Below are 72089 nucleotides of genomic sequence, written 5' to 3' on the forward strand. Positions count from 1 at the left end.
CAGGCGTTGCTCAACATAGTCATTATATCCTTTCTTCCCCACCCACCTGTTGCGACTTGATAAAACTTCTATATTCCACGATAAAGAAAACTTCAAAACTATCATCACTAAACATCATATGTCATTTAATTGAGTACCTTGTAGCTAACGGAAACGTAGATGGCATCGTCACATTTGGTGCCCAGAAAAAAAGGCTGTAGTATATCCATGACATGAGTAGCGTATGACAACCAGCCATATCCTCGACATTGTAATCTGTTGCTAAGCACATGGCTCAATATAACCAATAAAGAATGGCACTACCCTAACTATAAGTATTGATGGCATCATGAGTGGCCAAAAGCAGAAGATAACGAACATAGACTGATGATTGGCTTTTTGATGGTTTATAATTTCACAAATGAAATCTCGTTGCAAGTATAGTTTCTAAACAAACCCCTAAATTCTATAAACCGAAGTATTGAACCTCGGGTCGTTCTCCCTAGGAATTGCAATAAAGTGTTCTTGTTATTGGTTATGAGATATTTTGGTGTTTTTGAGATTTTAGACAAGAAATATAAATGGCAAAAAAAATAAACTATCAACTAACAAAGCTCTTGGCAATGAGAACTAAAAGTCCTATCCTAGTTATCCTCCTCAATTGTGACCACAAATTGTTCATTGCTACCACTTAGTTAACCTCTAACCATAGAGGAAGTCAAGTGGATAAATCAATATGAATCCTCAAGTCCTAGTCAATCCCTAAAGAAAGACTAGAGTTAGTGGAATTCAAGTCAATTAGTAACTTCCAATTATCAATCAACAAAAGAGTTTGATAACTCAAGAGACCCTTAATTACTCAACCAAAGCCAAGAATATAGAAAGCTAAATAAAAATCATAAATCCGAAATACCTCAAATTGTATTAATAAAAGAAATCAAATCTAACATGGAAAATTTCATAAGTTAAATTGGGAAAATAAATAAAAGGAACATTGAACCTGGAAATTGAGAAGTAGAAATCCTAATCCTAAAAGAAATCCTAAATCCTAAAATCTAAGAGAGAGGAGAGAGCCTCTCTCTCTAAAAAAACAACATCTAAAATCTAAAATTATGTATATTAAAGCTGTCTCCATGAATGGATGTATTCTCCCACTTTATAGCCTCTAATCTGTGTTTTCTGGGCCGAGAACTGGGTCAAAAACAGCCCAGAAATTGCTGATTGCAAAATCTGCCACGCTGGTTTTTTCTCACTTCGACGCGTCCGTGTGAAGTACACGTTTGCGTCACCTAGCTGTATGGCCACTATGATAAATTATATAATATTTCGAAGCTCCGGATGTTAGCTTTCCAATGCAACTAAAACCACGTCATTTGGACTTCTATAGCTCAAGTTATGACCGATTTAGTACCAAGAGGTCAGGCTGGACAGCTTTAGCAATTCTTTCAGTTTCTTGTATTTCTTCCACTTTTACATGCTTCCTTTCCATCCTATAAGCCATTCCTACCCTGTAATCTCTGAAAACACTTAACACACATATCAAGGAATCAAATGGTAATAAGAGAGGATTAAACATAGAAATTTTAAAGGCCAAAGAAGCATGTTTTCAATCATAGCACAAAATTATGAAGGAAAACGTGAACTCATGAAGATCATATGAATAAGTGTACGAAAGATTGATAAAATCCACTCAATTATGGTTGTTTACTTATGTTGTTTACTTTTATTGCCTTGTATGTGTTTGTTGAAATGCCTCTTCTAGATATAGTGTAGATTTTGTTCCTCTTGGCCTAGGTAGAGTAATTAGTGACACTTGAGTTATCTAATTCCTTTGTTGATTGGTAATTGGAGAGATTGCTAATTGGTTTGGAGTGCACTAAAGCTAGTCTTTCCTTGGGAGTTGGCTAGGACTTGTGGCTCAAGTCAATTCATCCACTTGACTTTCCTTTATTTAGTAAGGGTTAACTAAGTGGTAGCAATGAACAATTCTCATCACAATTGAGAAGGATAACTAGGATAGGACTTCTAATTTTCATACCTTGCCAAGAGCTTTTTATAGTTGTTAGTTTATTTTCATTGCCATTTACTTTCATGCTTCTTATCCAAAACCCCAAAACACATTTCTAACCAATAACAAGACACTTTATTGTAATTCCTAGGGAAAACGACCCGAGGTTTCAATACTTCAGTTTATAAATTTAGGGGTTTGTTTTAGTGACAAACAACTTTTTGTATGAAAAGATTATTACCAATATGAACAACTTCTAATATATGAAAATTTTCAACCACAAGATGAATACTACTTTCCACCACCACCTTCCATGGAAGAATACTCATATCCATTGATCCAAGAGCCACATGATCCTAAAAATAGAAGAACGAGGGTTGGTTATGCTTTGTCAAGATCTTTGGAAGCATCTTTGCCTAGGTTGCCATCTACACCTTCATTTGAGTGGGTGAAATTCATTTCTATTAGCTTTATTATCCCACTTGAATATGGTTTGCTTGAAACGGATGGCCAACTTAGAGAAGTTTGTGGGATGAAGCGTAAGCGGAAAAGGTTTTCTGGTGGGCGTTGCAAATCAAGGCTCATTATGGTTGATGCATCAAACATGAGATATAAAGGTTGGAGTAGTGCTTAAATAGATGGGTCTAGAAGGATTGTTGCCCACTATATAGAGAATTCACCTTACTCACCACCCGGTTGGACTAATAATGATGATCAACCTCAAGACGGGTGTGAAAACAAAGTGTGGGATCCCGGATTACAAGAAGAGGATCAACTTTGGGAGCCCCAAGCTTGTGAAGAACTCCATCAAGGCTTGGCTCAATCCATGAAGAATCTTGGGGCACAATGGAGAACCAAGCATTGGTGGGAGTTCCAAGATGAATACAAGCACAAGCCACCTTGATGAGGAGCTCCCCATAAGTCCAACTTAAGGACAATAAACAAAAGTGCTTGGTGGGAGACACCCTACCATGGTAACTTCGTTTCATTTTATCTTTTCGTACATATTGGTAGAATTAGTTTAAATTCTTGTTTTGATTGTTTTAATGAGTTTAATTGGTAGTTTAGTATGTTAAATAAGGTTTTATGGTGTTTTGGTAGCTGTTTGGAGGTTTAGAATGCTTGGTTGGTGCAAAAACATAGCAAAAAAATTTTTTTTTGAAAAACAGAGCACCATCCACGCGTACGCACACTGCGTGCGTACGCGTGCATCTAGCGTTTTGGACCATCCACGCGCGCGCGCCATGCGTGCGTACGCGTGGATTGAGAAGTTTCACCTTCCATACATTTTCCAGAGAGTTGTGCCTGCGTCGCGCCAACGTTGTGCCTTTGCCACAAACCTATTTGTGCGCTCGCACACATGACGCGTACGCGCCACTCTCGGAATAAGCCATCGACGCGAACGCACTCTGTACGCGTACGCGCCGAATCCATTACACCACCATCCGTGCACGCGCGGCATGCGCGCGTACGCGCGGATTTCCTTCCTTCACCACATTTCTTTTCTTCTCCTCTTTCTATTTCTTTCCTTCTCCTTTCTCCTACCCCTCATCCAACACTTCCAAGCACCATCGATAACCATTTATTTTAGTTAGTTATTAGTTAGTTAGTTAACTAATTAGTTAGTTAGTTAGTCGATTAGTTAGTTTTAGTTTAAATTCATTTCATTTTCTCTTTTTCGTTGTAAGTGTTGGATTGTTATTCTTGTTTACCATTAATTGCTGTTGAGTACTAAAAAGGGATGTTATCTTCACATCATTATGTTTACAATCTTTGTTGGATTCTATGATTGAGGTTATATTTTGCTACTTGGTTTTGAGTTCTTCATGCTTACCTTTTAAGAATACCAAGTGATGAGAATTACCTTCGAGCTTATAACTCTCTTGAATTGCATATTGTAGCTAGCCACCATGTGGTTTGAGCCTTATTCTGTGATTAGGCAACCTCTTGATGGATGTTGTGCAATTGCCTTAATGCATTGTATTTCATGTTCATATGCATCCATATGTGTTTGACTTGAATGCTTCCATGCTTCTTTAATGCTTGTCTTACCTTACAAGTTCACTTAGAGCATTTCAAGCACACTAGGATAAGTGAAGTGCATGCTTCTTTTGTGACATAGCTCTTTATACTAATGTGTGTTCTAAACCGCGCAATTTAGATTTCACACACTTATTTGTCATTCATGTCACACTAATTCACTCGCTCATTTCTAGTGAGTTACCTCATTCCAACAATGTATGCTTCCTTGCTTTTGTTTTCTCATCTTATGGTGTTATATTTTTGTTTTTCATGACGAATGCACCACAAGCAATAACGGAAGCAAGACTAAGAACACGCAGCAATCCGAAGAGTCGCCATACCCCCTTGCTCATCTTTGAGTGCACCGAGGACGGTGCAAACTTTTAAGTGTGGGGAGGTCGTCCGACCGGTCGGCGATTTTGGGTGACAAGTTTCTAATCCCAACACTTTTGCATTTCATTCTAGGTTTTTAGGATTTTTACTTGCATTTTCTTATTTTTGCATACATATACACAATAAGCTTAGTCAAGATAATGAAATTTTTTATAGGGCACCTCAATTGATTTGAGTGAAAACTTTTCATTAAACTTGCTTGAATCACATATATATATTGTGGAATATGAATTTTTGAGCTAAGAACACAAGCAAGTGAGATTTGAGCCTAAAGATGTGGTTACATCTTATAACCACTTATTTTTCCTTCTTGTGTGCAATTATTCTCTTTCTATGAATGTAATCTTTGATTTGTTTGATTCTTTATATCCATTATTTTGCGTATTCATGCATTTATATGATTGAGGCCATCATTTCATTTAGCTCACTTACCCAAATGGCCTTACCTTCTATCTTCCTTTGTTAGCCAAATTTGAGCCTACGATTAACCCACTTTGCTCTTAATTTAGCACATTACAAGCCTTAAAGCGGAAAACAATAAATGTCCTTAATTTGGATCTTTTATTAGCTTAGGCTAGTGTGTGTGAGTATCATTCAAGTGTGGGAACCTTGGGACATTGGGTGAATAAAAGCGGTAGTTTTGTATTGTTATTGAAAATATTGGGAATTGGGTACATACTCGTGTATTGATCAAATGTAAAACCTTATGCATTGAGATTCTTGTATATAGAAAAAAAATGAGAAAAACAAAAGAAAAAGAAAAATTATATGGAAAAGAAAAGAAAAAAAAAAGAAAAAAAAGGAATAAAAAGGGGACAAAATGCCCCAAAGTGAAGCTCAATAAAATCAATGCATAAGTGTTGTGAAATGAAAAGGAAATACATGAATATGTGAAAAAGCGAAAAATGGGTAGTTGGGTTAGAACTTAATTGTATAGGATGTCATAGGTTAGGTAGGAAGTCTAAGCTTATCAAAGATTCAAATTTCAAGCTCACTTAACCATATATGCATCCTACCTTGACCCTAGCCCCATTACAACCAAAGAAAAGACCTCATGATACTTGTATGCATGCATGAAATATATGTCGATTGTTAGAAGAAAAACAAATCTTAGAAAGCATGATTAGGAGAGAATTGAGAGAATCAACCCTAAACACTTGAGCGAATAGAGTGCAAACACTATCGGTGAGGGTTTGATGCTCAATTACATGTTTTCATCTATGATCATAATTTTCATGCAAGTTTGTAAAAATATTTAATAACTCAATTCAATTGTGGATTAGACTTGCTAGTTCTTAGCCCTTGTGCATATATGCTTCTTGGGAATTGATTTATTTTGACCAAGCAATTGCATTCATTTAGATAGTTGCATATAGGTAGATCGCATTTAGTTAGTTCCCATTGAATAAATGCCATATCCTTACTTCATTCTTGGTTTTAGCATGAGAACATGCTTGGTTTAAGTGTGGGGAGGTTGATAAACCCCATTTGTAGGGTTTATCTTGTGCTTGATTTAGGGGATTTTATAATCTTTTACCCACATTTATCCATTGAAATAGCATGATTTTATAACTTCTCCTTTAATTGTGCTTAAGAGTGAAAACATGCTTTTTAGGACTTAAAATAGCTAAATCTAATTCTTCTTGATTCCATTAGATGCCTTGATATGTTTGCTAAGTGATTTCAGATTTAGGAGGCAAGGATTGGATCAAGGGAATTGGTGGACGAAATTGTGATCCTTAATTAAGGGCTCCTTGGCATGTGCCAAGGAGAACTAATTTAACTAACTGATTACTTTCCTTTCACAATTCCGTTCAACTAACCAGCAAGTGTACTGGGTCGTCCAAGTAATACCTTACGTGAGTAAGGGTCGAATCCACAGAGATTATTGGTTTGAAGCAATCAATATTTATTTTATTAATCTTAGTCAGGATGTTAATGGGATTATTTAGATTAAAAGTGAAATTACTAGATTTGATTATAAAAATAAAAGAGGGAACAATGTTACTTTGATTTGCAGTACTGGGGAATATGTTGGAGCTTTGGAGATGCTTTGTCCTCTGACTTCAACTCTTCCTTGAAATCCTCTTCTCACACGCAGGTTCCTTCCATGGCAAGCTCTATGTAGGGTGTCACCGTTGTCAGTGGCTACTTCCCATCCTCTCAGTGAAAACGTTCCTATGCTCTGTCACAGCACGGCTAATCATCTGTCGGTTCTCAATCAGGTTGGAATAGAATCCATTGATTCTTTTGCGTCTGTCACTAACGCCCAGCCCTCAGGAGTTTGAAGCACGTCACAGTCATTCAATCCCGGAATCCTACTCGGAATACCACAGACAAGGTTTAGACTTTCCGGATTCTCATGAATGCCGCCATCAATCCGGCTTATACCACGAAGATTCTGTTGGGGAATCTAAGAGATATTCATTCAATCTGATGTAGAACGGAGGTGGTTGTCAGGCACACGCTCATGGATTGAGGAAGGTGATGAGTGTCACGGATCATCACCTTCTTCACAATTAAGCGCGAATAAACATCTTAGATAAGAACAAGCGTGTTTGAATGGAAAACAAAGGAATTGTATTAAATCATCGAGACGCTGCAGAGCTCCTCACCCCCAACAATGGAGTTTAGAGACTCATGCCGTCACAAAGTATGTAATTCAGATCTGAAAATGTCATGAGGTACAAGAAATGTCTGTAAAAGTTGTTTAAATAGTAAACTAGTAACCTAGGTTTACAGAAAATGAATAAACTAAGATAATTGGTGCAGAAATCCACTTCTGGGGCCCACTTGGTGTGTGCTGGGGCTGAGACTAAAGCTTTCCACGTGTAGAGGCCTTTCTTGGCGTCAAACTTCAGGTTATGACGTGTTTTGGGCGTTCAACTCCGGATAATGACGTTTTTCTGGCGTTTAACTCCAGACAGCAGCATGAACTTGGCGTTTAACGCCAAGTTACGTCGTCTATCCTTGCGCAAAGTATAGACTATCATATATTGCTGGAAAGCCCTGGATGTCTACTTTCCAACGCCGTTGAGAGCGCGCCAATTGGACTCCTGTAGCTCTAGAAAATCCATTTCGAGTGCAGGGAGGTCAGGATCCAACAGCATCAGCAGTCCTTTTTCAGCCTAAGTCAGATTTTTGTTCAACTCCCTCAATTTCAGCCAGAAAATACCTGAAATCACAGAAAAACACACAAACTCATAGTAAAGTCCAGAAATATGATTTTTGCCTAAAAACTAATATTATTTTACTAAAAACTAACTGAAACATGCTAAAATCTACATGAAATTACCCCCAAAAAGCGTATAAAATATCCGCTCATTAGGAATGAAGGAAAAGCATGAAGAAATGGAGAACTCATGGAGAAATAAAGGAAACACAAAAGTTGTCAAGCCGACCACTTCGCACTTAATCGACCATAACTTGAGCTACAGAGGTCCGAATGATGCGGTTCCAGTTGGGTTGGAAAGCTAACATTCGGGGCTTCGAAATGATATAAGATTTGCTATGGTTGAACTGAGCATGGTGACGCGTACGCGCATAGTACGCGCACGCTCCGTTACTACCACCTGGTTCACTTAAAGCAAAACGTGGCCAGCGAATTCTAAAGCCTTGTGGGCCCAATCCAACTCATTTCTGATGCTATTTAAGCCAAGGATTGAGGGGGAATAAGGAGACTTTTCATACTTTAGAAGTTAGTTACCAATAGTTTAGTTTAGCTTAGTTTTGGAGGGAAAGTTAGTTTTAGAGAGAGAAGCTCTCACTTCTCTCTAGGATTAGGATTAGGATTAGGTTTAGTTCTTAGATCTAGGTTTTCATTCATCTTCTTCTACTTCTATCTTTCAATTCCTTGTAGTTACATTCATTCTTCTTCTATTCTTTTGTTGTAATTTCCTTTATGTTGTTCTTATACTTTGTTGTAGATCTACTATTGTTCCTTCCATTTTCTTTCAATTCAATAAGAGGTAATTCATAATAATTGTTCTTCTTTGCTTTTCTATTGTTGATCTCTTGCCTTTGTAGTTAGATCTCTCTTTAATTCTTGCAATTTATGTTGTTTACTTTTATTGCCTTGTATGTGTTTGTTGAAATGCCTCTTCTAGATATAGTGTAGATTTTGTTCCTCTTGGCCTAGGTAGAGTAATTAGTGACACTTGAGTTATCTAATTCCTTTGTTGATTGGTAATTGGAGAGATTACTAATTGGTTTGGAGTGCACTAAAGCTAGTCTTTCCTTGGGAGTTGGCTAGGACTTGTGGCTCAAATCAATTCATCCACTTGACTTTCCTTTATTTAGTAAGGGTTAACTAAGTGGTAGCAATGAACAATTCTCATCACAATTGAGAAGGATAACTAGGATAGGACTTCTAATTTTCATACCTTGCCAAGAGCCTTTTATAGTTGTTAGTTTATTTTCATTGCCATTTACTTTCATGCTTCTTATCCAAAACCCCAAAACACATTTCTAACCAATAACAAGACACTTTATTGTAATTCCTAGGGAAAACGACCCGAGGTTTCAATACTTCGGTTTATAAATTTAGGGGTTTGTTTTAGTGACAAACAACTTTTTGTATGAAAAGATTATTGTTGGTTTAGAGACTATACTTCAACGAGATTTCAATAGTGAAATTCTAAACCGTCAAAAATCCAATTCATCATGTAGCCATTGACAACGGTGATGCCCTACATACAGCTTGCCATGGAAAGGAGTAAGAAGGATTGAATGAAAGCAGTAGGAAAGCAGAGATTCAACAGGGACAAGCATCTCTATACACTTGTCTGAAATTCCCACCATTGAATTACATGAGTAACTCTATCTTTATTTTTTGTTTATTTTATTATTTTTATTTAAACCAATAATCTCTTAAATTAGTTAAATCCACCTGACTGGGATTTATAAGATGACCATAGCTTGCTTCATACCAACAATCTCCGTGGGATCGACCCTTACTCACGTAAGGTATTACTTGGACGACCCAGTGCACTTGCTGGTTAGTTGTGTGAAGTTGTGAATTAAATTTTAGACACCATGGTATTGAGCACCAAGTTTTTGGAGCCATTATCGGGGAATTAATTCCATACAACAATAAAGAGTACGAATCACAATTTTGTCCATCAAGTTTTTGGCGCCGTTGCCGGGGATTGTTCGAGTATGGACAACTAACGGTTCGTCTTGTTGCTCAGATTAGGTAATTTTCTTTTCAAAAAGTTTTCAAAAAAAATTTCAAAAAAAATTCTTTATTTTTGTTTTTCTAAAGAATATTTTCGAAAAAAATAATAAAAATACAAAAAAATTCATAAAATCATAAAAATAAAAAATATTTTGTGTTTCTTGTTTGAGTCTTGAGTCAACTTTTAAGTTTGGTGTCAATTGCATGCTTTAAAAATTTTTCTTGCATTTTTCAAAAATTCATGCATTCATGGTGTTTTTCATGATCTTCAAGTTGTTCTTAACAGATCTTCTTGTTTTGTGTTGTTTGTTGTTTTTCATATGCATTTTTCGTTTGTTAGAGTCCATGCATTAAAGATTTCTAAGTTTGGTGTCTTGCATGTTTTCTTTGCATAAAAAATTTTTCAAAATTATGCTCTTGATGTTCATCATGATCTTCAAAGTGTTCTTGGTGTTCATCTTGACATTCATAGTGTTCTTGCATGCATCATGAGTTTTGATTCATAATTTTCATGTTGTGAGTCATTTTTATGTTATTTTCTCTCATCATCAAAAATTCAAAAATAAAAAAAATATCTTTTTCCTTATTTCTCTCCAAATTTTTGAAATTTTAGGTTGACTTGATCAAAAAAATTTTAAAAATTAGTTGTTTCTTACAAGTCAAGTCAAATTTTCAATTTTAAAAATCTTATCTTTTCAAAACTTTTTCAAATCAAATCTTTTTCATTTTTATCTTACTAATTTCGAAAATTTCAAAATATTTTTTCAAAATCTTTTTCTTAATTTTATTTCAAATTTTCGAAATTACACTAACAATTAATGTGATTGATTCAAAAATTTGAAGTTTGTTACTTTCTTGTTAAGAAAGGTTCAATCTTTAAATTCTAGAATCATATCTTTTAGTTTCTTGTTAGTTAAGTAATTAATTTTAATTTTAAAAAAATTAAATCTTTTTCAATCTTATCTTGTTATCATATCTTTTTCAAAATTTTATCTTTTTTTTCAAAAATTTGATTTCAAAATATCTTATCTAACTCCTTATCTTCCTATCTTTTCAAATTTGATTTTAATATCTTTTTCAACTAACTATTTGACTTTTTGTTTGTTTCTTATCTTTTTCAAAACCACCTAACTACTTCTCTCTCTCTCTAATTTTCGAAAATATCTCATCCTTTTTTCAAAAATTCTTTTTAATTAATTAATTGTTTTAAATTTTAATTTTAATTATATCTTATCTTTAATTTTCGAAAATCATTAACTACTTTTTCAAAATTATTTTCGAATTCTCCCTCTCTTCTCTTCTTCTATTTATTTATTTATTTACTAACACTTCTCTTCACCTCTCTTCATCTCCAATCACTGCCTCTATCCTCACCCTTGTGACTGGATTCTCCACTTTTATTCCTTTCTTCTTCTACTAACAATAAGGAACCTCTTTACTGTGACATAGAGGATTCCTCTTTCTTTTCTTGTTCTCTTCTTCCCTATATGAGTAGGAACAAGGAAAAAGGCATTCTTGTTGAAGCTGATCCTGAACCTGAAAGGACTCTGAAGAGGAAACTAAGAGAAGCTAAATTACAACAATCCAGAGACAATCTTTCTGAAATTTTCGAACAAGAGAAGGAGATGGCAGCCGAACCCAACAACAATAATAAAAGGAGAATGCTAGGTGATTTCACTAAACCAACGTCCAAATTTGATGGAAGAAGCATTTCCATTCTGGCCATTAGAGCAAATAATTTTGAGTTGAAACCTCAATTAGTTGCTCGAATGCAACAGAACTGCAAGTTTCATGGACTTCCATCTGAAGATCCTTATCAATTTTTAACTGAGTTCTTGCAGATTTGTGAGACTGTTAAGACAAATGAAGTAGATCCTGAAGTCTACAGGCTCATGCTTTTCCCTTTTGCTGTAAGAGACAGAGCTAGAACATGGTTGGACTCACAACCTAAAGATAGCCTGGACTCTTGGGATAAGCTGGTCACAGCCTTCTTGGATAAATTCTTTCCTCCTCAAAAGCTGAGCAAGCTTAGAGTGGATGTTCAGACCTTCAAACAAAAAGATGGTGAATCCCTCTATGAAGCTTGGGAAAGATACAAGCAGATGACCAAAAAGTGTCCTTCTGACATGTTTTCAGAATGGACCAAATTAGATATCTTCTATTATAGTCTATCTGAGTTTTCCAAAATGCCATTGGACCATTCTGCAGGTGGATCCATCCACTTAAAGAAAACGCCTGCAGAAGCTCAAGAACTTATTGACATGGTTGCAAATAACCAATTCATGTACACTTCTGAGAGGAACTCCATGAATAGTGGGACGCCTCAGAGGAAAGGAGTTCTTGAAATTGATGCTCTGAATGCCATATTGGCTCAGAACAAAGTGTTGACTCAGCAAGTCAACATGATTTCTCAAAGTCTGAATGGATGGCAAAATGCATCCAACAGTACTAAAGAGGCAGCTTCTGAAGAAGCTTATGATCCTGAGAACCCTGCAATAACAGAGGTAAATTACATTGGTGAACCTTATGGAAACACCTATAATTCATCATGGAGAAATCATCCAAATTTCTCATGGAAGGATCAACAAAAGCCTCAACAAGGCTGTAATAATGGTGGAAGAAACAGGCTAAGCAATAACAAGCCTTTTCCATCATCTTCTCAGCAACAGACAGAGAATTCTGAGCAGAACCCCTCTAATTTAGCAAATTTAGTCTCTGATCTGTCTAAGGCCACTTTAAGTTTCATGAGTGAAACAAGGTCCTCCATCAGAAATTTGGAGGCACAAGTGGGCCAGCTGAGTAAGAAAGTCATTGAAACTCCTCCCAGTATTCTCCCATGCAATACAGAAGAGAATCGAAAAGGAGAGTGCAAGGCCATTGATGTAATCAATATGGCCGAATGCACAAGGGAGGAGAAGGACGAAAATCCTAGTGAGGAAGACCTCCTGGGACGTCTCTCAAACAAGAAGGAGTTCCCTATTAAGGACCTAAAAGAATCTGAGGCTCATATAGAGACCATAGAGATTCCATTAAATCTCCTTCTACCATTCATGAGCTCTAAAGATTATTCTTCCTCTGAAGAGGATGAAGATGTAACTGGAGAGCAAGTTGCTCAATATCTAAGAGCCATCATGAAGCTGAATGCCAAGTTATTTGGTAATGAGACTTGGGAAGGTGAACCTCCCTTGCTCATTAGTGAACTAGATGCATGGGTTCAGAAAACTTTACCTCAAAAGAGACAAGATCCTGGTAAATTCTTAATACCCTGTACCACAGGCACCATGACCTTTAACAAGACTCTGTGTGACCTAGGGTCAGGCATAAATCTTATGCCACTCTCTGTAATGGAGAAACTAGGGATCATTGAGGTACAACCTACCTTATTCTCATTACAATTGGCAGACAATTCAGTAAGACAAGCTTATGGATTAGTAGAGGACGTGTTAGTAAAGGTTGAAGGCCTTTACATCCCTGCTGATTTCATAATCTTAGACACTAGGAAGGAAGAAGATGAATGCATCATCCTTGGAAGACCTTTCCTAGCCACAGCAGGTGCTGTGATTGATGTTAACAGAGGAGAATTAGTCCTTCAATTGAATAGGGACTACCTTGTGTTTAAGGCACACGGCCATCCCTCTGTAACACTGGAGAGAAAGCATGCAGAGCTTCTCTTAGTACAGAGTCAAACAGAGCCCCCACAATCAAACTCTAAGTTTGGTGTTGAATCCCCATATCCAAACTCTAAGTTTGGTGTTGGGAGTTCACAATATTGACCTGATCACCTTTGTGGCTCCATGAGAGCCCACTGTCAAGCTATTGACATTAAAGAAGCGCTTGTTGGGAGGCAACCCAATTTTTATTTATCTAATTTTATTTTTTATTTAATTGTTATTTTGTATTTTAGTAGGTTCATGATCATGTGGAGTCACGAAAAAAATACTAAAATTAAAAATAGAATCAAAAACAGCAGAAGAAAAATCACACCTTAGAGGAAGGACTTACTGGCGTTTAAACGCCAGTAAGGAGCATCTGGCTAGCGTTCAACGCCAGAACAGAGCATGGATCTGGCGTTGAACGCCAGAAACACGCAACATCCTGGCGTTTGAACGCCAGGAATGTGCCCTGAGGAAAGCTGGTGCTGAACGCCAGTAACAAGCATGGAACTGGCGTTCAACGCCAGAAACATGCTGCACATGGGCGTTGAACGCCCAGAACGTGCATCACTTCGGCGTTTAAACGCCAGAATGGTATGCTAAGGCATTTTACATGCCTAATTGGTACAGGGATGTAAATCCTTGACACCTCAGGATTTGTGGACCACACAGGATCATCCCTGGATCTGTGGACCCCACAGGATCCCCACCTAACATATTCCCACCTTACCTACTAATTAATCCTATAACACGCTTTCCCAAAAACCCTTCACCAATCACCTCAACCTCTCTTCCCAATTACCCCCTTCACCACTCACATTCATCCACTCTTCCCCATAAACCCCACCTACCTGCAAAATTCAAAAAATCTTTCCCACCCAAACCCACCCTAAATGGCCGAACCTACCCTCTCCCCCCTCCCTATATATACCCCTCCATTCTACTTCATTTTCACACAACACAACCCCCTCTTCTATACCTTGGCCGAAACCTACACCTCCCCTTCTCCTCCATATTTTCTTCTTCTTCTTCTTCTTTTCTTTCTTCTCTTGCTTGGGGCGAGCAATATTTTAAGTTTGGTGTGGCAAAAGCATAAGTTTTTTGTTTTTTCATTAACATAGATGGCACCTAAGGCCGGAGAATCCTCTAGAAAAGGGAAAGGGAAGACAAAAGCTTCCACTTCCGAGTCATGGGAGATGGAAAGATTCATCTCCAAAGCCCATCAAGACCACTTCTATCATGTTGTGGCCAAGAAAAAGGTGATCCCTGAGGTCCCTTTCAAGCTCAAGAAAAATGAGTATCCGGAGATCCGACATGAGATCCAAAGAAGAGGTTAGGAAGTTCTAACCAACCCCATTCAACAAGTCGGAATCTTAATAGTTCAAGAGTTCTATGCCAATGCATGGATCACTAGGAACCATGATCAAAGTAAGAACCCGAACCCAAAGAATTATCTTACAATGGTTTGGGGGAAATACTTAGATTTTAGTCCGGAAAATGTGAGGCTGGCGTTCAACTTGCCCATGATGCAAGGAGATGCACGCCCCTACACTAGAAGGGTCAACTTTAATCAAAGGTTGGACCAAGTCCTTATGGACATATGTGTGGAAGGAGCTCAATGGAAAAGAGACTCCAAAGGCAAGCCGGTTCAACTAAGAAGACTGGACCTCAAGTCTGTGGCTAGAGGATGGTTGGAGTTCATTCAACGCTTCATCATCCCCACGAGCAACCGATCTGAAGTTACTGTGGATCGGGCCATCATGATTCATAGCATCATGATTGGAGAGGAAGTATAAGTTCATGAAGTCATCTCCCATGAATTCTACAAAATAGTCGATAAGTCCTCTACTTTGGCAAGGCTAGCTTTTCCTCATCTTATTTGCCATCTATGTTACTCATCTGGAGTTATCATAGAAGGAGACATCCTCATTGAGGAAGACAAGCCCATCACTAAGAAAAGGATGGAGCAAACAAGAGAGCCCACTCATGGAGCCCAAGGGACGCATGAGGAAGCTCATCACCATGAAATCCCGAAGATGCCTCAAGGGATGCACTTTCCTCCCAACAACTATTGGGAACAACTCAACACTTCCTTAGAAGATTTGAGTTACAATGTGGAACAATTAAGGGTGGAACATCAAGAGCACTCCATCATTCTCTATGAAATAAGAGAAGATCAAAGAGCAATGAGGGAGGAGCAACAAAGGCAAGGAAGGGACATAGAAGAGCTTAAGGGCATCATTGGTACTTCAAGAAGAAGACGCCACTAAGGTGGACTCATTCCTTGTTCTTATTTTTCTGTTTTTCGATTTTTATGCTTCATGTCTATTTATGTTTTGTGTCTCTACTTCATGATCATTAGTATGTAGTAACTATGTCTTAAAGCTATGAATAAATTCCATAAATCCTTCACCTCTCTTAAATAAAAAATGTTTTTAATTCAAAAGAACAAGAAGTACATAAATTTCGAAAATTGTCCTTGAATTTAATTTAATTATATTGATGTGGTGACAATACTTTTTGTTTTCTGAATGAATGCTTGAACAGTACATATTTTTGATCTTGTTGTTTATGAATGTTAAAATTGTTGGCTCTTGAAAGAATGATGAACAAAGAGAAATGCTATTGATAATCTAAAAAATCATGAAATTGATTCTTGAAGCAAGAAAAAGCAGTGAATAGCAAAAGCTTACGAAAAAAAATTGCAAAAAAAAGAAAAAAAAGAGAGAAAAAGCAAGTACAAAAAGCCAATAGCCCTTAAAACCAAAAGGCATGGGTAAAAAGGATCCAAGGCTTTGAGCATCAATGGATAGGAGGGCCCAAGGAAATAAATCCAGGCCTAAGCGGCTAAATCAAGCTGTCCCTAACCATGTGCTTGTGGCATGTAGGTCCAAGTGAAAAGCTTGAGACTGAGTGGTTAAAGTCGTGATCCAAAGCAAAAAAAAGTGTGCTTAAGAGCTCTGGACACCTCTAACTGGGGACTCTAGCAAAGCTGAGTCACAATCTGAAAAGGTTCACCCAGTTATGTGTCTGTGGCATTTATGTATCCGGTGGTAATACTGGAAAACAAAATGCTTAGGGCCACGGCCAAGACTCATAAAAGTAGCTGTGTTCAAGAATCAACAAACTTAACTAGGAGAATCAATAACACTATCTGAAATTCTAAGTTCCTAGAGAAGCCAATCATTCTAAACTTCAAAGAAAAAAGTGAGATGCCAAAACTGTTCAGAAGCAAAAAGTTACAAGTCCCGCTCATCTAATTAGAATTAATATTCATTGATATTTTGGAATTTATAGTACATTCTCTTCTTTTTATCCTAATTGATTTTCAGTTGCTTGGGGACAAGCAACAATTTAAGTTTGGTGTTGTGATGAGCGGATAATTTATACGCTTTTTGGCATTGTTTTTAGATAGTTTTTAGTATGATCTAGTTACTTTTAGGGATGTTTTCATTAGTTTTTATGCTAAATTCACATTTCTGGACTTTACTATGAGTTTGTGTGTTTTTCTGTGATTTCAGGTATTTTCTGGCTGAAATTGAGGAACCTGAGCAAAACTCTGATAAGAGGCTGACAAAGGACTGCTGATGCTGTTGGAATCTGACCTCCCTGCACTCAAAATGCATTTTCTGGAGCTACAGAACTTCAAATAACGCGCTCTCAACGGCGTTGGAACGTAGACATATAGAGCTTTCCAGCAATATATAATAGTCCATACTTTACTCGTGATTAGACGATGTAAACTGGTGCTCAACGCCAGTTCCATGTTGCTGTCTGGAGTCAAACGTCAGAAACACGTCACGAACCGGAGTTGAACGCCCAAAACACGTTATAACTTGGCGTTCAACTCCAAAAGAAACCTCAGCTCGTGGATAGATCAAGCTCAGCCCAAACATATACTAAGTGGGCCCTGGAAGTGGATTTATGCATCAATTACTTACTCCTGTAAACCCTAGTAGCTAGTCTAGTATAAATAGGATAGTTTACTATTATATTAGACATCTTGGGACGTTTAGTTCTCAGATCATGGGGGCTGGCCATTCGGCCATGCCTGGACCTTTCACTTATGTATTTTCAACGGTGGAGTTTCTACACACCATAGATTAAGGGTGTGGAGCTCTGTTGTACCTCAAGTTTCAATACAATTACTACTATTTTCTATCCAATTCGATTTATTCCTTTTCTAAGATATTCGTTGCACTCAACTTGATGAATGTGATGATCCGTGACACTCATCATCATTCTCACCTATGAACATGCATGACTGACAACCACTTCCGTTCTACCTTAGACCGGATGCATATCTCTTGGATTCCTTAATCAGAATCTTCGTGGTATAAGCTAGAATCGATGGCGGCATTCATGGGAATCCGGAAAGTCTAACCTTGTCTGTGGTATTCCGAGTAGGATTCTGGGATTGAATGACTGTGACGAGCTTCAAACTCCTGAAGGCTGGGCGTTAGTGACAGACGCAAAAGAATCACTGGATTCTATTCCAACCTGATTGAGAATCGACAGATGATTAGTCGTGCTGTGACAGAGCATTTTGACTATTTTCACTGAGAGGATGGGATGTAGCCATTGACAACGGTGATGCCCTACATACAGCTTGCCATGGAAAGGAGTAAGAAAGATTGAATGAAAGCAGTAGGAAAGCAGAGATTCAACAGGGACAAGCATCTCCATACACTTGTCTGAAATTCCCACCATTGAATTACATGAGTAACTCTATCTTTATTTTCTGTTTATTTTATTATTTTTATTTAAACCAATAATCTCTTATATTAGTTAAATCCACCTGACTGGGATTTACAAGATGACCATAGCTTGCTTCATACCAACAATCTCCGTGGGATCGACCCTTACTCACGTAAGGTATTACTTGGACGACCCAGTGCACTTGCTGGTTAGTTGTGCGAAGTTGTGAATTAAATTTTAGACACCATGATATTGAGCACCAAGTTTTTGGAGCCATTATCGGGGATTTAATTCCATACAACAATAAAGAGTACGAATCACAATTTTGTCCACTAAATATCACCAAGAAGTTCTTCACATCATTGCCATATATTTCTCTGGTAGAACTTGCTCCATGACCTCAGAGTACCGCTCACAGGCTTACCATCAATGAGTAACCCTAATTGCATTACAACGTGCTCTAGAGTAACGATACAGTTATTCCATAGGAGGTGAAAGGTATGTGTTTCAAGACTCCATCTTTCGACAAGGGCGCTTATTAATGGATTCGAAATGCTTTATTAAAGAAGCATAATAGAATCCTCCTCATCTTAAACAAAGTTCAAGTTTCTACCGGCTAATCTCCATGCTTGGATTCGACGAATCTAATGTGAAAACATCAACCAGTGTGCTAAGCGAACTAAGAAGACATATTGGCTGAAACAAAAAAGGATGCAAAAAACAAAATTCAAAATAATGTTAACAAGATTAAATAATAATAAAATTAATACTAAGAAGAATACTAATAACAACAATCACAAAAAATAATCACATAAACTAAAAAACATATAAATTTTTGCTTAGTAACATTTTTTTTATACATACAAAAATTAACCTTGTGAAGTAAATGTGCGAAAATATGAAATTCATTCAACCTATTAAAATTTTCTTTAATGTTAATTTTACTACAGCTCATCATTTTAATAAATTTTTTTTACCACAACGATCAATTTTTTCCCCCTCTTTCTCTCTTACTTCATCAGTTTTACATTGTGAACTGCATTAACGAATTGCCCCCTGCCCCTGCCCCCTTTTATATTAAAGCCCACCCATAAACCTCCAACCGTTGCCATCCTCATCAACCACTACATACTGGTACGGGAACTGAAAACACCGAATTTTATAGCTTTGACTGCTGCATCATCATTTTGTAGGTAGCAGATACGAAGTCACCCAATTCATGGGCCGCCCCTGACTTGGCTCAATTCGTGGGCGTCGAACGTGAGGTGGTCCATTTCACATTTGCCGAACAAGAGTCGGTCCATTTCACTTGCGCCGTCGTTGGATTGGAAAGACGGCTTCATCTCGGATGCGCCACCCAATCCTTTGCCATGTCAACCTCCATTTCGCATGTGCCAAGCCTAAGTTGAAGGATAATTTCAATTCGTAAACGATGCACTTAAGATGGCCATGTACATTATAATTTTTTATGCGTATTTTGATAAATAATGATTTTCATATATTTTTAAATAAAAAGGCATTTGTTCCCTGCCAGTTCGAAAGGAAAAAAACCATTATGCATTAAAAGTATTTAAAAAAAATTAAAAAATAAGTATTTATTATAAAGACAGATAAATATATGTGACATGTTAAAATATTTTAGATCTATTTACATTGAATAGTAAATGTATGGGGTTAAGTACGATTTTGATTTCTAAGGTATAGGCCGAAAATTTTTTCGTTCCGAACCTTTTTTTGCATATAAAATTGTCTCTAAGGTATAACTTTATTTTTAAATCGTCCTTACCTTAGGGACCAAAATTGTACGAAGGTGATGGCAGAAGCGAAGGCAGAGGTAGATCGTGGACAGATTCTTCTTTTTCTTCTCTTTTCCCTTCTTCTTCTTCCTTTTTCCTTTCACAAGAGCAGAAATGCTCTTTTTTTCTTATTTTTTCTTTTTTTATTTTATAATTTGTTTGTTATGGACAATTTGGTCTAAAATTTTAATATTTAAGTAAAAAGAACGATTTTAAAACTTGATTTTAAACCTTAGGAACGATTTTGTATGTCAGAAAAGGTTAGGGACGAAAAAAATTTTTGACCTATACCTTAGAAATCAAAATTGTACTTAACTCTAAATTCATGTCTATTGTTTTAATCACACTTAGTTCTTTATTTGTATAATTTTTTATTTTTATTTATTTCTCTCTGTCATAAATATTTAATTTATATAAAATATATTTATTAGTAAAGTGGATATACAGTGTGAGAAAAAAGTACATAAAGAATTTCTCATTTTACAAGTTTGGTCTAAAAATTGCAAAAGAATGGTACAAATTTAGTGAGATAAACAAAATAAATAAATAAAAGAGAAAATTTCACTCTTTTTCTCTGTGAGATGCTAAAATGACACTTTTCTTTCTTTTTGTATACTTTTCTCCTTTATAATTTTTAAAAAACCTTTTCTTTAATCTATTTTAAATTTTTTGTGTTAACTAATGTTAATTTTATCCATTTTTTAAAAAAATATATTATTTTTTACAAAAATATCCTTTGACAAAAATTTTATTTTTTCATTAAATTTTGCTTACCAAAATACTTTTTAATAAATTAATTTTTTTATTGATTAAATTATATTTTTACCAAAATATTTTAAGAAAAATTTAATAATTAAATTATTTTTTCTAAGATACCATTCAATAATTTTTTAATTATTAAATTATGATTTTACCAAAATTTTTGTTAACAATTTTTTTATATTTTACTATTAATTTTTCGATATCAATATATATTATTTTAATATTAAAAAATCTTAATAAGATTATTTTTCAATATCAATATATATTAATTGTTATACATATTAACAATGATAAGATTTTTTATTTAATGTTTAAATAATATACATTGATATTGAAAAATTAATAGTAAAATATAAAAAATTGTTAACAAAAATTTTGGTAAAATTCTAATTTAATAATTAAAAAATTATTAAAGGGTCTCTTAGAAAAAAATAATTTAATTATTAAATTTTTAAAAAATATTTTGGTAAAAATATAATTTAATTAATGAAAAATAATTTATTAAAAGGTATTTTGGTAAGAAAATTTAATGACAAAAGAATAAAATTTTTGCTAAAGGATATTTTTGTAAAAAGTAATTTTTTTTTTTGAAAAATGGATAAAATTAACATTAGTTGACACAAAAAATTTAAAATGAATTAAAAAGAAACTTTTTTAAAAGTTATAAAAGAAAAAAATATACATTTTATAAATATAAGAAAAAGAAGTATCATTTTAACATCTTACAACAAGAGAGAGAAGCAAATTTTTCTTTAAATAAAACGAAAACTAAAAAAGTAAGAGAATGCTGAGTCAATGAAGCTAATAAAATGCATCCCAGTTCTTTAAATAATTATATTCAACATTATACATTGCTTCATATTAATAATAAACTCTTCTAATTGGTACTTACAAACACTATCATCTATCTCTGTTCTCTGATCTCACAACAAAATGGCAAAAAGCTTCAAGTATATCATCCTTGGAGGAGGAGTTGCCGCTGTTAGTTCTCTCCCTCCCTTGATCAATTAATTAATTAATGTCTCTTCATACTTAGATATGATGTTCGTGTTTTATTAGTCGTTTAACGTATTCTTTAACAAAGCACTTAACGTCTGTTCACAAGACAACAGGGTTACGCAGCGAGGGAGTTTTTCAAACAGGGACTTAAGTCCGGAGAGTTGGCCATCATTTCTAAAGAAGCGGTACGCTTTATTAATATTTTACGATCGAGAAATTTTATGTTACAAAATTCTTATGTTAGATTTGTGTTATTACTAGTATTAAATTCGTGTGATTTACGGATTTATATTTTAATTTAATATGATAAATCAAAAATAATATTTTATAATAAAAAACTTTTTGAATTTAATATAATACTATTATTGTTATTATATAATAAATATACCGAAAAAATAAATTGAGTGGAATAGAATTATATAACACTAATTGAATAGAACTGAAAAAATTTTATAAGATTATATTAAATTGAATAGAATTACATATTTTATAGTACTATCGTTGTTATTATAAATATAAGATTATTTATTTTTTCAGTTATATACGTTATTTGAATCATGGAAAAAAAACTTAAAAAAATAAGAACGTATATAACGAAAAAAAATAAATAATCTTATATTTTAACAAAATATGTAATTCCATCAATTTTTAATATAAACTTTTGTAGTTAGAATATTTACTTTTAAATTATGTAAAGTTTTTTAAAATATTTTTAGATGCATATGCTTACTTAAGAATTCAAATAAAATTGTATTCTAAATTTAAAATTTTAAACACAATGCTTTAATTAGCAATTAGAAATTAGAATTATATTTTTTTAAAAATAAATATACATTAAAAATTAACAACCAATTTAATTGTATAAAAAATAGTTCATATTAAAAATTTAAAATTTTATGTCATCAAATAATAAATTAGAAATTAATAAAATATCTACAGTATAAATTAAAAAATAAAATCATAAATAATAATTAAATAACTAATTTATATTGTTAAAAAAATAAATAAATTCCAAACATAAAAAAAATAACAACTCAAAAAAAAATAATATTCCTACCCAAACAAATAGATGTATTTGGTATTATTCTATTAGATAGACTCTAAAAAAAATTCTAAAATATGTGTCTTCAAATTCTCAATTTTTATTCTATATCTTGATTATCGTATAAGTTGAGGTATCTCTTTCTGCTTCCGAAGCTTCGAACTCCGAAGATAATCGTTTAATTGGCGTAATAGCATCTTTCAACACCTCAAATTCACCATTGTCCGCAACTTTATTGAAAAATTCAAGCAATAAATTCTGTATAAAACTCTATGTTAAATTAAAGACATCCTTCTTACATTTTATTCTAATTCAATAATATTTTTTGAATAAAATTAGACTTTAATTTTAAGAAAAAAAAAATTTTTGAATAACTAACTTTGCATCTTTTATTTCTTCTCCTTCGATGACTAAAGATGTCTTTGAGGTTGAAAACAAATTACCGATATAGCCAACATCCTAAAATTATAATTAATTTATTAATTATTTTATAAAAATTAGATATTACCAATGACTAAAGAATAAAAAAACTAATTAATTTTGAATAGAAATTACAATTATAACTACACCTATAATTTGAATAGAGTGAGCCTCTTTGAATTTAGTTATGAGGTCCACAACGCCAGACATTAAGGGTGATTACAGGTCGGGTTGGTTCGAGTTTGAAGTGAAATTAGAATTGAACCAATTGAATTATAATTAGTTCGGTTTTTTTCGAATTTATATTTTTTTGTGTATGTACCTGAATCAAACCAAACCGATTAAGAATAGATTGGTTCGGTTTGAATAATTGGCTATCCAATAAAACAAAAATTCATTAAAAAATGAAATTTTTATCTTAAAAATTCTGTAAATACAATAAACATATAAAATCAATAGAAATAATCTAAATATGTTAAACACCAAACATATTAAAAACTAAACACATTAAAATCCAAACATATTAAAAGGTATATATATATATATTTAAATTTTTTTTATTTAATTAACATATGGTCAGTTCCACGGGTTGGTTCGGTTCTGCACCCCAAGAACCGTTACTCGGACCAATTACTAGAGAACCGTTACTCGGACCAATTACTAGAGAGGGCCATTGATTTGGTTCGAGTTAAACTCGATTTTCCATTTGTTTCGGAACTAATTTAATTGGTTCGATTCGAATTCAGATGAATAATCGGGTATCCAATACCCATGATCACCCCTATTAGACATCTTCCTAATTTTATAAGAAGGTAAAAAATGTGGATTATCAGAAATTTGAACTTCAACAATAAAAAAAAAATATCTTATCAATTAGGTTGAGTAAAAGTGTAGGTGTATGTGATAGATCTCCTTTCTATAGGGTATTATTTAATATATTAATAATAAAAAATATAAAAATTGTCATTAAAAATACCTCCGTTAATGTTTCTAGAAATAAATATATACTGGTTAAAACTTATCAATAAAAGTGGATCAAGTATCTTTACACAACTCTTTTTTAATATTTATTTTGCCTTCTTATCAAAGACTACAAAACATCCACAATCATAGTCATCAATAACATCAAATTTGATTCAGTACCTGCTTAAAAAAATATTAACATAAAAGAAAAATTAAGTATAGACTTATTCAATGTGTAATCCACTGTTATTAGAGTTTATTTAAAAAAATAAAAAAATCTTGAAGTTATGGATAAAAAAACACTACCACAACTTGAATATTTAAAATGTTTTGTAAGAACATATGTAGACTTATTGTATTCACATTGATCGTATCATTAGTCTGAAGTATCCATAATATGACTTATAATAGTCAAGATAACACAAACAATATTCTAAAAAAATTATTGGTTTAAGATACGGATAAAAAGAATCAAGACATGAGAAGATAAAGTATGATATAATAGTAAAAATAAAATTGAAGTATAATTTGAATTTAAAAACAAACTTAAGTTCGATAAGAATATAAAAAACAAACAAATCTCCTAATTTGGTGAGTTTTTAAATCTAAAAAATAAATTAAAATAATTAAAATGAATAAACAAAAATAATCTATGTATAATGAATTGAATTTTTTTTCAAACTTTTTTCAGCTAAGAAAATTAGTGTATTTAATTCTTTTAATTATTGAATAATTTTGTCTTGATAAATTTTAAAGAATGCAGCTTTATTTAAAATTCTGCCGATATTACCTCTAAGTCCTTCAGATCTTACAAAGTTAAATAAATAAAGAAAACTTATATTAGATAATAAACAAATAGTCTTAAGCTAAAGAATATATATACTTTTAAATTGAATGATATTTTTATCTTTAAGATTGAAGAATATTTTGTGTCATCCATGAAATTTTGTAAAATTGCATAACGACAATAAAAATTTTAATTTATTACACAAAGAGTAAAAATTCACAAAAAAAATATATATTTTTAAAAAATTGTAGATAAATATTACTGTTAAATAACTTCACTCTAACAAATTGCAGAACAACAATAACTCCATTCTTGTTGTCAAAATCCAAAAAAAAATATTTAATTTTTGTGTATAATTGTCAAAAAATACACACACTATTATTTTTCTATGTTAAATGCAAATATACAAAGTAGATACATAAGACTTAAAAATACAATTAAAAAAACTAATTACAACTTAAAATTAACAACCAATAAAATTGTACCAAATTATATACGTATTTTATATTTTAAAATTTAAAATATTAACGATCCTATAAAATTGTACTAACCGTATATATTTTATATTTTAAACTTTAAAATTTAACGATTCCATAAGATTTTAAATATAATTTATAAAGACTTTTTTATTCAAAAAATAGTTACGATTTAAAAATTAATAATTAATTTATTATTTTAATTTTATGAAGATCAATCACAATCAATGTCAAGTTAATTAATTTTTTAAAGACTAATTGAGAAACAAATTTATTCACTAAAAACAAACTGATTTACTGAAAATAATTATTTTTAACAAATTAAAATCTTTTAAGCACACAAAATAGTAATTTTATTAAAAAATGGTTACAATTTTCAAAACATTAACGACAACCAAATAAAAAGAGAAAGAGTAAAATATTGTTAGGATTTAAAAGGGCATAAAATATTATATTTTATATTTTTATTTTTATGTTTATGAAAAATAAAAGGTTTAAATTTATAGCTAAAAAATTCAAAAAGAATGGATTATCTATCATCTACTTTTAATTCAATAACATTATATTTAATAGATTCGTGATCTTTTTTAAAAGTTTTCTCCCCTCTAATTCCAATAAGATATCAAATAATATTTAAAATAGATTAAAATAAAAAAAATTGTTGTTAATAATTTTGCTAAGAAAAAAATCGATCAAATAAATAAATTGATCAATGAATTTACTTTTTTTTTAAAACAATAAACTTATCAATCAAATAGGTATAATTGAATCTAGAAGTATTGAGAGTGTCAAAACTCAAAAAGCTAAATATATATTATGAAATACTTCACGATTTTAAAAGTCTATGCACATCGGTACGCTGGTTTAAATTCACCACATATTTATGATATGTAGTCTTGAAATTACCCACATTGCGCCCAACACCAAAATATATGATTTGATATGTCATTCTTTCTCTTAGCAAATTCATGAATCGAGACACAAGAGCCTTTTTAATTGAGGCATGTATTTTTTCTCTTTAGAATTCATAAAAAAAAATCAAAAAACAATTAAAATGAGGTAAATAAACACAATTGAAATATCAATAATATAAATTTAAGAAAGTGTATTTTGAAATTCAAAACGTAACAACCTATGACAATTATTTAATATTGACCTCACGACATGAGTATATTGAAGTTAAATGAAATTTTGGAATTCAAATAGGACACTTTAAATTTTAAGGACCAAAATAGGATTAGCCTTAAATTTAGGAAACCAATTTAGTACTTTACCCTAAAATTTTAAAAAATAACCACTTAAGTAAAACAACTTAAGCAAATAACTTAAAATTAAAAAATAATAACCTAAGCAAATAATAATTTATAATTTAAAAGAGTAATCTACAAATAATTCAAAATTTAAAAAGTAACGACCTAAATAAATAACTTAAAATTTATAAAGTAACAACCTAAGCAAATAACTTAAAATTTAAAAAATAAGAATCTAAGCAAATAACTTAAAATTAAAAAGTAACAATCCTAAGCAAATAATACTTTATAATTTATAAATAAAATTTTAAAGTTTTCTAGTGAACAACCTAAGAAAATAATAATTTATAATTTTAAAAATTTCTAGTGACAACACCTAAATAAATAATTAGTTTAACAATATTAAAAACTAAATACCTAACAACCTAAGAAAGTGTATTTAAAAATTTAAAAATAACAACGTAAGTAAATAATAATTTATAATTCATAAATAAAAAATTTAAAAATTTCTAATGACGACACCTAAGTAAATAAATTCAAAAATTCAATGTATGAGTGCCATGTTAGCAAAAAACTCCCTATTTATATTATTATAAAGATGAGCGCCATGTTAGAAAAAAACTGTATTACTATAAAGATTATTGGCAGTTACTCATCTATTTTCTAAAAAGAGTAAAGTATTATTTTTGTCTCTAACGTTTGGAGTAAGTCTTAAAATTATTCTTAACGTTCAAATTGTTTTATTTAAATCTCTAATATTTCAAAATTATCCCAATGTTATTTTATCGTTAGCAATCTGTTAACAGAATTGAGATAATTTTAAAATATTAAAGACTTAAATAAGACGAAAATATTAGAAACAAAAACCATACATTACTTTTATAAGAATTACCGAATCAAGTAAAATGATAATGAATTTTAAGTAAAAACTCACGTGTATTTGTATTCATGTAAAATTGATAGTTGATAATCGTTAGATGATAATTTAGTCAAATCTGTCAAATTATTTCATAGTTTTTGGCTATCAACTTCACATGAAAACAACTACATGTGAGTTTTTACCTGAATTTTAATAGAATGAATTGTATTATGAATTCAAAATTTTTACTCGTACTTATAAAATGACTAGTATATAAACTTTCGAAAAAAAAAAAGAGCATGTACATAAGTATAAATTATATCTTTTTGTATCTAATATATCGAACTTCTTTAATGTTTAATTTAATTAAACTTTATTTTTAACTTTTTTAACAAATTTTAATTTTTCTACAATAATTTTAATTTTTTTTGACAGAAAATTATTAATTTATTTTTAATTTTGTTCATAATAAAAAAAATTTACTTAAAATAAAAATAATGTGATTAAGAGAAAAATTAAAAAATAAATTTATTTAGAATGAAAGTAATATGACTAAGAGTAATTCATTTAGATGCAATTAAAACAATAATTGAATAATTATTTTTGATAAAAATTAATATTATTGAAAGATAAAATTAAAATTTATTTTAAAATTAAAAATAAACTTTAACTAAATCAAGCATTAAAGATTAGAATTTCAATACATTAGTTATAAAATGTATAATTTATACTTTATTGTATATGTACCATGTTTTTTTTTTACAAATTTATTTACTAATCATTTTACAAAAGATTTCATTATGAGTAAAAATCTTTAAGAATAAAGTTTAAACAAATAAATTTATTTATGATGAAAGTAATATGATTAAGTATAATACTTAGATGTGGTTAAAAAATAATTGAATAACTATCTATTGTAAAAAAATGATATTATTAAAGGATAAAATTAAAATTTATTTCTATGTTAAAAATAAATTTTATTTAAATTAAACATTAAAAAAATTCGATATATTAAAAACAAAAAGATATAATTTATACTTTATTATATATGTATCATACTCATTTTTTTCCTTTTTTCCGAAAGTTTATCTATTAATCTTTCTAGAAGTATTCTATGATGAGTAAAAATATTAAATTCGTAATGCAATTTATTTCGTTAAAATTTATTTTTATTTTACTTAGTTTGGTAATTTTTCTAAGAGTAATGTATTATTTTTGTTCCTAATATTTTTGTCCTATTTAAATTTCTAACGTTTCAAAATCGTCTCAATTTTGTCTTGCTGTCAATTCTGTTAACAAATCTTAATAGCAGGACAACATTAAGATAATTTTAAAATATTATAGACTTAAACAAGACAATTTAAATGTTAGAGACAACTTTAAACTTTATTTTAAATATTAAAGACAAAAATAATATTTTAATCTTTTAAAAATTATGGACATCATTTCTCATATATTATATAATAAGTCTAATTATACTCATATTTAATATATAAAATAAATATCCTTATAAATTTTATGTGAAAATAGAATATTATGTTTGAACTAAATTCTAGATAATTAAATTATCATATTGTTTTTATCCTCTTAGGACTATAAAATTTGAAATTGTTTCTGTAATTCTAGACTACATTAAAAAAAAATACTCCTAAAAAATTCAAGTAATATGTGCCATACGGTAGGTACCCTTTCTCTGTCTCCCATCCCCTTATAGAAAAAATGATCCCGGTCTCTGTCAGTCTGTCTTATTTTTGTTATGTTTTTTTTTTATTAAAAAAATATATATCTATAGATATATATAGATATTAATCTTTTAAAAAAAAATAAAATTAATACAAAACTATAATATAATTCATTATAATTAATCTATATTTAATATATTAAAACACAATACAAACATAAATTTAACATAATTCACATACACAGTAAATGTCCAACGTACAAATTAAAAGAAAAAAAAAACGAGTTACCAATATACATAAGAAAGAACATTTTAGCAAATTTATTGTTCACGGAAATTTAATAAGTTCCCATAAGATGGGTACCTTTACTTCGTCTCGCTTCTCATTTATTCACTACGATGGATATCACTACTGTGAAAATTTTGTGAATCCCTGATAAGCCTCCCGTTACAGCCTTACAGGTAATTTATGCGGATACCCACTTTTACTTTTTATTTTTTATTTTTTTATTTTTTGCCATCTTAATTATATCAGTATATGAAGCAAAAGCATGACCGATACTATTACAATTTTCAAAACTACAATTCTAACCCTAGAATACGTTTAATGTGTATTTTAAAAACTTATTTTTATTCAACCTTTAACAATGTGTTCGATTAATTAAAAGTGTAATAATTTCAGGTGTTAAAAATATAAAAAACAGACCTTTTATAAAATAATACATGAAAGATAATAATTTATTCTCTAATTTTGAAAATAACTATATTACATGTTAACAAAAATAAATTATTAAATTTGTCATTTATATGAAATACATATTAAAATATATATTATATGTATTTATATTAAATGCTAGTAACTGATTTTGGTATATATATTGTATTTTTATTTCAGAAAATTATCGAAACAATTGCCATAATTACTACATAAAGTCATCCAATCAAATGTTTATGTTTTGATAGTTTGTGACAAAATAAATTATTGAGCAAATAATTAAACTGTTTGTATCTTTTTTTTAAGGTGGCACCTTATGAACGCCCAGCTCTCGCAAAGGTTTTCTTATTCCAGAGTGTGAGTTTCTATATATTGCTGTTTGTAGTATTAAGGGTCTTCACTCTTCAAGATAAGGTCTGGCCCGAATTTATTTGAATTTAGGTCCGGATGTATTATTTTTATTTGATAAAAATTTTCGAATGAATTTAGGTCAAAGTAGGTAGATTCGATTCCATTCGAAGTTATGCTTAACTAATAAAATATTTATTTTACAATAAAATTAACAATAAAATTTTATATTCTTATTATTCAATTAATATTTGAATAAAGTATAATTTTTTTCTGAAGTTTAACAAAAATTTTAACAATATCTCTAAGTTTATTTTATTTTAATTTTGCCTAAAAAAATTTTATTTACATCAAATATATTCTTAGACGCTAATTTTTAAAAAAAGTTAGGACCAATTCAATAACAATTTCATAAGAACATTCTTTAAAATAAACAAATCAAGCATAATTTTCATGCATTATTATTGGATTAGTCTAATTTTTAAAAAATTTAGCTATCAAGAATATATTTGATACAAATCGAAATCTTTTGGGACAAAATTGAAACAAAATAAAATATAAAATTTTTACCTAGGGATAAAAAATATATTCTAGCCTTAATATTTTTTATATTATTTAGAATTATTTTTATTTTAAAATAATTTATTTTAGTATAAATATTATACTTAATATTTATTAGATTTAATATTTAAATAGAAGAGTTTATTAATTTACTATAAAAAAATTTACAGTATATATTAATTATATATTGACTCGGTTTAATCCAATTCATTTCATATTAGTTTAAGACCAAGTTCGAGTTTTTAAAACAAACTCAGTAAAATATTAGGGTGGGAATTGAGGTTAATTAAAATAAACCCAGCCATTCCCTTTTTCCTTTTCCTAAATTCCTTTTCTTATAAACTTCCTTGTCAAGGTAGTCTAATAGTCTTGCTGCCCAAAAAACCAAAAAAATGGTACAAGATGGTTGATCACTCTTCCATTGGGTGACTTAAAAAGTCCGTTTTGCAATTTTTCCTAATCATTTTTAAGATTAATTTTAAAGAAAACTATTTTTATTTTTCAAATACCTTGTTTGCCTCATCAATTTGTATATAATGGCACTGTTCCATTTTGCAGCACCTGCTAGACTTCCTGGATTCCATGTATGTGTTGGAAGTGGGGGAGAAAGATTGGCTCCTGAGTGGTACCAACAACAAGGTGATTTTAATTGAGACCTAGGATCTTAATATACAACAATTTTACCATTTTAGGAATCAATATTGCCGTTAACAACTATATAATCATTCAAATTTAACTAATGATTACAGGGATAGAGTTAATTCTTAGCACAGAAATAGTGAAAGCAGACCTTGATGCAAAGTCTTTGAGCAGTGCTAATGGAGAAACAATAGAGTACCAGACTTTAATTATTGCAACAGGCTCAGCAGTAAGGATCATTGTGTATATCAGAAAAGAAGTTGAAATTTTGTTGTCCAAATTTCACACCCTTTATCATCATGCTAATACTTTACACTTTTTTTCCCCCTTTTAATTGAAGGTTATAAAGTTGACTGATTTTGGTGTAGAAGGGGCTGATTCTAAAAATATCTTTTACCTGAGGGAGATTGATGATGCTGAAAAATTGTACGAGGCAATCAAAGCAAAGAATAATGGGAAAGCTGTGATTGTTGGAGGAGGATACATTGGTCTAGAGCTTAGTGCAATTTTGAGGCTACACAATATTGATGTTACAATGGTCTACCCTGAACCTTGGTGTAGTAAGTAAACATATATATTTGTTGGTAATAATGAGTGGATATTTAGTTGTTTCTTTGTATTTCAATAACTGCATAAGAGTTCAATATTCAAATGAATGGGACAGGTATTGAATATCTAAAAAAGAAATCGAGGATTCTCCAAGAGCTAAGACAAAAAGAATATAACATAGTAAAATCCACTAGAACTTGATCATCCTGATTTTATAGGTCGTACCTCGACTTATTAAAAAACCTTTTAAAAGGATTCTAAAAAGAAAGAGTACACCAACTTATTCCATCTCTTGATTTGTACCTGTAAGAATATAATTGATGTTGCAGTGCCAAGACTTTTTACCTCCGAGATAGCTGCTTTCTATGAGGAATACTATGCAAAAAATAAGGGGGTGACAATCATTAAAGGAACTGTTGCTGCTGGTTTCACTGCTAATTCCAATGGAGAGGTAATGTTGCCTGCGATCTCTGCCCTATTGTAATTTTTTTCTAAAAGGATGATTTGAACTTTGAAGTTGCTAATCCAACTTAGCATGATTTCCATATACAATTCAGGTAAAAGAAGTAAAGTTGAAAGATGGAAGAGTTTTGGAAGCTGATATTGTTGTTGTAGGCGTCGGAGCAAAGCCTCTAACAAACTTGTTTAAAGGGAAAGTTGAAGAGGATAAAGGTGGAATCAAGGTTTGAAAGTCAAATTCAAATCTAGAGAGGCTTATGGCAGTTTTGCTTGTTCCAAAAATGTGCTAACAATGTTTTATTGTCAACAATAGACCATGATGAAATTGTGTTAAACTGTTAATGGTTACAGACTGATGCCTTCTTCAAAACAAGTGTAGATGATGTTTATGCTGTTGGAGACGTGGCTACTTTCCCTATGAAAATGTATGGTGATATGAGAAGAGTTGAACATGTCGATCATGCTCGCAAATCAGCCGAGCAGGCTGTAAAGGTTAGCACATTTAACTGTCAATCTTGGCCTTGAATGTATCACTATAGTGGCATCAACAGGACAATTCATTTTGTAATAATGGATTCCTTGATGTAGGCCATCAAGGCAAAAGAGAATGGGGAAACAATAGAGGAGTACGACTACCTTCCATACTTCTACTCTCGCGCATTTGACCTGTCATGGCAATTCTATGGTGACAATGTTGGAGAGGCAGTGGTATTTGGAGACAGAGATCCAAAATCAGCAAAGCCAAAGTTTGGAACATATTGGATTAAAGATGGCAAAGTCTTTGGAGTATTCTTGGAAGGTGGAACCCCAGAGGAGAACAAGGCTATTGCCAAAGCTGCCAAAGTCCAGCCTCCAGCAGAAAATCAGGATCAACTGGCACAGGAAGGTGTTTCCTTCGCTACTAAATTATGATAATTATTTTCTGGTCTAAAAATAAAGTTAGATCATTAATTTAGGAAGAAATATCATACATATGCATGTCCTCACAATAGAAAAGACTTCTTTTGTTTGATGATGATCTTCCAATTGTTTTGCTGTTTATGTTCTTGGATGGTTTGGATAACAGCTATCAAGTAGCACTCCACTTCAACTTTATTCAAGACACAAGAAAAGACACAAAAAAGAGAGATACAACATTTTGTGTTCTTATATTCTATTTGGTGATAAACTAGAACAAATTATGAAAATTCAATTTATTCTCATTCTCTGTTTAACAATGATTTACTGTGTCCGCGTGTCAAGACACATTTTGGTGTGTATCAATCCTTATTCTTAACATGTATTTTTGAAATAAATTTAGAAATAATACATATTATTAATTATTAAAATAAAAAATATTTTAAATACTTTATATAATTAAGAAAAATATTAAAAATAATTAAAAAATTAATTTATATTTTAATATCAATAAAATACTAAAATATCAGTACAATTTATCTAAAAAAGTACTTTATATTTATATATATGCGTATCCCCATATCTTATAAAAATTTCAAATTCACATTTCACGTGTTGTATTGTATCATATCCCATATCAGTATGTTGTATTGTATCATATCCCGTATCAGTATGTTGTATTGTGTGTTTGGGAAAATTATAAATAATTTTTAGGAATTTTAAGTTAGAAATATTATATTTTTATGTTTGGTTCAAAGTTTGAAAAACTATTTTTAAATAAATTTGATTTCAAAATATCAAAATACTATCATTTCAATTCTCACTTTCTCTTTGAATATATGGAATCTGAATAACAAAACCACACATACTAAGAAGAATGAGGAGATTTCCACTTCACATGAAGGCTTCTTTCACCTGCTAACGTACTTTCTCACTTCTCTTTAGCCAATACCACTCTTTAGCCAATACCAATAGTGCAGCAGGACGCAGAGAAAATGTCTATCCAGTAATCCAGCATTTCAATTTCTAATTGTGACTATTTCGGATTATCATTTTGCTCTTGCATTACCTTGGCAAAGTTCTGATTGGTCTATAAATTACAATCCAATGCGGCCACGACATTTGGCAATGAGCTTTTTAATAAAATCTCTAAAATCATGTTCCTATATATCCTACTTTTAAAAGGCCTAAAATCTTAAAAATACAAAGCTTCCGTTTCTTAATATCCTGATCTAAACATATGCTCGACTTACAAAACCAAATCCTCCTGTAGTCGTGACGGTTAGCATTTTGTGGAATGGAATTAAATTTTGGAAGAAGCTTAAGCAGGGATTTCATTGGGTATTATCAGAAATCTATCAGCACATGATTTTACCAACTATCAAGTAATCTTTCAACATTAACACAAAAAAGATAATCTCGATTGTTAATTCAAACTAATAGCCTGTTAATTCTTGCCTATTCTAAAAACAAACTGAATTAAAGAGATGCCCATAGGCTAAAAATGAAGAAAGGCAAACCAAGAAATAAACTCATTCTGTGATTTCCAAATTGAAGTTCCATAACATCAATAAAGTCGATAAAAATATCAAACCAAATTCTTCCAACATATATCACAACAATTAACTAAAACTAAGATGCTCTAGATTGGCAATCTTTCCCGGGAATAAAAGTTGAAGAACCAACCACTTAGTCAAAGAGACTGAATCCCATATCCTGTAACACAAACAAAACAATCAGATTACAATAATAATAATAGTAATAGTAATTGTAGTAGTAATAGCAGTGACTTACATCATCTGATTCTTCCTTCTCTTCAACCTTCTCCTCTTTCTTTGACTCGGAGGCTGAGGGAGCAGCAGCACCTCCGCTAGGAGCAGCGGCAACGGCCACAGCACCGCCACCACCGGCAGGCACCGAAGCAAGCTTTTCCCTACCGGCGGCAATGACCTCTGTTATGTCTTTGCCTTTCACTTCAGACAAAAGAAGCGTTATCCTTTCATCATCAGCTTCAGCTCCAACTGAACAATTTCAAAATAAAAATTTCACCTTCAAATCACCGATCAAAATATTCCACAAATCAACAAAAAAAAAATAAAGAAAATAATATGAAAAAAAGAATTGGATTAATGGAAAACACGCTACCGCAGCCGAGGATGTCCTTGATGTCGCCGGCGGAAGGGGAAGTGTTGCCGCCGAGAACAGCGAGGAGATAGGCGGCGATAACCTTCATCTTCGTTCCAGAACAATGTGTCGCGAGTTGCAGTGGGATCTGACTAGTGAATTGGCGAAAGTGTTCTTTTGTTTTTTGTTTTCTTTTTTTTTTTGCAGTACTGCAAATTCATAAATAGGGTTCCATTTCGGCACAATAGCTTCTAGGGTTTTAGTACCCGTGACCGACCCGTATCTTCGGCCCTATCGGATACACTGGGGGCCTCTCTTAAGCCCATTACGAAGTTTCTTGCCGGGAAAAAAAATACCAATAATGGTTCATTTAGTTTTTTTTTTGTGGTCAATGTCCAAAACAGTTTTTTGTGGTCGGAATTCGGAAGTAACTTGGTTATTGTTCAATTTAATTATTAACTTTATCCGTCCAAAAAAAAAATTATTAACTTTATAAAAAGGAATTTTAAGATAAATAAAATAAATATAATATCACTACATTTTTATCCATTTTTACTTATTTTGTTATCAATAAAAACGAGATGAAAATTTTTGTTATTGCAAATGAAATATATTCCAAAAAATGAAAGTATATCTCTTATTATCTCGTTAACACTTTCAAAGAGATACATGTAATATCATATTGAGCACTATGCAAAAAAGAAATTGACCCGGACAAAATTTGAGTTCTACATAAGTGATTTTATGTAATGTGGTTGCATATTAAGCCTCAAAGGCTCAAATGTTCTCTTTTTCTTTTAGAAATTCTATACTTTAATCTGCTGAATATGTTCGAATGATGTTCGATTATCATAAAAAAATTATGCTGCAACATTGTAATGGTGCTTTATGTTAGGGTTGGGAGCATCAAGGTGGGTGCTAATCTATCTAAATTTGATAAGTGGGGCAAAGATGAATATGATGATTCTACATCACGAGTAGCACAACCAATTCGATGATTTGCGCCAATGCTTGACATGGAGGACAAGGATTATCACGATAAGAAAAGCAATGATACTGAATATCATTGGATTTAGCGTCGACCTGTACTGACGGATTTAGCATCAGTTTTTTTGATAGAAAAGAAGAGAAATTCGTTGCCAAAAAAAAAAATTACCGTCGGCATAGATTTTTCGTTGTTAAAATCGACGGTAATTATTCGCACGAAAACGTAATTCACCCGCGCCAATTTTATCATCGGAGTTTTCGTCAGTATATTCCGCCAGTATCACAGTTTAGTGAAACACGCCATTTTGGTAATTTACCGGCAAATTAATCCGCCAGTAAATTCGACAGTAAAATTAGGGTAAAATTAATGCAGAATTCTTTCTCCCTCACTTTTGCGAACACTTTATCTCTCTTCTCTTTCTCTCTCCCTTCTCGTCTTCTCTCTCCCTTGCCGTTGAAGTTGTCATCATCACCACCACTTGGAGCACCCATTGTAATCGCCGCTACATATCGTCATTGATTCTGCTGCTGTTGTCCCTGCTGTTAAGAACGCCACAGTTGCTGTTCATGTTGTCATCATTGTCGCCTCTGTCACCACCACGTTAAAGAGACCTTGCAGCCGCTATTATCAGATTTATTGTTGGTATGGTTATTTTATTTTTTCAGATTATTTTGTGAGTTTAGCATTTTGTTAGGATTTTTGTTAAATCAATGATTAAATTTGTTTAATAAAGTGTGTGATTAGGAGTTGTTGTATTAATTTAATGTAAGTAAAAATTAAATAATCTTAGGGTAGGTTAAGTACGGTTAGATTAAGAGTGCTTGAGTTGTTGAAAAATTTTAGTTGAGTTTAGTGAATGAGTTTCTTTCAATTGCATTAAACTTATGTCGCTTATTTTTGTGATATATGTTGTTAGTTTGGTGAAATTAGAATTAAGTTTTACTTAATTGGAATAATAAGTTTTACTTATTCTTTCAAATTAGTTTTTGAATTAGTTTCAACTTGTGAATTTAATAAGTTGTTCTTTTTATTAGGATGATGTTATTTTCTCTGAGATCGGTTGGAGTTTGCTTTTTTGTTATCTGTGCAGTAATATTCTAGGTTGGTTTTCTATCTCTGAATATAATGAATTGTTTAAATTTTATGTTGGACTTACCTTTCCTAGGATAGAGTTTTAGGATGGAAGTGGGAGAAGGTCACGTAATAGTGCCTTCTCGAAACCAGCGTTTGCTTGAAAATTATGGAGTTATAAGGGGTTGGGCATTAGAATGGTTAGGATTTGATGTTTTATTGAATGGGTGTATGTTATAATACCGATTTATAAGCCACAAAATCTTAAGAACCCAAAAAGTAGAATGCAGATATATGCATGGTTTTGAAAATTGAACCTGACCGGTCGGTTCAACCGGATTAACTGGGAACCGGTCACCTAGCCGGTCCGGATAAGGTCAAAAATCGTCTGGCAAAAAACCGGTAAAAACCGGTCAAATCGGCGATTAACCGATGAACCGGAAGAACCGTCCGATTTTTTAGCGGTTTTTGGTTTGAAAGTTCAAATGCTAAACAGCGTCGTTTTGGCTCTTTAAAAAAAAAAGAAAGAAAATGCCTAAACGTAAACGAAGCCCTAAATCTTAATCAGTTTCCAGAAATCACCCAAGCTCCAGAAATCACCCAAGCAGTTCAGCACCCACAGCCATCAGCCCTCTTCGCAGTCGCATAGCCACCAGCCCACCACCACCAATCGAGCAGCCCACCGCCATCGCCACCGCATCCCGCAGTCAAAGCAGCGACGACGTTGACCACTGCAACCACCACCGCGTCCTGCTTCATCGTCGAGCTCGCCTCCTCTTTCGTCGTCGCCGAGCTCGCCTCCTCCTTGGTCATCGCCGAGCTCGCTTACTCGTTGGTCGTCGCCGACATCGCGTCCTCTTTTGTCGCCGTTACTCGCCCCCGGTAATACTCTGTTCTTGATTTATTTGCTGCCTTCTGATTTTGATTTATGAGCTCGCCTCTTTCTGATTTTTTGTGCTTGTTTTTATGATTTATTTGTTTGCGATTTTGATTTATTTGCTGCCTTCTGATTTTGATTTTCTGTGCTTGATTTTGTTTTTTTATTTGCTGAGATTATTTGTTCATGATGAATTTGTTTGCTACTTCATGATTTTGGTTTTTGATTTTCTGAGGTTATTTGTTCATGATGAATTGATTTTGGTTTTTGATTTGCTAAGGTTATTTGTTCATGATTTTCTGCACCCCCTCAACTCTCATAACAGCCACAGAGAGAAGCTGAATCTCTCTGCCCTGCATCGTTCCGCCGCTCGCGCCGCTCTCTGCGCCGCCATGAGCTCAGCCGGCCACCACCAACTCTGGGCGGCACTACTTCTGCTCTTCTTCCCCTTTTCATTTCCCAGTCTGTCTCTGCTACATTCCAGGTCCCCTGCCTCATCCCTGTTTCCTGCTTTGTTTCTTTACTTTATTTTATTAATTCTGTTGTTAATTTTAGTTAGATTGCTGATTAATTCTGTTTGTTAGGATAGATAGATATATATGATGTTAGGTAGCTAGGTTGTGGTTAGAGGATTCTAGGCCTGATAATTGCTCTGTTCTTGATTATCCAACATGGCTTAATACTGCTTGTTTGCTGAATAATTTTGGTGTGATCATTGTTGTGCTGTTTCTGTTTCATGTGACCTGATTCTACCTGCTGCCCTGCTGAAATGTACTTGTGAAATTAAGTTGATGCTGCCTCTGTACATGCAATCCATGCTTTTCTCATGTTAATTGCAATTTTTGGATTCATGTGCTTATATTTTGCTGCTACTTGCTGCCCAAAATTCTAGAAATTGCTCTATTTTTAAACTTGCTACTTAAGAGTTGAACGTGGCACTTTTCAAATTCTTAGTATCACTATATTTCTCTTCCTTAATGATCTATGAAGTTGTTTAGTTATAAACTTTGATGTTTGAAGTTGATTGTGAACCTCTAATATTAAGTTATGGATAATTTATTATGTGAAATTTTAAATTTTTTAAGTTAGAAATTATTGAATTTATATATTTAAAATTATTTTTAGGTTTTTTAATAATTTTATTTAATATTTAATTAAACCGATTGAACTCCGGTCAAACCAATAAACCATTGAACCAGTGATCTCACCAGTTTATTGACCGGTCCGATTCTTGCAACCTTGGTTATATGTCACGTACCACACTAAGTCTAGATCATTATGAATTATGAGAAATTAGCTTCAAGCTATATTTCTAATGATATAACTTTTCTAAGACTCAAACAAAATTAAAGTGGATTAAAGTTATTTCCCAATAATCGCTAATCACTAAGATGAAGAACGAAACCAATCCTTAAACAATAATAAAAGCATTAATCAAGAGTAAAAGAACAAATAATTATTAATCCATTCAAATAAATAGAGCTCCTAACCTTAACAATGGAGGTTTAGTTGCTCATTGTGTAGAAAATCCTAGCAGAAAAAAGTGTAAAAGTGTGGAATAAAAATTAGGAAAAGAAAAGTCATTGCGTAGGCGTATCTCAATCCTATTTATAGTCCTAATTAAAATAAATTTGAAACTTAAATAAAATCTTAAGAGATTTTTTCTAATATTCATATGATTTACAAAATAAAATTTCCAAAAACCTTGTTTATTTGTTGCACTATGTGGTCCCAATTGAATCCATGTTCTCGGCGTTAAACGCCAGTGAGTGGGCATTTAGTGCCAGGCATCCAGAATTCAGGCACGAATTACGAGGCTTATGGTGCCAAACGCCGAGTGGTGGCATTTAGCGCCGCCTATACATAGGAGAATTGTTTCTTTTAACCTCTTGTGGTCGTGCGTACGTGCGGTACATGCGTATGCATGACTTCCCTTTCTGCTCTAGTGATGGGTACGTAATGACGCTTCTTTGCTTCTTCATGCACTTTTCTATCAATTCTTCATCCGAATGCTACCTGAAATCAATCAAAAGCTACAAAACTCAAAGTAGCATCCAATGGGGCATAATTTACTAAAGTCCCTTAGCAAATCAACAAAAACCATATAAATCACACAAAAAAGATACGAATGATGCTCACACATCATCCACTAGGCAATTTTAGTATCTAAACAAACAAAGTTCAAGCCTAAGGTTCTTCCTATTGCAAACTGGTTCAATGTACTAAATCTCAGCTCTTCCCAACGCCTCTCAGTGTCTTTAATATCCAATATCACAGTTGATCAATATTCAGTATTCAATTTAGTAGCAACAAACACAATTAGAAAGTAAGTATAGCAAGTAATACAATTAGCAATTAACATAATATTCAGATAGGCAAACTAGATACAATATGCACACTCAAACAATAGCAAAAAGATAAACATGATGCATGCTTGTCCTACTGGCAATAAGCTCATATGTCAGTTATACTACCAAACTCGACACAAAATCTGGCTGGCATCACTCGGATCGGTCTCTCGGTGCGCATCCCCAAGAGGAATCAAATAAGTCATGGGTACCATTATGTCAACAGAGAGTACCGTCTCACCTTCTTCTAGAGGTACAAATCGTGCCACGACAACAAAAAATGCCATCTCATTTTAAACGGAAAGTGACATCTCACCTTGCATTTGAGAAAATGTGGACAGTATAAAACCACCATCCCCACATCACATCTCAACCATGAAACAATCAGGATGGAACTACCGTCCTTTCCAAGTGCGAGTGCTAAATCAATACGCAAGCGGGATGAAACCCACTACCTTGCACACAAGCGGGACAAACCCATGTCTTTGCCAATTAATAAACACGCAAGCGGGATAAAACCCACAACGTTGCCACGCAAGCGGGATAAATATCTGAACTTGCCAATTCAGTCTTTCAGACCACATTCAATGAATAATCAATACGCAAGTAGGATAAGACCACCGTTCTTGCCAATTTAGTCATTCATACCACAATCACTCATAATTATTGACTTTAATCATTTTCAAAAGTTACTAGATTCATTAACCCTAATTCTTTATCAAAATATCAATTTCAATATCTCATGAGAGGGGTAATACCATTGTCCTCACCACACACAGGATAAACCTCCATCCTCACAATATTTTCCTCTGGTTAACCAAGGGTTTATCCGAAAATAATTCAATTCAATTCATTACATCTCTCCTAGAGTATTCAAGGGTTAATAATTAGTTATTCAACTCTATACGGAGGTTAGTGGGGGTTATAAACACACTGGGAAGCCTAAACATGTCAAAATCATCATTTTGGCCAAAACAGGGCAGTCATGTGTGTGCCTCGTGCGTATGCGCAGAACCACTCACTGCTCAATTGGGCTTTTCAAATGATGTGTACGCATGCATGGGTGCCGGATATGTGCAAAACTTGTTACTACCCCTTTTAATGCTCAAAAGGATGCGTATGTATGGGGATACGTACACACGGGACTCAACTCTGCCAAAAACACTACAACTCTACATAATTCAGTTTTTCACACCCATTCTCAATCATAAAAAATTTTTGCGACAAAAATCAATTTTCATCCATTCTTGGATGGTTTTAAAGCTCTTATCACCAATTTTAAGTAAGATAAGTTTTATCCAAATCCGAACTTCGAGCGCCAAGTTATAACCCGACGAAGTTGCTCAAAACCCACAATGTATACAATTTTATGCATAATGTTCATTATAACATATTTTAACTTCTTTCATTTTAAACCTAACATAAATTAATCTTTAGACACCATCTATGCTCAATTTTTAACTCTCAATCATATCCTAGCCATCTAAGGCCTAATCCACCAATTCCAACTCAATTATCATTTCCAATTCATATTAATTCCATTCGAAACAACCATAATTCATTCACACATAATAATTCAACAATTTTCAACACCTCCATTGAGGCTTATCACTTACCAAAAGGGCGCATCTCACTCAAACACGGCCTTCAGCCCAAGTTTTTATACCAATAGCCATTATAGGCACTCAAATCATAATTTATATCCAACTCAATCATACATATAACTAATCAAAACTCATTTCTCAAATTCATACCACATCACATAATTAATCATTCATCACCCAACTATCAATCATTCACACTAATCCATTAGTATCATTCATACAAACAATTATTTCTATTTAACCCTATCCTAGAGGCATTTAACTTAGGTTTTCACGTAACCTTGTTGACGGTAATTTTCTAACTCTTGAATTTTCTCTTTGAATGGATCCAAGCTTCCATTAGCACCACCAAGCTTCCACCAAGTGCTCCGCAAGCAACCCAAGTGCCAAACCTGTACAATCAACTCAACCTAAGCAAGCCATCACCCTTAATCAATCTAATTAATTAATTTACACACTTTCAAGTTAGGGTTTTTGCATGTAATTAGGAAAAATCAAAGGAAAAGAGTTTCCTTACCTTGTATCACTTAACCTTAGATCAAAACCTTGCTAGAACTCAAGATTAAGCTTCCCTAAACACCACACACATACTAAAACGCAAATTTGAAGGAGAAAACAAAAATAGCTTAAGGTTCTTAGGAGTACTCACTATAAAAGTTTGCTAGAAATGAAGATGACGATGAGGTGGTCGTGTGGCCACAAACGGGTTGTTTATGATTGTGATGAGTGATGATGATAATAAGTTGTGATGATAATAGATAGATTCATAATGAATTATGTGGTTTTAATTTTGGAATAATTAGAATAAAAGTGGTAAAATTGAGTATAGGCGTGTTGTGGAAAGGATATGGAATTACTTTGAATATAATTGCTGTTGTTTTGGGGTGTGAAACTTTGGTTTACAATGGAGAATTTGGTAAAATTAGAGGTTTGGTGCTTATTGGTAAAAACTTCATTTTAACCAATTTTTGTCAAACTTGTTTTAAATGAAAATTGGGTTCGTAAAGTTTGTGACGTTCAAAGAACAGATTAAAAATAATTTTTAACGAAAAAGTTATGCGCGTTTAAAGTTTAGTGTGTAAATTTGATTTCTACAGACTTAACAGCTTTTTTGAAAATCACAGGAAATGCATACACGGACACATGCATGCGTACGTGAGAATTCTTTCTGTTTTCAACACTCGCGTATGCATGGAGTGGATACGTATGCGAGATTGTCAAATTTTGTAAACATTCATACGCATGAGGCATGCGTACGCGAGAATGCCCAATTTTCAATGCATGCATACGTGGTGATATGTATGCGTATGCAAGCCACCCCCTCTATTTTGGGCACCCGTGTATGTGGTGCAGATTTTAAAAACCACAACTGAACTGGCAAGTGCATCGAGTCGTACCAAGTAATACCCCAAGTGAGTGAGCGTTGATCCCACAAGGATTGATGGACCAAGCAACAATGGTTGAGTGATTCACTTTATCAGACAAGTAGAAAGGAATGTTTTGAATTTAAATTGCATTAAAAGTAAATCCAAAAGTTTAAGAAAGTAAGTAGTAAATTGATTGTGAGAGTTATATGAAAAAACAATAATGGTTTTAGAGATATTTGTTTTTTCGGGTTAATTATAATTCTTACCAACTACTTTAATCATGCAAGATTCAATTTATGACCAACTTTAATTGATTAAACCCTAATTTCTTAGTGATTTAATCTCCTCTAACCTAATCAACCACTAATTCCTTGGTCACTTGGTTCAGATCAAAGGTTTAAGTCCAATTCTAATTTATTAGCCACACAAACCCTAAACACCCAGAGATCAGACGATTATATGTCACGTATCACGTTAAGTCCAGGTTATTAGAGAATTATGAGGAATTACTATTAAGCTGTTATTCAAGTGAGTTAACTTTTTCAAAATTCAACAAGAATTCAAGTGGAAAGAGAGTTATCTTCCAATATACTCTAATTTCTAGGATGAAGAACAAAAACAATCCTTGAATTTATATCAGTACATTAATTAAAAGTAGAATGACAATAGTGTTAATCCATCAAAATAAAGAAAGCTCCTAACCTTCACAGAGGCGGTTCAGGTACTCATGGCTTAGAGAAAACTAAGATTTTAAATTTTGTAAAGTGCAAAATGAGGAAGAGAAAAAAGAAGAGAGCCCGAAGGGCTGAATCTTTTCTCCTTTTATATCTAACCTAATTGATTTGAAAATAAAATAAAATAAAATAATCTAAAACCTAAAACATTGTGTTTTGTTTTAAAATAAAATGAAAAGAAGATAGATAATAAAAGGAATTAAAATTAAAATAAGACCCACAAAGCTTCCTTAGACTCCAAAAATGCGCTACTTGTGCTAAACGTCAGGCTCGGTGTTTAGCGTCGATGAGGCAGAGAGAATTGTGTGAGTTGCTGTCTTTCTGCTACTAAACGCCAAGGTTAGCGTTTAGTGCCACTAGCATGTGATTTTGGGCACTGGTTACGAGGTATCTGGCGCTAAACGCTAGGTTGTGGCGTTTAGCGCTAGCTCAATAGAAGCTTTGCACAAAGTACAAGGTACCTGGTGCCATTTGCCAAGTAGCGGCATTTAGCGCCAGCTTGACAGCATCCAATTTTCTCTTTCTTCTTCTGAACGAACTCTATCAAACTCGTCCGATTTTTTTTAAATTAATAAAATAACAATGCGCATCAAAGTAGCATCCAAACAGACCTCAAATATTAAAATATCCTAAAAACTTAATAAATACATATCTAAAATACTAATAAAATATAGAAAATATGCTCACGCATCAGTATGCGGGAGTTGCTCACGTACACAAGTTTGTTGAAAATTACATCCATGCATACACATGACCACCCTGTTTTGGAAAAGTTATATTTTTGTGATTTAAACCTATTTCTAGCCTTTTAAAACCTCTATAGTTACCTTGTAAGGTCCTATACTTAGTCCCTAATCATAAAGAGAGGGCTTAACCCAGAAAGGGAGTTAACCTGGTAGTAGAGAAAGATTTTGAAGTGATGATTTGTGTTTGAAAAGTGCGGACAATACTGAATATGAAATGAATGAAGGCTAAATTGATAACGATTGATTGATATTGAATGATTATAGGATATGCATTTCTGTTATCTGAGATACGAGTTTTTCTGTGTAGATGCAATGGCTTGCCACCACTTACTCCAGGTTGAGACTCGATACTCTGTTGACCCTACATCGGAAGATGTGGCCGGACACTTTAACTCCCTAGAAATTCCTCTAATTAGATGATAAATGAATGATTATGATACTATGCATATACTCTTGGGATGCGCGCACGGAGGGACTATCCAGGGTTAGCTATCGGACATGTGGGTTTGGCTATATAACCGACAGATGAGACTCATTAGCCATTGGGCAGGCATACATCATATGCATTTGTATTTTTTACTTGAGTGTGCATTACTTTGGCTTCCCTAACTGATTAGCCACGCTTAACTGCTTTTGTCCTACTTGCTGTAATTGCATCCTATATGTGTTTTCCTTGTCTATATTGTATGTCTTTATAATTGAGAGACCCCTCATGCTGAAAGAGGTGACGCTGAGGGTAGTTCCACCGGTGAATAGGAGGTTTGGGTTGATAGGAGGTGAAGAGTTAGATTAGAATTAGAATCCATGAATAGATTCCAGAATTTTCTGGTTTAGTTTACTTTCTTAAGTTTAAATCTGAGTGTCGAAGTTCTAGAAATGCCTCTGGTTTTTCTGGGATCTTATATATTACCTATGTTAGCATCTTTACCACGCTGAGAACCCCAAGTTCTCATTCTATACATATATTGTTGTTTTTAGATGCAAGTCAAGAGGCACCTCGCTGAGCGTCTAGAGTTTCCTGTGCAAGCGAAGTTTGGCTTTTGGGATGCTATATTTTGTACTTATGCTATGTATATAAATGTATATAGAATCTTCTCTGTATATATTTTATGTTTGTTCCTCTTACAGGTTGACTTGGAGAAACAGGTTGTCAGTCTTCTGTTTTTGGGATATTTAGGTTGCATATATGTACATATACTCCGGCCGGCCTTGGCTTCACAAGTCGAGTCTGGAGCTTGATATTTTGTATCTTTTGGTATTATTCTCTTTATGTAGATAAGATTTATCTCTTCTTTTATCTGGTTATCCTTCTACGTGTACGATGCGTTTTTCTTCTTGTAGTTTTTGCTTAAGCTTTTCTTCAAGGCTCCTCGTTATGACTTCCTTTCAACTATGTGTGTGTGTGTGTGTGTGTGTGTGTGTGTGTATGTGTGTGTGTGTGTGTGTGTGTGTGTGTATATATATATATATATATATATATATATATATATATATATATATATATATATATATACGTATTTTCTTTTAGAGGTCGTAATACCTCGTCACCTCTGCTTGAGCGTCTAGAGTTTTCTGTGCAAGCGAAGTTTGGCTTTTAGGATGCTATATTTTGTACTTATGCTATGTATATAAATGTATATAGATTCTCCTCTGTATATATTTTATGTTTGTTCCTCTTACAGGTTGACTTGGAGAAACAGGTTGTCAGTCTTCTGTTTTTGGGATATTTAGGTTGTATATATGTACATATACTCCGGCCGGCCTTGGCTTCACAAGTCGAGTCTGGAGCTTGATATTTTGTATCTTTTGGTATTATTCTCTTTATGTAGATAAGATTTATCTTTTCTTTTATCTTGTTATCCTTCTACGTGTGCGATGCATTTTTCTTCTTGTAGTTTTTGCTTAAGCTTTTCTTCAAGGCTCCTCGTTATGACTTCCTTTCAACTATGTGTGTGTGTGTGTGTGTGTCTATATATATATATATATATATATATATATATATATATATATATATATATATATATATATATATATATATATGTGTATTTTCTTTTAGAGGTCGTAATACCTCGTCACCTCTGCTTTACAACTTAAGCGCAAGGCTCTATGTCGTAGGGTGTTACATTATGGTATCAGAGTATTTCGTTCCTGTAAAGCCTGAGGGATAGAATGACTATGCTTTTGGGCATACTCTAGGTGTGTGTATATGTTGATTAGGATATCTATCTAGTATATGTGGCATATTTGTTCATGAACATGCATTTGGGACTTCAAAGTACTAGACTTGAGATATTGAGATTGATCACCTTGATATCACTTGTTTGGTGTGAACAGGTACCAGATGGTGACTCTTGGATGCGGACGCGGCCAAGGGAGAGGTAGGAAGAGTAATATGGAACCCAAAACGATTGAAAATAACCCTGTGAACTTCATGACGTCCTGGAGAACTTGGCTGTGGCTATTCATGCTACAGCCGAGGTGTTAGGAAACCAAGTTAATAATGGGAATGGCGGTAATAGAGATAATGGGCCGATGACGGTCGCAACTTTCCTGAAGATAAATCCACTAAACTTTAGAGGAACCACGAACCCCATAGAGGTTGACAATTGATTTCAGGCGATGGAATGAGCTTTATAAGAATAGTAAATTCCTAAAGATCAATGCATTGAGTTTGCGACTTATCAGTTAATGGGCGAAGCTCAGTATTGGTGGCAGGAAACGCGACGTCATCTACAACGAGACAATGCTGCGATACCTTGGGATGCATTCCAATCTGAATTATACAAAAAGTATTTCTCCAACTCAGTCAAGACGACTTAGGAGGTTGAATTGCTATAATTGAAGCAGGGTCCAATGTCGATAGCCGAATACACAAGTAAAGTTGAGGAATTGTGTTGATTTTCTAGGATTTGCCAGGGTGCTCTGGGATTCTCAAGGATTTGTCAAGGTGCTCCGGGATTCTCTAGGATTTGTCAATGTGCTTGATAAGTGAATTTCTTATACGCTTTTTCATTGCATTTTCATATTATTTTTAGTTAGATTTTATTAACTTTAGAAAGTTTTAGTATGTTTTAGTGAAAATTTTACTTTTTGGATGCTACTTTGAGTTTTTCTATTTTTCCTGTGATTTTAGGTGATTTTTAGGCAAAATTAGCAAGATTGGCAAAGTCTTGTTTAGAGCAGAAGAAAGGATAGTAGATGTTGTCAAGTCCTAACCTCTGTTCATTCCAACAAGCATGTCTTCAGCTACAAAGGTCCAATCGACACGTTCTCAACGGCGTTGGAAAGCTAACTTTTAGTGCTTTCCAGCAATATATAATAATCTATACTTATTTTCTAGATCACTACCCATAACTGGCGTTGGACGTCTATATCTGGAGTTCAACGCCCCAAACGGAGCAAACCCAGCATTGAACGCCCAAGCTGGTGTTCAACGCCACTAAAGGACCAAGGGAGCACGAGTTCAGCCCCGTAACTGGCATCAACGCCCATTCTCCAAGTTGAATGCCAGGCTTGGATGAGCACAAGACCAAAGTGGGCCCAAAGTGGATTTTTGCACTCTTTAGCTTAGTTTAGTTTATCTTTGTACTTTTTAAATTTAAATTAACATCTTTTAGGGTTAGCATCTCCTATATATAGAGGAGATCACTTAGGTTTATGCATCAACTTGTATCATACTTTACATCTAAGTTTTCTCTGTAAATTATGAACAACTAAACCTCCTAGGTTAAGATTAGGAGCTCTGTTGATTCCCGTGGATTAATAATATTACTGTTTCTATTTCAATATATGTTTGATTCTCTTCTATGATGTATTGTCGTTCTTCATCCAAATGAGATTGGGTATATCCCTTTCTCTACATGAGTTCTATATGAGTCCTGACCCGGATAGTATTGAGCTAAAACTTGAGGATACATCACCTGAACCAATAACTCATCTGGGCTAATCGAGGATAAGTGACATATAATCTGGTTAGTTATGGGTGATGAGGTTTTTGTGGCACTAAGGCTAGAATCATAAAGCATCATTTTTCGATCCGGAAGATCTGACCTTGTCTGTGGCATTTCGAGTAGGATCATAAAGGAGAATAAATTGCGTGGGCTTTATCCTCGGCCATATTACTCTTCTCTTTCTCCATATTACTCTTTATACACTTCCCTTTTTCCTCTTCCCACCTCACTTGGCCGAAGCCTTCTGATAAATCCCAATTTTGTGGTTTATCTTGTATTGAATTTTGGAGATTTTATCAACTTTTCTATATTTATTCAATGAAATAGCATGGTTTTGTGAATTTCTTCTAATTTGTGCTTAAGAGTAAAAACATGCTTATTAGGCCTTTAAATCGCTAATTTTAATTCACTTTAATTCCATCCGATACCTTGATATGTTTGTTAAGTGATTTCAGGATTAGAAGGTAAGGATTGGGTTGAAGGAATAAAGAAAAAGCATGCAAAAATGGGGAATTCATGAAGAAGTGAGGATTTGCTGAACTCAAGGCCACGCGTACGCATCACTCACGCGTACACGTGAGAAAGAGATTCGCCAGCGACACGCACGCCTCACCCACGTGTACGCATGAAGAGAAATTTTGCCAGTGATGTGTACGCGTGACCCATGCATACGCATGACAAACTGCACATGAACTCACTAAAGGCAATACGCTGGGGGCAATTTCCGAGCTCAAGGAGGCCCAAATCCAACTCATTTCTGATGCTTTTGAACCCAAAGATTGCAAGGGAATTGGGGGAGGGGTAGTCATAGTATAGTTTTTGTCATGTTTTAGGGTAGAAATCTAGAGAGAGAGGCTCTCTCCTCTCTCTAGATTGTAGGGTTCTTATTTCAATTCTTTTTAGATCTATATTTTAATCTTGTTTCATTTTAGTTTTTTTTTTTACTTTTATTTGTTCTAGCTCTTTAGTTTATCTACTTTTCTTGTCAATTTCTATTTTGCTCTCTTTTATGTTTATAAACTTGTGTTAGATTTTAATTCCTTTTAATGCAATTTCATGATTTCATGTCTTTTTATGTTTATCTTAATTGCTATTGTTGATTTCTTGCTTATGTTAGTTATAGCTTTTATTAATTCTTGCATTTTGTGATGTTTACGTTTATTGCACTCTAGATGTTTGTTAAAATATTTTCACTAGTTTTATAGTAGTTTTCTATACTCTTGGCCTATGCTATGGGAATTGGGTGACCTTGAGTCATTGGGTCTCATTGAATTGGTGATTTGAGAAACCTTAATGGTCAATTTAATAACCATTAACGCTAACCTACTACTAAGTCAATTAGTAGCTAGGTTAGGACTTATGGATTGATGTTGATCGAACCTATTTGACGTACTTCAAGAATAGAAGTAGACTTAATGGGCTGGTCCCTCATAATTGTCAATACATGGTTTGTAGATAAAGATGGTGATCTCAATTTCCAAGCCTTAGCCAAGAGTTCTTTTTCTTTCCTTTATTAGTTAATTATCATTTACTTTCTTATTATTTACTTTTCTTGGCAAATACCAAATCAAACCCCCTTGTCCCCTTTATAGCCAATAATTGATCACTTCATTGCAATTCCTTGTGAGACGACCCGGGATTTAAATACTTCGGTTTATTTTCATTGGGGTTTATACTTGTGACAACCAATATTAAAACTTTAATTGAGTATTATTTGTTGGTTGGGAACTATACTACCAACGAAACTATTTTGTGTGAATTTCCTAATTAACATAAAATAACTCTTTCAAGGTTTTGGCGCCGTTGCCGGGGAATTGCAATGTTGTTATATTATTGGCTATTGTGAATATGTGAATATATTTCTTTATGGTTATTTCTTGGTCTTGGTAGTAGTTATGAGTTTGTTTTCTTTATTTCTTATTAGTTTTTATCTTTATTTTCTCTTTGCACTATGAATTCTCACCCTTTTGGCTATGAGTGTGGTTACAACCATGTTGTAGGAGATGGAAATTACAATGACAACATGCATCAAAGATGGAACAATCAAAGATGGGAGGAGCCTTAAGGATTTGATCACCCTTCTTGGCAACAACCTTCCCAAATGTGATATGAGTAAGAGCCATTCCATGATGCATACCAATCAAATGGCTATGGTGGACCCCATTGTGATTATCAACTTCCACCACCTTATGCCTATGAACTCCCTCCACAATATAGCCCTCAACCATTATACTCACAAGTCTCATACCATCAAACACCTCCATATGAGCTCATTCCATATCCACCATACCAACCACCTTGTGAACCATATGAAACATATGTAGAACCACCCCAATTCCATCACTAATACCCCTAAGAACCACCACCTCCATGTCATACCAAGATGAACCACCTCCCATGTATGAGAATTTTCAACCACATAATGAATTCCTTTCTCCACCATAACCCTCCATGGAAGAATACCCATATCCATCCATCCAAGAGCAATATGATCCTACTTATACTAGTCAAGCAGAACAAGAGCCAATGGATCGCTTCAAGGAAGCAATGGATTGACTTCAAGCAATCATCCATCAAAAGAAGGAAGAGGAAGCCCAAAGAACGAACGAAGCTATCGAGGCTAACCTTGCCAAAATTAAAGCCAACTTGGACTCATGGGATTTATATCGTAGATAAAACATCTCCACTGATGAATGTGAGAAATTAACGGAAGAGTGGAGCATGAAGGAGATTTTAGAATCCCCACATGAGAATAAGGAAATGAAGTGTGTTATGCAACAAGTGGAAAGGATGGAAATTGTTGAAGAAGAAGAAGTGGTTGAAGACTTAGGTGAAGTTGAACAAGAGGTAGAAGAAGTTGAGCAAGCAAGCTCCACCATTGAAGATGATTCGACACCAACCAATGTGTCTTTTGGAATTGATGAACCCCCCTCATTGTGTTATGGAATTAATGACAAGGAGGACCGTGCACAACCTCCGACACATGGTTTGAGCAATGAGGGATGTATAGAAGAAGTTGGTGAACAAGGAATTGAAATTGAGGAAGCTTGTCAAGAGGTGGATGTCATCCAAGAAAAGCACAAGGGAGTGAAAATTGCCTTTCCCAAGTTGTTGGAGACCTCCCTTCCTAAGTCACCATCCAACATAACATTCAAGTGGGTAAAATTCTTATCCCTAAACTTTACTTTCTCACTTGAATATGGTTTACTTTAGACAGATGGGCAACTTAGAGCTCTTTGTGGAGTTAAGAGAAAGAGAAAATTGGTTGATGGGTGAAAATGCCGATCAAGGTTCCTTATAGTTGGAAACTCAAAGTCTAAGTGCAATGGTTGGTATAGTTCTCAATTGAATGGGCCTAGGAAGATGTTTTGGTGCTTACTTGAGAATTCAGATCACTTGCCACCCAAATGGAATTATCTTGATCAATGTGAAGATGGGTGTAGAAACAAGATTTGGGATCCAAAAATATGTGAAGATCAACTTTGGGAGCCCTTAGCTTGTGTATAACTTCATCAAAGCTTGGTGCCATTGATTTTGAAATTTAGAGCTTACTTGAAGTCCAAGCATTGGTGAAAGTTTCAAGTTGAGTACAAGCATAAACCACCTTGACAAGGAGCCTCCCAATTGTCCAACTTAAGGACAACAAATAAAAGTGCTAGGTGGGAGACACCCTACCATAGTAAACTCTTTCTATTCTCTTGTAAATATAATCAATGGATGAATTGAGTTGCCATTGTAGGTAGTTTTTCTTATTTTCTATACCCTTGTACATATTGCTTTGGTTGATAGGTTTCTTGTTAAATTCATGTTTTGATTAGAATAGTTGTTTTTGAATTGTTTTTGCTTGAAGTGCAACTTTTGTTTGTTTTGTCTTTGAAAATTTTTTTAAAAACTAAAAGATTTTTGTTAAATTTGAATTTTGGTTACTTTCGAATGTTTATAGGTTAGGGGAGTGCCCTGTTTCTCTTTTATGCTTCTAAAAAAAGGGGCTGCACCACGCGTGAGCGTGGCCGACGCGCACGCGTCGTATGCTATGTTGGGACTTCTTGTACAAAAACCAGAGAGTTGCGCTGGATTGGTGCTGCTTTTGTGCGAATAGCACAATTTAGCTTCACGTGTACGCGTGGATGATGCATACGCATCACATCTTTCTTTTTGTGTTCCACGCATACGCGTGGTCGACGCTTATGTGTCACTTTCCATTCCTACTTCTGACGCGTACGCGTAAATGAAGCGCGCGCGTCACCTTCACGCCCTGTTTCTCCCCTGTTTCTTCTCATTTCTTCTTTCTTCCTCTTTCTTCTCTCCTTCTTCTTTCTTTTCTCCTTTCTTCTTCTCTCTTCTTCCTTTCTTACTTTCTTCTTCTCCAAAACTCCACTTCGCATTTTTCTTATTTTTCATTTTCTTTTGTTTATTGCATTTGGATACTTTTATTCATTGCATTTTAATTTTGTTTTTATAGCTTATTCTTATTTTCTTTCCTAAGTTTCTTATTTTAACATTGATGTTGAATCCTCCTACTCAATTGTTGAGAATTTTTTGGATTATTTTGATGCTTCTTGACTTGTTTGATATTGATGAGTGATAAAATTTCTAAGTCAATGCTTAACCTTTGATGATTCTTGCATCCTTTGTGCATTGATATGAACTTGCATGTCTTTCATGACCCACTCTTTCTTGTTTGAACTTGATGCTCAACATGTTCTTCATGTCATTTACTTATGCTTTGACTTTACTCTTGCATCAAGTGATAGTTGATATGTCCTTTACTTATGTTGCTCTCTCACTTACATGTTGTAGCTACCATGTAGCTGAGAACCTTACTCTTATTTGGAATTAGCCGCCGCCTATGTTCTATTTTCTTTGCTATCTTTGTTGTGGGCTTAATTTTCTTTCTTTTTCCCTCTTTTTAGGATGGCCACCAAGAAGGGAAAGGAAAAGCTTCTAAATGGGGTGACAAACAAGTTCCTCCACACAACCTTTTGAAGAAGCTCATCAGTTGTAGCAACCCATCCAACTTGCTCTTCTTTGCATGCACCAAGGACGGTGCAATCTTCAAGTGTGGGGAGGTCGAAGACCGACCTCCGTGTGTAACTACTTCTTTTTCCAACACCAATTCTTAATCTTCTTTGTTAGTTAGTCATTGCATTGCATGATAGAGTGCATGTTAGTTAGAATCTGTACATATTTTACCATTTATTTTCTTGCTAGGATTACTTGGTTAGAGTGATGATTTCTTTTCCAAGAAAACTATTTTAGGGCACCCAAATAGCCTTAACCCTTTTATCTACCATTGTTAGCCAATTTTGAGCCTACATTAAACTCCTTTATTCTTTAATTTAGCACATCAATACCCCTAAGTTAAAAACATTAAATGTCCTCTAATTTAGATCTTTGATTAGATTGGGTAAGTGAGGGCGTGTGTCATTTAAGCGGGAGGGAAGCTTGGGAACATTGGTAGAGGTAAAAGTGTATTTTTGTAGTTTTTATTGAAAATATTGGGAATTAGGTACACACTCATGTATTGAATGTTGAACTAGATGCATTGGCACTGTTGTATATAATTCATCAAAAAAAAGAGAAAAATAAAAAATATGTAGAAAAAGCAATAGAAAAATAAAAGAAACAAAAATATATAGAAAAAGAAAGCAATAAAAAGGGACAAAATGCCCCAAGACAAAGCCAATAATAACCAATGCATATAGAATGTGAATTGAAAAGAATGCATGAGTGTGTGAAAAAGTGAAAAATGGGTAGTTATGCATTGTATTATAATTGTATAGGCTGTTATATGAGTTTGATGAAAGCTTAGGTTAATCAAAGATGCAAATATCAAGCTCACTTAGCCATATATATACCCTTACCTTTACCCTTGCCCTATTACAACCTACGAATAAGTCCTCATGATAAATGTATACATGCATTGAATAATTGTTGATTGTTAGCTGAAAAACAAATCTTGGAAAGCATGATTAGAAGAGAATTGAGTGAATCAACCCTATACACTTGAGCGACTAGAGCGGATACACTTCCGATGAGGGTTCGATGCTCAATTCCATGTTCCCAACTTTCATGAGCGTTCTTCTTGCAAGTCTATTTGAACTTCATTTTTTATATTTGAATTGGTAGGATTCATGAATCATCATACTACTTAGCCCAACCTTAGAAGGTTAGTGACTCATACTGTACAAAGGAACAATGTAACTTGAAAATATTGCATCAATGTCCTGAACAAGGGTGATCCTTGTTCTATATATACTAATCTAATAACTAAGGATTACAAAAAATAAGATAAACTAGTCTTGTAGTGTAAAAATCCACTTCTAGGGCCCACTTGGTGAGTGTTTGGGCTGAGTTTGAGTGAAATCCACGAGCTAGTACCCCTCTTGGGCATTGAACACCAACCTTGGACTCCCTTTTGGGCATTTAGATGCTAGCTACTCCCCTTTGGGCGTTGGATGCCAGGAATGGGGCTAGTGGTTGGCGTTGAACGCCAATTTTGGGCCTTTATTTCCAAAACAAAGAATAGACTATTATATATTTTTAGAAAGCCCTGGATGTTAGCTTTCCATAGCTGTTGAGAACTTGCCATTTGGACTTCTATAACTCCAGAAATGCTCATTCGAGTGCATGGAGGTCAGATCCTGACAGCATCTGCAGTCCTTTCTCTGTCTCTGAATCAGACTTTTGCTTAAGCTCCTTAATTTCAGACAGAAAATATCTGAAATCACCATAAAACACACAAACTCAAAGTAGAATCCAAAAATATAAATTTTGCACTAAAACCTATGAAAATATAATAAAACTTAAAGAAAATATAATGAAAACTATATGAAAAATATGCCAAAAAGTGTATAAAATATCCGCTCATCAGTAGGTTACGACCTGCATCTGAAAAATAACAACAAGATATGGAATGAGAACTGGAGGTTCTCAGCATGGTAATAGTACCCAATATATAAGATACAAGGTTCCAGGACGCCAAAGGCAATCCTAGAACTTCACATCAACAGATATTCAAGCTTAACAAAAATAATTAACTTAAACCAAGTACCACAAACAGGGTTGTCTAAACTTAGTGGGATTTCTAACTAATACTAATCGCACCATTGTATCCCACAGCCTTCACCAACCCAACCTCTGTGCGATTCCATCGCCACCGCCTACCTAACCTCCTCAGCACTAGACAAACACAGATAATGCAAGCAAGTAAAATACAAGTAATATACATGTACAGCAAGTAAAACAACTAGTAAGTAAGCATATTATACATTTAGGCAAAAGATGTAATTTGGCAAAGCAAACAAAACACATAGAAGATGCACATGATGAATGCCTGTCCTATTGGCTCGTGATATCACTTGTCGATCCATAATGCCAACCCGACACATCCTTTCAGATGTTGTCTTTCTACGAATCTGAAGATATAGTGCCTGACACACTATCGTTCCGAGGATATAGTGTCTAGCACACTTGCATGCTCATTTCGAAGATATAGTGCCTGGCACTTGCAGCAAAGAAGTAAAACAACAACAACATCTATTTCATCATAAATCATTTCAGGGATATAGTGCCCCGCACACTATCATTACTCAACAAGATCATCATTCCTTTCCGAGTTCTCAACACATCATAACCATTATCAGCTCCCGATTTCTCAAATTATTATTAACTATCGTCTCCTTTTAAGCTCTCTGAATTACCAACGCTGTAATACTCTATCCGCTCACCCATAACTTTAAAAACCTAAGTCTCTGTCTTCTAAACTCATACAGAAATTCCCTAAAATTTATCGACTCATCATCCCATTTATTTCAAATTCATCATCATTCAATCCATAGCAACATCATCAATCATCATTAATCATCTACATCATCATTTAATATCATAATTCATCAACAATACAAAACCTATCCTAAGGTCCACTAGCCTAAGGTTCACGAAATATTACATATTATATAACGAAAACTGAAACCATACCTTGGCCGATTCTCACTATTTTCAAATCCACCAAATAACCTCCAACCAAGCTTCCAAGCACCAACAAGACACCCGACTTGATCCAAAAGCTCCTAATAATTATCACATTCAAGCTATATTATATATATATGTATGTGTGTGTGTGTGTGTGTGTGTAATTTACCACAAATCACCATAGGGTTCCATATATACACAAAACCACAAGGAATATGAATACACTCACCTTATCCAATAGAAATAGGGGTAAAACACAACAATACTCCAACGCTATATCACTCCTAAACAATCAAAATAACAAAACTTCTTCAAAGCCCAAACCTAAAAATGTGGAAACTGTTAGGGCTGAGAAAGGGAGTGTGTAATGTGACTTTGATCAGAAATACTTAGGTAGAAATGATGGGTTCGGCGAGAGTTTTGCGTGGCCGTAAATGACACACGAATCGGAGCACCGTAGCTCTCGTTACGAGCAAAAGAAGTTGAATGTAAATAGTGCCACTCTCCATCTTCTCCTCTCAATTCTCAGCTGTGATTTGTGTTGGTGGGGGAGTTATGAGGCTGAAAGGTTTCATTAAGTGGTTACACATATGTTGGGCTTGGGCCCAACTTTGTGCTAAAACTTTTAGAATAAGCGCCCAGTTTTCTATTTCAAAAACTCTTCTAAGATTTTCTACTTTTTTATTCTCTCACACACAGTACTAGACAAACTTTAGCCGGTATTGCCGGCTAGTCTATCGGTATGCATTTTTACGCAAAAAATTTTCAAAAGAGAATATTTTTTCACTAAAAAAAATTCACTGAATCCGAGTCTCACACTTATATTTTTAAGAAAACATTTTTATATTTTCGAACCTATTCTGGGCACGTTAAATTATTCTATTCAACTTAAGCGATTTTTCGTAAAAACTCTGATTCTTACACAAAACAGAAGAGAGAATGGAAAAATGGACAAGGATTTCAGATTTACTCACTGCAATACTTATATAAAACTGAAGAGGAAGAGGAGAGCGACGCGTGGCCCAAACGGCTCGTCAATCAGTACTCTGGATCAAAAGTTATGGACGAATGAAGATGGTGATTAATAGTGTTAGGATTTCTCCTCTCATATCCGCCACTCACTCTCATAAATGGGGAATATAGGCTGAAATGTGGCTTTGTTAAGTGTTATATATGTGGGCTTAGACCTACTTAAGTCCGGTTCACTCGTTTTAGCTCTTTGGCTCAATTTTGAGCCAAAACCTTTAAAATTAACGTTTTAATTCGTATTTTAATTATTTTGACTTTCCTAAAATATAAATTTTTAAATTCTTATTCTTATTTGTTCCTATTTAATTTATTAATTAATTATATATCATTTTTATGAATTTTACCATCTATAAAATTAAAAAATTAAGAATTTCACAAGTGGGATCAGTGCCTTTCATAGTTCAATAATTATGAAGAATAATTATTTTTTTTCTTCGACTAAAGCCCTCGTGTAATTTCGTTAGAAGTTTATAATTTCAATTATCATAACATTGTGCATAAATCAAATTTGAGGTCTTGTGATAATTTCTTTTAATAAAAATAATTAATAGCGATTTATTGTGATAAGTATGAATGGATAGATGTCCATTTAATATATTGTGACTTTCTTCATAATATTGGGCGGCCAACTTTCTCAAGATTGAAGGAATCAATCTTTAAGATAGATGCAAATAAATGTACTTTAAAAAACAAGGCTTAGTAAGTGTATAAATAGAGGTTAAACCTCACTACGTAACATACAGTTACACAACAATAAGAATATTAAATATTCTTTACTCTCTCTCTTATACTATTCTCTCTCTTATATTCTTTACTACAATATTATTAAATATATCTATTAATATAGTAATTCTAGTGAACATTACTACTAGAGCTATCTAATTATATTTTCATACATTATATTTGTTACATCTTCTTTATTTATTTATTTAGTTATTTTACAACACGTTATTAGTACGAGACTCTGATCAAATTTTTAGGAAGACTCAGGTAACAAATTTTCATTATGTCGAAACTCTCTCATCTTGAATTCAATGCTCTTCATATATCTGAAAATAATTATTTATCATGGATATTAGATGCTGAAATTCATCTTGATTCAATGGATCTTGGAGATACCATCAAGGCTGAAAATAATGCATCCAGAAAGGATAAAGTCAAAGCCATGATTTTTCTTCGTCGTCATATTGACGAAAGATTGAAAAATGAATATCTGACATTAAAAGATCTTACAGATCTTTGGAAAGACCTTGAAGAAAGGTACAATCATAAAAAAATGGTGATACTTGCGTCTACAAGATTTTAAATCCATAAATGAATATAATTCTGCAATGTTTCGAATCACCTCACGAATGAAATTATGTGGGGAAAAGATAACTGACCATGATATGTTGGAGAAAACTTTCTCAACCTTCCATGCCTCGAATGTGCTCCTGCAGTAGCAATATCAAGAAAAAGAGTTTAAAAAATATTATGAGTTAATTTCTTGCCTTCTTGTTGCTGAACGTAACAATGAGTTGCTATTGAAAAATCATGAAGCGCGCTCAGCTGGCGCTGCCCCATTTCCTGAAGTAAATGCGGTAAATTACCCCAGAAGAGGTAAATGGCAAGGTTTTAATAACAAGAAAAATTATGGAAGGAAAAAGAATTATATTCAAAGGAGAGGATCTCACCAGAAGTGGGATAAAGAAAGAAATATCGGGCAGAATAAATCAATAGAGGATAAGTGTTTCCATTGTGGTGGAAAGGGCCATTAGTCACGTACCTGCCGTACCCCAAGGCACCTAGTTGATCTTTACTAGACATCTTTGAAAAAGGACGACAAGGAAAAGAATCGAATTTCGTTTCAAATGATGCAGAAAATTCCACCATTCATTATGATGTATCTGATTCCTTTGAGGATCCTGAAGGAAATATTGGTCTTTTGATCAATGATGGAATAGTTTAATGTGTGAGATTGTTAAGTATTCATGTAAATAAATAATGTAAAGAACTTATTGTTAAGTTTTATTTTCTATGTATTTAAGTTTCAAATAGGATGTATATAAATAATGAAATATTAATGTTTATGAATTTTGAAATCATTAAATATGTCATGTTGTAAAATAAAATTTTAGTATCTGACATTTTTATGTGCATTATTTCTTAGAAAAATAATTCTGATCAATTATTCAATTTAACTGTGCATACTACTCATTTTATTATTATTTGTCTTTGAAGAGAATGGCAAGGATATGTAATGAAGATGTATGCCTTGCGGATAGTGCAAGTTCGCACATTATTCTCAAAAGTGAAATATATTTTACCCATCTTGTGTCAAAAGAAGAATGTGGTAATACTATTCATCCATCACCAGTAAAGGTTGGATTTGGGTCCTCTGAATTCCTAGAAAGGATTCAAGGTGATATATGAGGACCTATTCATCCACCATGTGGATCTTTTAGATATTTTATGATCCTAATAGACGCATCTTCAAGATGGTCACATGTGTGCTTATTGTCCTCTCGTAACCTGGCGTTTGCGAGATTACTGGCTCAAATTATTCGATTAAAAGTACAATTTCCAGAAAATCCAGTCAAAGCAATTTGTCTTGATAATGCTGGTGAATTTACTTCCTAAGCTTTTGATGCTTATTGTATGGCTAATGGAATAAGTGTTGAACATCCAGTAGCTTATGTTCACACACAAAATGGGTTAGCAGAATCGCTTATTAAACGCCTCCAATTTATTGCTATACCATTGCTTATGAGAACAAATCTTCCAACCTCAATTTGGGGGCATTCTATTTTACATGCCACAGCACTTATTCGTTTGAGGCCAACGAGTTACCATCAGTTCTCTCCTATGCAATTAACATTTGGGCAGCAGCCAAATGTTTCCCATTTAAGAATATTTGGATGTGCGATATATATTCCCATTGCACCACCTAATCGCACCAAACTGGGACCCCAAAGAAAATTAGGGATATATATTGGATATGATTCTCCCTCTATAGTGAGGTATCTTGAGATACAAATTGGAGATGTATTTAAAGCCCGGTTTGCAGATTGTCATTTTGATGAATCAAAATTTCCAACATTAGGGGGAGAGAATAAGCTTCCTGAAAAGGAACTTAATTGGAATGCATCATCGTTGATGCATTTAGATCCTTGATCAGGGTAATATGAACTAGAAGTTCAAAAGATTATACATTTGCAAAGAATAGCAAATGAATTGCCTGATGCATTTTCCGATGCAAAGAGGATAACTAAATCGTATATACTAGTGGAAAATGCCCGAATTCGAATTGATGTCCCAGTAGGACAATGAGCCATTGAAGCAAATTTACGTCAGAAGCGTGGCAGGCCTGTCAGTTCCAAAGATAAAAATCCTCGGAAGAGAAAAGAGGTAAATACTATTCCTGTTGAAAAAGACATAGTAGAGACCCCTGCAGTTGTCCAAAATTCTGATATAGTTTTAATGCCAGAAGACGTTCAGGTACCTGAAAATTGTGAAAATGACGAGATCTCGATAAATTATGTCTTTACAAGAGAGAAATTGGACTGAAATAAGACAATTGTCAATGAAATATTTGCATATAACGTGGCATTAAATATCATGCATGAAAGAAAGGATCTTGAGCCAAGATCAGTCGAAGAATGTCGACAAAGGGATGATTGGTCAAAATGGAAAGAAGCCATGAAGGCTGAGTTAGACTCACTTGCAAAACATGAAGTCTTTGGACCTGTAGTCCGTACACCAGAAGATGTAAAACCTGTTGGATACCGATGTGTATTTGTGAGAAAATGAAATGAGAAAAATGAAGTTGTGCGCTACAAAGCCCGACTTGAGGTACAAGGTATTTCACAAAGGCCCGGTATAGATTATGAAGAAATGTATTCCCTTGTAGTGGATGCGATAACATTGTGTTATTTGGTCAGTTTATCTGCATATCATAAACTGCATATGCATTTAATGGATGTGGTAACAGCCTATTTATATGGCTCATTAGATCGGGATATGTATCTGAAAGTCCCTGAAAGAGTAAAGATATCTAAACCATCAAATGAATATTCACAAGGGTTATACTCGGTCAAATTGCAAAGATCTTTATATGGTCTAAATCAATCTGGACGAATGTGGTATAATCATCTTACTGAGTATCTGGCCAAAAATGGATTTAAGAATGATGATATCTGCCCATGTGTTTTCATAAAGAAAATTGCATCTGGATTTATTATTATTGCAGTGCACGTTGATGATTTAAATATCATTGGGACTCTTGAAGAGATTCCAACAATTATAAAAACTCTAAAAGAAGAGTTTGAGATGAAAGATCTTGGAAAGACTAAATTTTGTCTCGGCCTGCAGATCGAACATACAAAAAATGGAATCTTTGTTCATCAAACAACATACACAGAAAAGATCTTGAAAGATTTTATATGGATAAGTCACATTCCTTGAGTACCCCAATGATCGTAAGATCTTTGGATGTGGAAAATGATCAATTCCGTCCTAAAGAAGAAAATGAAGATATTTTTGGTCCTGAAGTACCATATCTTAGTGCCATTGCAGCGCTAATGTATCTTGCTAATAATACACGACCTGATATATCATTTAAAGTGAATTTACTAGCAAGATATAGTTCCTCTCCAACCAGAAGACATTGGAGTGGAATCAAGCAAATCTTTCGATATCTTCATGGAACGGTTAATATGGGATTGTTTTATCCCTATGGATTCAAGTCACAACTAGTTGGTTATGCAGATTCTGGCTACTTGTCTTATCCACATAAAGGGAGATCTCAAACAGGATAGCTGTTACATATGGTGGAACAGCTATATCATGGAGGTCCACGAAACAGACGATTGCTGTAACATCCTCTAATCATGCCGAAATACTAGCGATACATGAAGCTAGTTGCGAGTGTTTTTGGCTCAGGAGTTTGATCCAATATATCCTGTCATCATGTGGACTGATTGATCATAAGATAGCTCCAACTGTCCTGTTTGAAGATAATACAGCATTCGTTGCTCAACTTAAGGGTGGATACATCAAAGGTGATAGAACAAAAGCACATTTCTCCCAAATTCTTCTTCACTCATGATCTTCAAAATCAAGGGACAATTGATGTCCAACAGATTCGCTCAAGTAAAAATTTGGCAGATTTATTTACAAAGTCACTCCCCAAATCCTTCTTTGAAAGATTGGTACATGAGATTGGGATGCGCCGATTTCGAGACATCAACTGATGTCGACAAGAGGGGGATACTGTACTCTTTTTTCCTTGGTCAGGTTTTTTTTCCATTGGATTTTTCTTGACAAGGTTTTTAATGAGGCAGTCCCTGTCACAAAGGATATTGTACTCTTTTTCTTTCACTAATGTTTTTTTTTCTACTGGTTTTTCTTTAGTAAAGTTTTAATGAGGCATATTCCTAAATGGCCATCCAAGGAGGAGTATTGTGATAAGTATGAATAGATGGATGTCCATTTAATATATTGTGACTTTCTTTACAATATTGGGCGGCCAACTTTCTCAAGATTAAAGGAATCAATCTTCAAGACAGATATAAATAAATGTACTTTAAAAAGCAAAACTTAGTATATGTATAAATAGAGGTTAAACCTCATTACGTAACATACAGTTACACAACAATAAGAATATTAAATATTTTTTATTCTCTCTTTTATACTATTCTCTCTCTTATATTCTTTACTACAATATTATTAAATATATCTATTAATATAGTAATTCTAATAAATATTATTATTAGAATTATCTAATTATATTTTCATACATTATATTTATTATTTTTTTTATTTATTTATTTAGTTATTTTACAACACGATTACTAATTTTAAGATGATTTTGGTTTATGTGTTTGATTCGCAATTCATATATGCTATACGGTCTTTAAAGATTGTGACATTCTTACAAATAAAGACTAAAATTTTATACTTATTAATTATAGTAGAATAGTTTCACAATAATAATACTTTGGTTTATTTTTTTCGATTTATGTGAAGATCTTCTATCTTTACGTGGAACTATATATATATATATATATATATATATACACCGAAGCTCTTGAATAAGTCATTATATTGCACAAGTATATGGAATTTGATTTTGAATTGAAAACCAACCTCTTTGAATTTAATGTGATTTATATTTTATTTTGAACGAAATTCAGAAAATTCTTTTGGTATATTGATAGATTGTAAATTTGCAACTAATCCTGTTTTTTTATTCTCAAAAGTCAAAATTAATGACATATATTAGTGGTGTACATAGTGCATAAATTTTATTTGTACATAAGGATTGTGAATACCCCTTTTGATTTAAGTGTTGTACATATCTTTATTTTGTTTGTCGACAAAAGGATTTTATTCAATTTAAGAATACTATTATGTTTGATGATTTCTCTTGTCATTTGATTCTTCTTTGGATCGGTAAACATTCTAGTTTTACATAAGAAAATTAGTAATAATTTAGATTATTATATTTATTTATTTTATAAAATTTTAGTTTAGAGTAAATTAATTAAATATTATATTATTAAAGTAGGTTTTTTTGTAAAAATTAATTTATTTTAGAACATTAAGAATATAGTAATATGTAACTTATATGTATATTGATCGACCCAAAAAAATCTATATTTGGCAGAGTTTATATATATATATATATATATATATATATATATATATATATATATATATATATATATATAAAAGAACAATAATCAGTCTAAATAAAGTTTACTATTTAGCCAAATAATAAACATTAAATATATTTATTTTTTGTTTATATGTAATCACTAATCGATTCAAAAGAAGGTTGGTATTTAGTCAATTGATAAAAAATATGGTAAAAATTATATATAATTCTCAGGTTTTTTTGTGGCAATGAGTCGATCTAAAGATATTTTTATTGTTTGATAGAATTTTGTTGAGAATATTTGATAAGCCGTAATAAATAAATTTATATGTACATAATTTATGCGAGTATGGATTGGTCTAAAGGAAATTTTGTAATTGACAAAATTACATATGCGTCTGTGGTAATAAACATGTGATACTTGTCTAGTTCCATGTAAACAATAAGCTTGTCCAAAGATAGACATATTATTTAACAAAATTTATTATCAATGTTTGATTACAATATTTAAAAAAATACCACTTACAAATTAATATTTCTGTCCAAAGAGTAAATATTAATGTTGTGCTAAATATTTTTAATGAACCCACTATCATATAAATTTTATTCATATGATATGTAACTTAGGTGAACATATTATTTTATTTTAAAGTTAAATTTGTCAATGTATGTATCTGGACATTGCATTAAAGATTAAATAAGCCCATCCTTCTATGGATAAAGTCTTAAATAGCAAAACTGAACCTTGAGAAATAAAATTGTTCAAATTACGTGAGTCTTATAATCATAAAGTATGAGATTCCAAAAGACTCGCGAATACTATATCCAAAATAAGGGTTATTATTGTAAAGAAATTTTCTTAAGAAATACAAAAATACTTTTAAAAGTGATAAAGTTGAAACAAATATGACATTTGTCAAACTAGATGTTAACGAGGCATATATGATAATATAAGTGAGTACATTCTGTAAATATTCTGACTTGTTTCAAAATTAAATGCACTAAAATTATCGGTGTCTAACGTCATACTTATGCATTTAGTTTTTATTTCTCTTAAAATACAATTAAGTTAATTCAACATCGGTTATCAAGTTGCAATTATTAAAAGACCCTCAATATGTACAATAAGAGAAAATGTAAAAACAAGAAAAAGACTAAAAGTACTTACTTAACAAGTATCCTTTAAGTATATGACTTTAAAAGATAATAAGGATAAAGAAATTGCATATAGTATATTTTAGAAAAAATCAGATAAATAAATAAAGGATTTAATTATTTTTTGTATGTATTCAAAACATTATAAGAGAGATTGTATTAAATATCACACTTAGTGTATAAAGATAAACACATCTCTAATTTATTTAATTGAGAAATTTATTTAATTTTAATGATGAAACATATTTAGTGAGTAGATTTTGTCTCTTCTATTCACATAAGTTATCTAGAAAGAATTCTATACAATTGTATAATGTCAAATGATGTACATTTTTTTGCACAATAATAACTTAGTGGGAGTTGAGATAGTAAATTTGTATTATCATTACATTATTGTTAAAAAGTTAAGCTATTTGAATTTGAAAAAAAAATATAATATATATTTTTTAATAATTTAGTTTCTATTTCTATTTTAACAAATTCAGTTATTCTTGTTCAATTAGGTAAATGATGTTTTATTTATCAATTCAAATATATATTTTGATATAAGTATTTTTCTCTTGAAAAACTATAAATTTACTTCAACTATTTTTTTTAATCATATTTTAGTTCTATCTCATTAAAGTGACTTCAACAAACTCATCATTAACTACAATTTTAGTCACGTCAAGCTTTCCGACATCAAAATCAGGAGTAAAGGTAGCAATCTGGCTAACGACTCGGTCAAACCCAACGACAAACATCTCCAACACATCGTTTTTGAGCTCGTGAATACGAGAAGGCATTTCACCTTTGGTCTTATCATTTTCTCTAATTTTATTTTGAAGGAGACGGATTTGATCTTGAAACTTAGCAACATCTTCTTCCTTATCCTTCATCTTAGATATCACATCTATGATTACACTTTCTTTTTCTTTTGTCAATTGTTCCAAAACAGCTAACTTTTTCACAGCATTGCTCTCTTCTGCACCTAGCATCTCTGTAGCACGACCAACGCACAGCAGCCAAGAAGTAACAACCTGCAAAACAAAACATATAGTGAAACACACATCACAAATCAAATTCAAGTTTGATAAACAACAAAGTTGACTAACCTGTATAAACTTTCCCATCCACTCCGTACCAGTTCGACAAGCCAATCTCATATCACCAGCATATTGACAAACCTTATCCACAAGCTCAGTGAAGGAAAAATGCTCGCTCCAAAGAGATTGAGGATTCACCCCTCAATGAAACCATGAAGTCTTTTTTGTCTATCAAAAACGGACTTAGTACCAACACCAGCATCTTTCTCCTCCTCAAATAAAATTTCCAGTAACTTTTCCGATTCAATTCTTTTTCCTTTAGGAGAAGGATGATGCGGACGCTGGATTGTGCAGCATCCCCACCAGTATCCTTCACCATCCCAGAACCACTGCCATCCCTCTCATTTTTCTTTTGGAAAAAAGACTGGAATCGCGAAGTGGTTAAGTTAGGCACCCTTCCACCTGCAGCAATATAAGAAACAATTAGCAATTAACAAATCACTAATGAAAACAAAACACAGATATTTACCTATAAGCCTTTAATCCCTCAGTATTTTTTTCCAACCTTAAGATTTCAGGAATAGATAAAAGCTCCCCAGAAGCACAACACTCGACCAAGAAATTCAGAAAAAGGTTTTCTTCTTCACTCCTATCCACAGCTTCCAAAATTTGCATTGGTTCCGGGCACTAATACAAAGAAAATTTTTCAATCAACTCCTCATCCAAATAAAACGGATACTCAATTTTTGAATACCAAGTCTTTACAAACATAGACTTAAAGCTTTTGAAAGAAGATTTATATAGCAAAAATATAGAACAATCTGGGAAGCTGCTATGGTTAATCCACAAACCTTTTCGCACTCCTTTAGATTGAAACAAAGAAAAGAAAATATTCAGAGATGCAAAAAAATCCAGAAAGGTCATTAAACATTCAAAAGCTCGCAAGAAAGCTCATGAGTTTGGGTGTAGTTGTGAGAGAGCACAGTTCAGTTGCGTCAAAACCTTACATTCAAAATTGGAAAAGAGAACTTCAAATGAAGCTTCGTAAAACATGGGATATACATATAGAAATATGTCCAATCCCCTCTCCTCTCACAAACCCTCTCTTCGCTGCCACAACGAAGAATTTCCACACCAATAGCAGAACCGTCCTTAACTAGATTCAGAGCTTTAAGCTCATGAAGCAATTCACTATCGCAGTACGCAGAGGCGCGATGCTTCACATCAACATGCACCTAATTATAAATGTTTTCGCTTTTGACCTCCACCATTTTTTTCTTTTCTCTTCCCATCATCAAAACAAAAAATGCAAAAAAGGACAAGCAGTACTAACCTTTTGAAGTCATGTCCTTTTCAACACTTAAGTAAGAAGACCAGGTTAACGAGGTTGTGTCTTTTTCCAATATCAAAACAGTAATAAAGCCACACTACACCCCACTAAAACTTGCTCGTCACTTGACACGAGCAACTTTGTTTTGTCTCGTCCCTTGCCACGAGACTTTTTGTTTTGTCTCGTCACTTGGCACGAGATAATTCTGGTTTTTGCTCCTGTGTAGTGGAAAACAGAAATGGAGTAGAAAGAGAAGAAGATTGCACTCAGATATATCCTGGTTCGGCTGCTAAGTGCAGTGCGGCCTACATCCAGTCTCCATCACAAACATGATGGAATTTCACTATAATCAATCTGATTACAACTTGTAAAGTGCTAACCCAACTTACAAGGGGATTCCCACAGAATCATGATACACAACAAAGATGAACAAAGGAACTTTAAGACATCTATGGCTTTTTCTTTTAATTTTGCACTCTCTGCCTTTTTCCGCTCTATGGCTTTTTCATTACAAACCTCACTGTTTGCCTTTTTCCATGAGACTCAAGACATGACAAAATTAAACAGAAAAATTACAAAACAGAAAACATTGAAGGAGAAGAAGAACTGCTAGCTTAGGTAGCTCTGAGAACTTTGTGCCTTGCACTCTCAAATCTTACTCCTTGCTTTAAACAGTGGTTGTTCCCCCTTTTTAAAGAAGAGGAAAGCCTCCACACTTGAAGCCAAAACCGAACCAACTTCTTCCTCCTTCAACAAACACAGAACCGGTTCGGCCACTCAGAGAGAGAAGAGATAACCATGCATTAACCAACATGCAATTACCTCTAGTCCTTTCTTGATCATCACCCTTCATCAATCCGGGCTCTCCATCCTTGGCTTCCTCTCCAAGATGGATTTCTGGCCCTTGATGCCTCATGATGATAATGACTTCATCTGCTTCAATCTCTGCCTTCAACCATCACTTCGCCACTCTAGCTACTCCCTGTGGTGGTTGAGCAGAATCAAAGACAAGCCATGCTTCAAGAATCTCCTCTAGCTGGCCGAATCTTCTTCTTCCATTTTTGAGCATGAAAGGCTCAAGATAATCTCACCAAATCTAACCACATTTGGTGAATATCTCAGCCACAGCTCATTTTTATTTTTCTCCCTTCCTTTCGGTAGCTTACATTTGCTTCCATGGCTGCCAATATTTTCTGTGCAATAACCGAAGAGAGAAAGAGATGATAGAGAGAAGAAAGAATCTGAAGAAAAGCAATTCAAAGTGATTAAACACATTAATTGAAAATAGCTTGCTTTTACTTCCCTGGGTGGCGTGTAACATTAAAGAAGCCATCAAATCAATTGACCATTTCTCTCTCATAGTTCCAAGGACTATATTAACTTTACTTGATAAAATTTGAATTCCACCACAAGTTAAAGTGTGAAGTCCATTGAAAGCATGCAACCAAGATTCAAAGAATTGGGTTTTCATTATTTTAACCATTGTGCCCCAATTCCATTTTTCTTTCGGACCAGGCATGCAAAACAAATTGGGATTATGATGCTATTGGAATTCTGGCCCATTCAAAATATTTCAGCCACACTTCTTTGATTATTTAATGATAAAATCAATTGGGCTTAATTCATCAATTCTGGCCCAACCAACGCAACCATTATTTCAGCCGTATAAATTCAATTCCAAGGCTGAGTATATGAATTGGGCAAGCTAATATTTTTCTTTTATTTTTCGGCCCAATATAAACCTGCATCACAAAATTATTAATTAACATATGTTAAAGGAAAATCAAATTAATAATTTTGTAATTAATATAATTAATAATGTTTAGTCATCACAAATATTAATTTAGAGTTTTCCAAACTCATCAGTGGAATTAAGCAAATTCAAAAATGATAACCGTCCACCGTAACAAGCTTCTTTCCCATATTTCGAATGCTCCTAAGTGAAGGATTATAATGTGTTCATAACACACAGCGGAAGAAAAGAAAGTAATCCTAAAGATCTATTTTGTGCTTAAACTTTATTCCAATAATAAATATATAGTAGATCAGATCTAAATACCTGAGTACGCTAGTAAAAATCCTTTTCTCCTTCAATGGTACGAAGGCGCTATGCGTATCCACACCGAAACCAACCTTTGCTGTCAACTCTTTGACCAATGGATATCTGATCTAAATTGAGAACCTCTTTGCAACTTTTTGCACACCATAAAATTCTTCTCCAATAATTAGGCTCATATACATTTATGTGTGTAGATGTAAAAGAATAAAACTCTTGTTTTTTATTTTCATCTGTGTCTTGTACTTTTGGCATGCATATATATAGTATGATATTTGTTACTGATTTTAAATTTGAATCTCAATTCAAATTTAAATCATATCTTGAAATTCTAAATATGAATCCTTTAAATTTATGAATCATATCATAATTCAATTTGAAAAAGAATCAGTTAGGATCTCATCCCAATTTAGAAATAGAATAACTAATTATTCTCAATTCTCATTTAATATTCTCAATTATTATACTATTATTATATTCTTGGTGCTAGCAAAGAATATAATAATATTCCATTTTGAATTAATATAAATATTTATTTGATTAAATTAAAATAATAATTAAATAATTCTGTAGCAAAGATTAGAACATTCGTTAGTGTGTGACCGCATAGGTTCAATACTAAGCGGGTAGTAAATTAGTCATACTAAATTTACTAATCAAGGTTGGAGTCTAGCAACACTCCTCAACGACCCGATAGTATGAAGTAATATATTTTTACTAAGAATCTTATAAGAACAAAGTATAATTCCTTCCATCTTTCCGGCTCTTGGTTAACTCTTAGAGTATGGTTTGATTGTCAAACTCTAACTTGTTACCATTATTATAATGAATTGTGAATGACTTAAGAAACTCATTTCTTTATTCATTTAATCTCCTTGGCCAATGTTTTATTCATCTCAGTCATTCTAATCATAGAACTCAAACTCTTTATCGAGAGTTGACGGAATCCTTATTGAATAATCATTAATTCTACAAGTATTTAAATCATACCCAATATCTATTCAACTAGCACCCTAGGGTATTAGGTGTCCGGAATCAAAGTATAATAAATACATTGTTAATTACTATGACAGTCATAGGTCAAAGGAAACTCTATTACTATGTTCATCTTGAGAATATCCTATTGACAAATATGCGGTAATTATAACCATTAGAAATTCTCAAAATGAGTCAGTTCAATGACTGTATTTCTATATGCACCATCTATATATATATAATTTAATAAATGAAATCTATTAATCTTCATCCAATAGAGAACATTATATATATTGATCTTTTCGCATTATTAATGTTCTTTTTAATATTCCTATGACCAAGAACAATTTAGATTAAATTATAAAAAATTTATCTCTCAATATTATAATCACTATCATAAAAATAAATCTCTAAATTTAATTAAAGACATTAATATTTTAATATAATAACAATAACAAATTATTTAACACATAATTAATTAAATTGTGATTATCCTACTTATTTCCAACACTAAGATCCCAGCACCTAAAGTCTTGAAAATAACTAACGGATAATTAACCTTCAGCGATTATAAATTAAAGTTTCTAACGAAGACGAAAGATCAAAAGAACAAAATACATTTTACTCTCTTTATTTCAAAAATATTAAACTAATTTGAGTGTTGAAAATTTTTTTTTGCAGGTTTCAGGTTCGAGTCCAAATTCTAGAGATTATTTTCTCACTAATCAAAAGGTTCTCAAAGACGTGTGAAATAGCACAGAATCTACCTATAGTGCAAAAAGTATCCTTATCAGAACAAATATATTTGGATTACACTAATTAATTATAATTTTTGGGGCTTGCTAGAAAAAAGAACAGAGGAAGAAAATGATGAGACGCCAAAATATATAATTTTTTAATTTCTGAAATTTTAGTCCAAATACTTTGAATTGACACTACTATAGCCTGAAAAGGTATTTTGAGTAAT

At 33.1% G+C, this 72089-nt stretch overlaps 3 protein-coding genes and 1 non-coding gene across 5 annotated transcripts in view; 2 read left to right on the top strand and 2 right to left on the bottom strand.

Annotated features, from left to right (window-relative positions):
• Positions 1–11602: 11602 nt before the first annotated feature.
• LOC112699979 (small nucleolar RNA R71) lies at positions 11603–11706 on the bottom strand. The gene has a single exon (XR_003152908.1). It is a non-coding gene; the product is annotated as a small nucleolar RNA R71 (small nucleolar RNA).
• A 9714-nt stretch (positions 11707–21420) lies between these two features.
• Positions 21421–33386, top strand: LOC112696669 (monodehydroascorbate reductase). The gene is made up of 10 exons (XM_025749495.2): positions 21421–21468; positions 21600–21671; positions 29986–30034; positions 31147–31227; positions 31338–31456; positions 31568–31787; positions 32106–32227; positions 32334–32459; positions 32587–32727; positions 32824–33386. Exons 1-10 carry the CDS (start codon positions 21421–21423, stop codon positions 33145–33147), a joined length of 1302 nt encoding a protein of 433 aa, XP_025605280.1. The 3' UTR covers positions 33148–33386.
• A 1269-nt stretch (positions 33387–34655) lies between these two features.
• Positions 34656–35498, bottom strand: LOC112696670 (large ribosomal subunit protein P2B). The gene is made up of 3 exons (XM_025749496.3): positions 35278–35498; positions 34927–35153; positions 34656–34848 (listed from the first exon to the last, which is right to left on the bottom strand). Exons 1-3 carry the CDS (start codon positions 35363–35365, stop codon positions 34822–34824), a joined length of 342 nt encoding a protein of 113 aa, XP_025605281.1. The 5' UTR covers positions 35366–35498; the 3' UTR covers positions 34656–34821.
• A 36521-nt stretch (positions 35499–72019) lies between these two features.
• LOC112696671 (uncharacterized) overlaps positions 72020–72089 on the top strand; it is a 5136-nt gene continuing 5066 nt past the window's right edge. For both annotated transcript variants that reach the window (XM_025749497.3, XM_025749498.3), the window contains exon 1: positions 72020–72089. This exon is cut by the window's right edge and continues 633 nt beyond it. The gene's annotated coding sequence lies outside the window, so the exon portion shown is untranslated.

This window comes from Arachis hypogaea, chromosome 6 (genome assembly GCF_003086295.3).
Source record: "Arachis hypogaea cultivar Tifrunner chromosome 6, arahy.Tifrunner.gnm2.J5K5, whole genome shotgun sequence".
Lineage (NCBI taxonomy): Eukaryota > Viridiplantae > Streptophyta > Magnoliopsida > Fabales > Fabaceae > Arachis > Arachis hypogaea.

Bases quoted from the DNA above. Each gene is read 5' to 3' on its own strand.
- LOC112696670 (XM_025749496.3), bottom strand. From the start codon at position 35,365: ATGAAGGTTATCGCCGCCTATCTCCTCGCTGTTCTCGGCGGCAACACT. The intron at 35,154-35,277 runs GTAGCGTGTTTT...GAAATTGTTCAG, and splicing joins CAAGGACATCCTCGGCTGCG to TTGGAGCTGAAGCTGATGAT. The intron at 34,849-34,926 runs GTAAGTCACTGC...TTTGTGTTACAG, and splicing joins AGAAGGAAGAATCAGATGAT to GATATGGGATTCAGTCTCTT.
- LOC112696669 (XM_025749495.2), top strand. From the start codon at position 21,421: ATGGCAAAAAGCTTCAAGTATATCATCCTTGGAGGAGGAGTTGCCGCT. The intron at 21,672-29,985 runs GTACGCTTTATT...CTTTTTTTTAAG, and splicing joins CCATCATTTCTAAAGAAGCG to GTGGCACCTTATGAACGCCC. The intron at 30,035-31,146 runs GTGTGAGTTTCT...TCCATTTTGCAG, and splicing joins AAAGGTTTTCTTATTCCAGA to CACCTGCTAGACTTCCTGGA.